Raw genomic sequence first — 72,089 nt, forward strand, 5'->3', positions numbered from 1 at the left:
AGAAGAAAATCCGCCAAAAATCGTTGTGTCCTTAAGCCCAAAATAGGCCATGTCATTAAGGCCGCCTGCACACGAGCGGGTCGGATCCAGCAGCGACAATTCTCGCCGCAGGACCCGACCCGAGAGCCTGCAGGGACGAGCGCATACTCACCAGCGCCTGGCGGCCCCGGCTCTTTTATGTGCCGGCTGCCGTGCAGCCGGCGCATGCGCAGACCGGAGCCGGCGGCCGGGTGAGTGCGTGCCCCGCACAAAAATAGGACATGCCGCAGTCTGTTTGCCGCGCGAGATTTCGCGCGGCCAAACCACGGCCGTCTGCATAGGAGTGCGTATTGTAATGCACTCCTATGCAAACTTTCAGTGGCGGAAATCCCGCGGGAAATCCCGCGGCGGGATTTCCGCCCGTGTGCAGGCGGCCTAAGGGGTTAAAAAGTTAATTCATACAAAAAAAACCCATCTTTTCAGACTCAAATATGTGAACTTTACGATATACGAAACCAAATATGTGAACTTTAGGCCTAATTCCGATGGATGGATTCCTAACGCGTATCACGTGGTGGAAATCCGCAGAGTTATCCAGCAGCTATTAGGTTCTACTGAACCTAATAGCTTTTTGCCTTGCAATGTTCATGCTGTGGACTTCTATCATGGAATTCCGCAGTGTGAAAGAAATCGCATTATGTTCTAATTGCCTCGGAAAAATGCGCGTCCGTTTTCCATTGTAGTCAATGGAAGCCATCCGTCACGCGATACTTCCGCTGTGAGCACAGCGGAAGTATAACGTGATTAAGCGTCACCACCAACCGCCAACGCGTCATGTGCCGCACATGCGCGCCAGCTCGTTGGACGGGACTCGCGTAGCGGATCCGGAGAGGTGAGTATGGGGTCTTTGGGGGGACACCATGTTGGACTCCATTGGCGGAGTCTGCCACAGCCGTTGGCAGGAGGCCTTACGATATACAAAACCAAATATGTGAACTTCACTTAACTTATTTCAACACTACAAATTCTGAGAACAACACTCCATCTTTTGTTTTTGGGTATCTCCTGTCATTAGCTTGTATTTGGGCTTGCTTTAATTGCATTTAGCACTTTTCATGACCGAAAGCTAATCATTTCAACTCCTTGTCACTTCATTAGGGTCGATCTGAAAAAAGTGCAAATGCAATATCTTTACTCATGGGCTGGCTGGCAAATTATAGTCTGTTGGGCAAGCACACAGCACTAGCCCATCAGTAGCAGTCTGCCATAAGGGTGGAAACATACACTGCAGCTGGCTACACCCAGCCAAACCATAGGCACACAAAGGACTGGTTGTGTGCAGCCAGCTATACTATATTGTTCCATCCTTAACTTGTCTATTTAACATAAATATAGCATCAGAACCATCCACAGTACATAAATACACCAGAACCAAGCTCAGTACATAAATACAGCACAACCAACCTTAGTAACATGTTCATAATCAACCAAGTTCATAACATGAATTGAGCACCAGAACCAAGCTAAGTACATGGATACAATACCAGAACCAAGCTCAGTACATAAGTACAACACCAGAACCAAGCCCAGTACATAATAAAGCCCTCGTACAAACCTCAGTACATAAATACACCAGAACCAAGTTTATTGTAATTGAATTGCATTGATAACAAATTCATACTTTGTGTCATTACCTTTGCATAATAAATACAATTTAAAAAATATTTTGTGTTCCCAATGTAATTTTCGGGTTGACTGAATTCTGTGAGGGCTTGTTTTTTTGTGAGAGGAGTTGCAGTTTATATGTGATTTTTTTTAATCGTTTTTTATTCCATATTTTGTAAGTGAACCTAACATCAAGATGGAAATCACAGAGGTGAGAGGGAAAACAAAAGCATTACTCACTGGAAAAGAGACAACAATACAGTATCTGATAGGGGGCAGAACAGGCAGAATCGCCATAGGGTAGGCACAATCGCCATAGGCCCTAATAAAATGCAGTAAGCTAGACTATAAAAATGGAGGAGCTAATTGTCCAGTGCAGACTAATATGCAGCCACCCACTCAACCCAGCCCAGATTGGGGAGGAGTGACTGCAGACAATACAGGGCAACCCACTGCTATGTCAGTGTGAGTTGTAATCCTGTATGGTGGGATAAACTCATCTATGGGCTGGCTTCTATGCTATCATTTACATTGCAGACTAGGCTCGTCTGCAGTCTCTCCTCCCCAATATGGGCTAGGTTGAGTGGGTGGTTGCATATCTGTCTGCACTGGACAATTAGCTCCTCCAGTCTATAGTCTGGCTTACTGCATTTTATTAGGGTCTATGGCGACTATGCCTACCCTACGGCGATTGTACCTGCTCTGAACCCTATCAGATACTGCATTGTTAACAGCAAGATGTTGTAAAGGCTGCATGCCTAAAAAATGGCCTACAAAGACTCCATTTTGTCTTTTTGTCTGTTATAATACATATATATATATATATATATATATATATATATATATATAGTTTTCTAATTTTCACTATATGGTTTCTAACCTTCACCTAGAATTATGCTAGATTTCACCTCGACTAATGCAGCTGGAAAAATTAATTGGACCACCACAAAGTTTCCTGTACTGTGTTCTTATCTTAAGATATGTCCTGCCAAAACTCACTAGCGAGCTTCAGAGGATGTATCTCAAGGCTACACATCTGTGGAGAAAAGGACAAATTGAGAAGAAACTGATGTATTAAGAAACCAATATTAATTGTATTTTTAATTGTATTTGGCATAAAGCCACTCGCTTTGTAAAATCCTATAAAGATTGAGCATATGAGAGAATAAACCAGAATGCATTTCACATAGCCATCCATCTGTGTGTGTGTGCATTCTCCTGACCGGTCAGCTAACAGTTAATTCGGAGCCTGGCAGCATACCAGGAATCTATTGAATTTCCACTACAATAGGAACACCATTGAGTATGAGGTTGCTGAACTGATTGAAAAAGCTGAGCTCAACTGAGCTATGTCTTTTCTGTAACTCCCACGGAAGTCAATCAGAGGTACTCAAACAGTGTAGCACAGGGTGCATTCACTCATGGCGTACTGTGATTTGGATCCACACCAAATTCCACACTATTTGGTTCAGATTTTGACACAGGTCCACAGCAGATTTCCCCATTTCAATTGAAGAAGTGTAGTCTGATGCAAACCCACATCAAAATCAGAACCGAGGAATAATCCGGAGAGGAAATTTAATGTGAATTTTTGTGTGAATTTTCCACTGTGGAAAATGCACTAAAATTAGTATATGAGAATGCACACTTCTAGTGACACCCATGTCACATGTCCTGAAGATTTATACTTGACCAATACAAACTACACTGCCCTAATCTGTATTTATAATAATTCTGCAACTGAACAAAATGTATAGTGGTTGAAGATATGATCTTTAGTCATGCAACTGTCACTGTACAACCGTGGGGTTGCTGCAACTCTCACACACACTATGGAAAAATAGCAATGTGACAACTACAAGAACTTCATGTTCAGTTTTCTTGGAAACTTTTTGCAATCTGCCAGCGACATTTTCCCTCAAAGTGAAATATTGAGATCCTATGACTGCTGAAATTTCCCCAGGACCACCGTCAACCAACATCATGATCACCCCATGCCAAGCCTGAGAGCGAAGTGACCCAAGGACCCCTCCGTCATTCCTACAGCGCAGCGATGCAAGTTAAAGGGGTTGTCTCACGGCAGCAAGTGGGGTTATACACTTCTGTATGGCCATATTAATGCACTTTGTAATATACATCGTGCATTAAATATGAGCCATACAGAAGTTATTCACTTACCTGCTCCATTGCTAGAGTCCCCGTCGCCATGGATCCGTCTAATTCTGATGTCTTCTTGCTTTTTTAGACGCGCTTGCGCTGTGCGGTCTTCTTCCTGGTGAATGGGGCCGCTCGTGCCGGAGAGCTGGTCCTCGTAGCTCCGCCCCATCACGTGTGCCGATTCCAGCCAATCAGGAGGCTGGAATCGGCAATGGACCGCACAGAGCCCACGGTGCACCATGGGAGAAGACCCGCAGTGCATCGTGGGTGAAGATCCCGGCGGCCATCTTGGTGAAGGAAGAAGAAGGAAGACGTCGCAGAGCGGGGATTCGGGTAAGTAATAAAAATTTTTTTTTTTACCACAACCTTTGGGGTTGTCCTGCGCCGAACGGGGGGCCTATGGAAAAAAAAAACCCGTTTCGGCGCGAGACATCCCCTTTAACAGGATTGTTGTGAAGAGTATTGACATGCAGTTAAACTGGCACCGTGCCCCCTTCATTCTGTTAGTTGGTGAGGGTCCTAGCAGTCAGACCTCCACCTATCAGGGATTGATGTAATGTTATAGTAATATTCCATCACTTTTCATGGTCGGAAAATATGAATAAGGTCAAACATTATAGTAAAATGTAAGTGTTCTGATTCAATATGATGTAATCAACAAACTGCTTTAAAAACAACGGAATGTGTCAGTTCTCACAGTCTACACATCCTATCTAAGGCCGGGTTCACACGAACGTATTAACATTGCGTATTACACGCGCATAATATGTAGTAAATGACGTCAATGAAAGTACATTGATTTTCATTGTCTCGCTCACACTTGCATATATGTATTACATATGCTGCTTTTAACAAATACAGCATGGTCTATCTTACTATGCACTACGCATGTAAGAACCCTATTGTTCTCTATGGGTGCATTCGAAATGCAGTGCATACGCAATTACATTGTTTATGTGCTGCGTTTTTTTATGCATGGTGCTATGAGACATAAGAAGGAAATTTAGAAAAAAAACAGGAATCCAGCTCTGGACAGCGTGCGAAAAATACGGTGCACATGCGCAGGCATACGCAAGTAAAAATGCGACAACATGCAGGGATACGGAATTCCATATGCTGGTAAAATGTTGCGATTTTTAACGCAGCGTATTACCATACGGTCATGTGAGCCCGGCTTAATACAGACAGAAGTGTCTCACGCTGGTAACGTAACTTATTAGGTGACATAAGAGAGAGTAACCTAGTTAATAGGACTAGACTTCAAAACACTTTCAATTCTGTGCTGGCACCTCCGTTCGGGGGTTCTGTCGGAGATCCAGCACAAAATACCAAAAGGATAAGCACTTTTTTATCCTCTAAAAAGTTGAACAGCTGAGTGGAAACTAAACAGACCCCATTATAGTCAATGGGGTCCGTTCGGCGCTGTTCAGTTCCATCATAAGACGGATCATAAGACGGAGCCGTTCGGCCAGGGGATTCCCCATTTCCTCTCTCATAACGGAACCCCCGAGCAGAGATGTCAAAGCAGCCTTAGAAGAGTCAGCAGTGGGCACGGAAAGAAGACAAGAGCACGAACAGCTGACACATATACTCAGCACTGTGCAGTTAGGAATCTTTAGCTAATTTTACAGCAGGTTGTTACACAATATCACAATTACTACTTGGCTAGTTGTAGATGTTTAAGAGATATGATGCAACCAGAAATCAACTTTCATGTTCTTGGTCTTTTTGCATCCCTATGAATGTCTGAAAATGCACATTTTGTTTCTCCTCTATGCCTGTTGAGCTGGTGAACTCATTCTGGTGTCCTCCTAGAGCTAAGCCAATCAGGGAAACCGCAGCTGCATCCCCCTCTTCCCCTTCTTCAAAAATCCACGTAGAATAGATCTGGCTCAAAATAGTTTAATAGGGTATTTAAAATGTGTTTTCTAAATCAGACATCCTCTTTTAAAAATATACAGATCATAAAAACCTAATGTCACACACCTGTCCACAGATATATGACCTAATGTACTGATTTTAGAGGTAAACATTTGTCAGTCATCAGGTAGAAGAGCACTATCGTTTACTTTAGCCAACCATTAAAAGCTGCTAGCAGACAATAGTTTAACGGGATTAGGAATTGGGTATTAGATTTGATCTCATTTAAGGTGACACTGGTTCTGGGGACAAAATTTGTCCAGGGACCAAAGGTGGTGGTAGGGAAGTTACCAAAGGTGTAACTTTGAAGCTTCTGGGCCCCAATTCAAAATCTGCAACATGGCACTCCAACTATAATGCTTTATTCATAGTACTGGGCTCCCTATATGGAGAGGACAGGCTTTATGGGCCTTATGGACCCAGATGAAACCGCATCCTCTGCATCCCTTATAGTTATGCCAGTGCCTGGTATTCTTCTTTCTATCTGTTCTGCTGCCAATCCATCTGCTCCGAGGGCTCAACTGTGATTTTCCAAGAAGGCTACAGCACTCCTGTCACTATTTGATGCAGTGACAGGATTTCTGCTCTCAGATTGGCCAATGTTGCTCACATGAGCAGCAATAGTCAAATCAGAGCAGTGTGTAGTGTAGTGTCTTAGATTACCAATCTACCACTAGTACTCAGTGTGCATCGTATAATCTAAAAATTGTTGCGGTCATCTTGGAACACTACAGAAGGGCCCGAGGAATAAGGTGATCGGCAGCAGAATGCAGAGAAAGGAGGGCACCAGACAATATAACTGCTCCATTCTGGTTGCTAGACAAATTGTGTCCCAGGATCAGAGTGTAATATCCATCTAATGCTTATAGTTTTACAATGAGATGTTTAACAGACAGATAAAGATGTGATTTCAGGGAAATATTTATAGAGGGGGCAGAGTTAGTTGAGGGGGTCCAAAGGCCCCTCTGTGACACACAAAGACACCACTATTATATTGCCACATGGTAGGTAGGGGGTCTGTTAAAGATTTCTTTTTATCAAAGCCCTGGAGCTTCTAGTTATAGCTGTGGTGCTGTTCTGAATAAGTCAGTAACCAATAAAACATGTCAAAATATAGTTTTAACAGAACTTTCCACAAATGGAATAATCATACAAGTAGCTACAAATAGCCATATCTCCATAATCAGAGCAAAAAGCAGCTACTATAAAGAGAAATCAGTATTATGAAGAGGGAAATGAATTCTGATATTAATGGTGTGACGAACAAGAAGAGGAAGTCTAAGTGTAATGTGTATTCTCATATGTGTTTCCTGCATTCACATCTCTGAATATGATCTTCACAGTATGTCAAGAATGCCATTTATTTTACTTGCATTTCTTCATATGTCTGGTAAGTTTTTGCTTTATTTCTTCTCAGATAGATAGATAGATATGAGATGGCTATAAGATAGATAGATATGAGATGGCTATAAGATAGATAGATAGATAGATAGATAGATAGATAGATAGATAGATAGATAGATAGATAGATAGATAGATAGATAGATAGATAGATAGATAGAATGGACTTACTACAAAGATCTAGGTGCATGAGTCTGTAAGACATGGAATTATTTGTGGAGGATAGCATCGTTACTTTGAAAGTGTAAGAATGACATAGTTTGTAGTCTACTGTTATTCTAAGAATTGACCCTTCAAAACTATTAAATAATGAAGAAAGATAATATTGACTTAGATGTGATGAATATGAAGAGACACAATCATGACACTTGTTATAACCCCTTAGTGACAAGCCTATTTTTTGATCTAAGCATCAAGCAATTTTCATTGTCACATCGCAAGAGCCATAACTTGTTAACATAGCCATATGAGGACTTGCTTTTTTGGGGACAAGTTGTATTTTTTATTGGCACCACTGTTGGGTACATATATTGTATTATATAACTTTTATTAAAAGATTTTGGTGGGAGATTAAAAAAAAAAACCTTTAGAAATTCCTCCATTGTTTACGGGTTTTGTTCTTACGGTGTTCATCATTGGTAAAAATAACATGATGACTTTCTTATCTGGATCAGCACAATTACTGCAATACCAAGTTTATGTAGATTTATTTATTTTTCACTACTTTTGCAGAAAAAAAAACACATTTTTAAAGAAAAATAATTGAAACTGCATCACCGCATTCTAAAATCGATAGATTGTTATTTTTCCAGAGACTGAGCTATGTGAGGTCTTGTTTTTTGGGGGAAGAGTTGTAATTTTTTTTTGTACCATTTTGAGGTACAGGTACTTTTGGATTGCTTTTTATTGGGTTATTTGGGAGACAAATAAAAATAAAAATAGCAATTCTGGTGTTAGTTTTTAACCCCTTAATGCTGCAGGGTGTACAGTTGCGTACTGCAGATTCGGGGAATGTATGGAGAGAGATCGCGGGCCGATACCATTCCATACAATGTCGATGCTGGCTGTTTCTTACAGCTAACCCCTGTTGGTAACAGCTCCTACAAGCTGCGGCGCTCATTGGAGCTGTTAACCCTTTAAATACCCTTTAAAGCTGTTAACCCTTTAAATGTCCCGACTAATGTTCGGGGGTTGCTGTGAGGTTGTCATGGGTGCCTTCTGAAAGGCCCCAGGGCTGCCATTGCAAAGTGCCTATCAAGCCATACCTGTAGGGTGGCTTGATAGAATGCCATTCAGATCGCAGTGTAATGTAATGCTATGGCATTACATCATGCTACAGGACCAATGAAGCCATCACAAGTTCTTGTCGCATTTGGGGAAAAAAAGTAAAAACAAGTTTAAAAAAAAGTTTTACTGATTATTAAAAAAATAAGCAATAATAAAAGTTGTAAAAGAAACCTTTTTGCCATATTTATAATAAAGGTATTTGGTACCTTTTGGTATTGCTGCATCTGCAAAAATCTGATGTTATCAAAGTAATGCATTATTTATCCCACACGGTGAATGTCGTCAGAAAAAAAAAAGAATGTCACAATTGCGCTTTTTTGGTCACCCCGTTTTCAAGCAAAATTTTTTTAAAAAGTGATCAAAAAGTTGTATGTACTCCAATATGGTACCAATAGAAACTACAGGAAGTCTCGCAGAAATTGAGCCCTCACACAACTATGTTGACAGAGAAATAAAAATGTTATGGCTGTCAGAAGATGGCGACAGAAAATAATTTTTAAAAATTACATTTCTTACATTGAAAAAAAATAAAAGTAGTACAGCAAAAAAAACAAAAAAACATTAATTTGGTATCGTACTGCCCCATAGAATAAAGTTATCAGGTCATTTTTGTAGCAGTCTGTATGCTGTCTAAACAAGTCGCACCCAAAGATAACAAAATTTCCTTTTTTTCCATTTCACTCCACTTAGAATTTTTAAAACGTTTTTCAGTACATTATATGGTACATTAAATAGTACCAGTGAAAAATAGAACTTATCCAACAAAAAACAAGCCCTCAGACATCTGCGTTGATAGATTAATAAAAGAGTTATCATTTTTAAAAACGGGGAAGGAAAAACCGAGTGGGACATATATAGGTCCCCCCTACTTTAAGGTGCTCGTTTGAACATCTGACATAAACGGTATATGTTAAACTTGAATTGTATACCTAACCCTGGAATGTGCCTCTTTTGTTTACTTGTTGTTTTCCTTTTTTTCATATTTGGAAAAAATCTCTTTAATAAAAATAAAAATATTCAAAAAAGAAATTACTTTTACGGCGTTCACCATGCGCAATAAATAACAAATAGTTTCGATATCTCAGTCGTTCCGAATGCAGTAATACCTATTTTCTCCAGAGGAAAATGAAATGTGTGATAAGATACAGAGTAGTAAAGTAAACTCTCCACTAACTGTCACAAGTCTAACCCAGGAAGAAGTGCATAGCCATCTTAAAAAGATTAAAATAAACAAATTGCCGGGTCCTGATGGCATACACCTCGGGTTTTAAGGGAATTAAGCAATGTGATACACAGGCCCTTGTTTCTTATATTTAAGTGACAGGGTCTGTTCCACTGGATTGGTGCATAGTCACTGTGGTTCTGATATCCAAAAAGGGATCAAAAAGTAAAACTAGAAACTACAGGCCAGTAAGTCTTACTTCTATTGTGGGTAAAATGTTTGAAGGGTTTCTAAGAGATGCTGTCATGGAGTACCTCAGGGAAAATAGCTGTACAACTCTGTATCAGCATGAGGTTATGAGAGATCACTCCTGTCAAACCAATCTGATCAGCTTCTATGAGGAGGTAAGTACTAGACTGGACCGGGAAGAGTCACTGGATCTTGTGTATCTGGACTTCCAAAGCATTTGATACTGTGCTGCATAAAAAGTTGGTATATAAAATGAGAATGTTTGGTCTGGGTAAGCGGGTAAGTAACAGGTCAGTGATAAATGGTATATACTCTGATTGGTTCAGCATTACTAGTGGGGTACCACAGGGGGCGATTTTGGGCTTTATTCTTTTTAATATATTTATTAATGACCTGGTAGAAGGATTGTGCAGTAAAATATAAATACTTGCAGATAATTCAAAATTATGTAAAGTAATTAACACAAGAGAGGATGCAAGGAGATTGCAAGAGGATCTGGATAAATTGGGGGCAGAAAAGTGGCAAATGAGGTTTAACACTGATAAATGTAAAGTTATACACATGGGCAGGAAATACATGTCACCATTACACACTAAATGGGAAACCACTGGGAAACACTGACCTGGAATAGGACTTGGGGATTTTAGTTAACTGTAATCTTAACTGGAGCAACCAGTGTCAGGCAGCTGCTGCCAAGGTAAATAGGATCATGGGGCGCATCAAAAGAGGTCTAGGGGCACATGACGAGAGCATTGTTCTTCCTCTTTACAAGTCACTGGTCAGACCACACATGGAATATTGTATACAGTTTTGGGCGCCTGTACTCAAGAAGGACATATCAGAGCTTGAGTGGGTACAAAATTAAAATTAATTTAACATATCACTTACACGGCGTGGTAAACGTAGTTAAAAGTAAAAACATGCCAGAATTGCAGATTTTGTTAATCTTGCCTCTAGAAAAAAATGGAATAGAAAGCAATCAAAATGTTATATGTTCCCAAATATTGAATAAATAAAGAATGGAGTTCATCCTGCAAAAAACAAGTCTACACAGAGCTCCATCAATGAAAAGGAAAATAAACATGCTACGACTTTTGGAATGCAGCGATACTAAAGCAAATCTTAAAAAAACAAAAACAAAACTGTTCTTTGTGTACAAAAATAGAAAAACATTAAAAAATTCTAAACTTGGTCCCACATGAATCGTACTGACCCAGAGAATAATGTTATCACATTGCTTATTTTGCCCACTGAATGCCGAAAAATGAAATCCCAAAAACAAATTACAGAATTTCTTTTCTTTCCCTAATTACCCCCCAAATTAATAAAAGTTATACAATACATTATATGTACCAAAAATGATGCCATTAGAAAACACAACTTCTCCCTAAAAAAAAAACAAGCCCTCATATGGCTATGTCAACGGAAAAATTAAAAAGTTGGCCATTAAGATGCACACAAGCCTCATGACTAAGGCGTTAAGGCACATACCGTATAACAACTGCCCGAAAAGGTTACTGTTCTTTGGCCCATTTTTAACCCCCTTCCATCCAACCTATGTAAATTATTAGGCTAATGACACGGTCCATTACGGCTTCCCTTGACAGCACTCATTGCTCTTGCATTCCGAGTTACCAGCAAGCTCAGGCTGTCGGTCTGTTCTGTAATTCTGCACTGTAGCATAGAACCAAAAGAATCAGTTACCTGACGTTGAAATCCCTAAACACCGTTCTCATATTGTGACTGTGTATATCGATCACTGATAATGATTTCAGTAATTTCTATGTAGGGACAGCAGAGAACACACACAGATTATGTATCCCTGCCAACAGGAGCCGCCATATTAAAAAAATAAAGTAAGACGATGGACAGAGAATAGGAAAACTCTGAAAAAGTGAAAACAGTATAAAAAGAAAATCTCTTTTCTTGCTCTTATATCAAAGCCATAGCTGACACAATGTACATATATTTAGCATCACTATGCACAGGAATATTAGATGATTAAAGCGAACCTCTGGTTCTGGACAAACAAAGATGGCCACACCAGCTTCTCCGAATACCTGATGTACACTGTACATTAACCCTTTAAGGACATGGCCTATTTTGGCATTGAGGACCAAACGATTTTTTTGTAGATTTTCATCTATATTTTTCAAAAACCATAACTTTTTTATTTTTCTGTCGACGCGGCCGTATAAGGGCTTGTTTTTTTTTGCGTGGCGAACTGTAGTTTTTATCGGTGCCCTTTTTAGGTGCACAGGCTATATTGTAAAACTTTTATTATTTTTTTTTATGATCGCAGGGAGAGAAAACGAATCAATTCTGCCATAGATTTTTAAAGCGTTAATTATGCAGCATAAATGATACACTACATTTTTTTCTGCAGGTCGGTATGGTTACAACGATACCAAAACTCTTATTTTCTTTTAGGTTTTTCCACTTTTCTGCAATAAAAACCCTTTTTTTTGAAATTTTTATTTCTAAATCGCTGCATTCAAAGTCCTATAACTTTTTTATTTTTCTATGTACGGAGCTCTGTGAGGGCTTATTTTTGCGAGACGAGATGTAGTTTTTATTGGTTCTATTTTGGGGTACATACATTTTTTGATCACTTTTATTGCGTTTTTTGGGAGGCAAAATGCTAAAAATTAGCATTTTGCTCAGTTTTTTAGCGTTTATTTTTACGCTTTTTGCCGTGGAGGATAAAAAGTGTGTTCAATTTATTGTGCATGTCTTTACGGACACGACGATACCAAATATGTGTTTTTTGGAGTTTTTTTGTGCTAATATGAGAAAAAGCATAAAAAAAGGGGTTTTTAACATTTTTTTTACATTTTTATTTTTTGTATATTATTCTGATCTTCTTTTTACACCATTTGTGTCCCTCTAGGGGACTTACACCATAGGACCAATTGTCGCTATGATAAGGCATTGCAGGACTTCTCTCCTGCAATGCCTCATCGCTTATTACAGCAATCACAGGCAGGGAAGGGGTTAACAGCGGGGGTTGCATCTCTGATGCTCCCCCGCTGTTACAGCGAGAGGCCGGCTATCAGTGACTGCTGGATAGCATGAGATCTGTCATGATCTCGCGCTATCCCTATGACGTAAGGGTACGTAATTTTGCGGGAAGTATCTGGCTCCCATGACGCACCCTTACGTCATATGGAGGGAAGGGGTTAATATGCATCCTAAGTCTAAGACACTACACCTGTTTTAATTGGCCAGTGCTGTCCACATGAGCAGTGCTGGCCAGTCAGAGCAGCATGTGGTGTCTTAGTCTACCAATGCATACTAATGTACAATGTACATCAAGTAGTCTGAGAAGTGGTACGACCATCTTTGTTTGTCCACGCCTGAAGGGTCGCTTTTATTTTTGAGTAAATATTCTTGACTGAGCAAACAATATTAGAACAGAATGAGAAAATTTTTTAATAATATTTTTTTTTCTGGTCTGGAACGTTTTTCCCTAAATAAAACTGAAAAAATAAAAAGAGATCAACTCGATTTGAGATAAGAAAGCCCTTTGCGTCCTGCAAAATAAAAATTGGAGGGTAGACTTAGAAATATAATATCACTCTCAGAATTCCACATTCCAAAATATGAATTTTTGGCAACAGCCCCCATATACATTTAATATCTAAATAAAATGCATAACTGTTATACTCGTATATACTCACCACATAAAAATGCAAGGTGTGCGTATTTTGACCACTTGCTTTTGGATGGGTTTCTAATTCTAGAAGAATCCACTTCCTGGGCAAAAGCTTCAATGGATTCAGAAAAAGCAGGATAGCAAGTTATATAGTTTCATTAAAAATCCTGGGACAGACCTTGTGAATCTATAGACTCAGTGGGACTAGTGTCAAAAAACAATAAAATAATTTTAATGGTAGGTATATTAGGAAGTTTTTTGTTTTAAAACTTTTTACATTTTTTGTGGTCCTTGGAGACAAAGGCTCCTGGGCCACAAAGCACAATTTGTAACAGTGCCCCCAACTATCACCTAATTTATAGTCCTGGTCTCCTCATATAGGCCAGAGACGTACTGGGCCTCCTGAAGCTCCAGAGTGTGGGTGGAACTGATTGAGGGTATATGCTCAAATATTGGAAAAATAATTTAAAGCTATAGAAAGAGTTAATTCAGTGGATTACCACATGAATGAAGACATTATTGGAACAACTGCTTGGATGCTTGTGTTGAGGCATTGGTCAGAGGTATAAAGTAGGGGTTAGTTTTGCTAGTAATACGTGAATCTTTGGCAGGCTGCAGATATGGTGTTAGGAGCTACCCATATGCCACTTACTACTGCTTAGCTAACAAAAAAGAAGCATTGAGCCCATGTCTACATTTTATTTTCTGAAAAAGATTTAGCTTTAAGGGACTGTTTCTTAATGAGCGTCTATGTATGAACATGTGTCTCTCTTGGTGCAGTAGTGTCATCATGCATTATATGGGTGTCCATTCATTTTGTGCGTACATGCAGCTTTATCAGCAATCAGAGGGTTACTGGGTTGGCTATATTTTAAGTAGGAGTTGCTCAGTTGGAAACCCCTTTGAGCATCACCAGTGTTTAACCTTGGCCAGAGGATAGACATTTCCTCCTACATCTTTAAAAAGGTGCATCCTTCTACGCACCAAGGACACTGTATGTGAATTTTTTCCAACAATGGTCAACCGTGAATATTCCCTGTTATCAGTCATTCTTTATTACTTGTTTATTATGCAGGTATGGCCTTAGGGAAGATAAATATTACACAAGATCCAAATATCTTAACTATATCTAACGGGGACGCTGCAAGAATAAGCTGCCAGTGGAATAAAGAAAATATTCAACGGGTCAGATTTCAATGGAGAAAGCATATTTCAAGCACTGGAGAAGACAATGGGACCTTGTTATGTAGGGTTCTGGTGACTGAGCAAAATAGGACTCAAGAAGTGAGAGATAACACAAGGACTTGCAATGTGACCAATAATACTGCACTGCTGACCATAGACGCAGTCACACAGGAGGATGATGGACTGTATATCTGTGAGGTTATCATCGAAATACCATCACTGATAAAAGCAAGAGGGAATGGCACACAATTATGTGTCCAGGAAGGTAAAAGTGGTAAGTAGACATAATGGTAGTATAATATATTTTGTTATATTCCTATATACAGTATGTGTGTGTGTGTATAATATATATATATTATACACACATATATATATTATAACATACATACGCATATATACATATACAGACACACATTTAATATTTATAGGGCTGTTAAAGAAATCACCAGATCAGGTAAAATTATTACTAAGGAGCCGTATACAATCACAGCCTTTAGAATGAACCAGACGACATTGATCTGAGTTGAGTCTAAGGATGACAGCTCTCATCTTGAACTCCCCTCATCATCTTTTATAGATTGATAAAAGAAGGTGATACAGTATGTATAGAAATAGGTTGTCTTACCAGTATGACAAAATCAAGGTATATGACCAAATACATTCTTGGCAAAAAAATAATCTTCCCAGGCCGAAATGGTCTACTTGGCGTTGAAATCAAGATTTGGCAAATATGTCTCACATCTGGTGTTTTGACCATTTAATATTTCACAATGCTTGGACAATGTTGGACATAAATCGTCCACCCCCCCCCCCCCCCCACATCCTGGCATTCATTAGACAATAATCTGGATAGACTACATTTCTCTGAGATTCTCTGAACTGCATGCTTGTTATAATTAACTCAAGGCTCATAAGAAGTCACACTAACCTCTTCACTGACATCTTAAAGACTTGGATTTTGATATGGATCGGCAGAAGATTTCACCATTTCAATTAAAGGGGATAAGTCTTTTGCAGATCAGTGTCAAAATCCACCTTGTGACACAAAATTCGACATGGATTTTAGTGCAGATTTTCCACATGGAAAATGTTCACTAAATCTTTTATGTGTGAAGGCATCATAAGGTGTACTAACGTGGTCCAGGCTGCTGGTGAGTGTGGGAGATTCTCTACCCTGGTACTGTGACCATATGTAATGGCTGGTCACCAGACTGTGGAAGGCAAAAGTTCGCAGGGCTCAATGGGAGCATGGTAGGACTGCACCGATGGGCTTAGAGTGGCTTAGCAGATGTAATATCCCTGGTGACCGAGTCGTGGATGAAAACCATGTGGTTACAAACATGCAAGTTTGTATAGCTTTCAAATTGGCTGTTTAAAAATTCATTCATTACTAATTGCTGATTGATAATGGCCATGTGTTTTTGTAGGTTTACTAGTAAAGCTGCAGTTCCATAATCTGGTAATTGCAATGCAGCTGACACACCGCCCGCCAGCGGTAGCCAATGGCCACATGATTTTAGCCACCATTAATGGTAAGATCATGCAGACTTGGTCGCCATGGGTGGGTGAGGTTTGAAACCTATTGCAAGACCATACCCCAAAACTATGCTGCCATTATTATTTAATAATATGTTAAACAGTCAGTCTAACTACTGTGCAAACTTGCACACCTTCATGGTTATCAGCAGTTATGTGGAACTGTACCCAAACTATTATATACAGCATCAAACAATTGGGCGCTTACCCTGGAAAGCGCAGCAGTGAGGCAGCTGATGCCCCATGTCTCTCAAAATCAGTACTGTATTATAATCAAAAGTTCATTTTTATCTGTCCCAATTCATTTACCTCATTCAGGCTCATGCTGAAACCTTACCAGCAACGTAAGCCACGGCAGGGACTATGCACATAGCAGATGCTAGAGGAGGAGGAAATGCAGGCAGTCCTCCTTTCTGTAGTAGCATTGCCCCTCCTCCTCCATCTCCATGCTTCATGGACCGGACCTATGTGTCAGCTGAAGGGAGGGCAGAACTAAAGCCGCATGTTGCAGCTGTCGCTGCAAAACCCAACTTTCCAACCCGCTGTGAGTGCTTTCCAGCACCAGGGATGGGCTGCAACCACCCAAAAGGCTGCATCACTGGGTCTCTGTGACCCACTGATACAGACAGCTACAGATGTACAGTGTGGTGGTCCGCAAGCCCCTTTGGCTTAAGGGCCTGGTTGCACTTGCGACCGATATAGCAATGCCACTAATTGTTCCCAGGAAGACAATTGGGCCAATCATTAGGCCCATTTAAATACAACAATTATCGTTCAAAGGTCATCTTTTGAGTGGTAACCGTTGCTAAAAAGTTAGCAAGCAAGCTAAAAGTCAGCGATGACTCTTATCAGCACCACACGCTAAGTTCTCAGCGGGATACCAGCTGATAGCATTCTTTCAGCTGGTATGCCGCACAGAGCTTTCAGCGACAGCTCCAAGAACAAAGCAGCTCTTGCTGTTCTTGGCGCTACCAGCTCAGCGGGATATCAGCTGACAGCTCTGAGAACAAAGCAGCCCATTTTGCATAGCTGCTCTCAGCAAATATTTCAACTCAAAGCTTTCATGTTTATCTGGCATCTGTTATGTTAATAAATAGAGATGAGCGAACGTACTCGTCCGAGCTTGATACTCGTTCGAGTATTAGCGTGTTTGAGATACTCGTTACTCGTAACGAGTACCACGCGATGTTCGAGTTACTTTCACTTTCATCTCTGAGACGTTAGCGCACTTTTCTGGCCAATTGAAAGACAGGGAAGGCATTACAACTTCCCCCTGCGACGTTCAAGCCCTATACCACCCCCCTGCAGTGAGTGGCTGGCGAGATCAGGTGTCACCCGAGTATAAAAATCGGCCCCTCCCGCGGCTCACCTCAGATGCGTTGTGACATAGCTGAGGGACAGTGCTATCGTGTTGGAGCTGCTGTAGGGAGAGTGTTAGGAGTTAGTGTGGGCTTCAAGAACCCCAACGGTCCTTCTTAGGGCCACATCTAACCATGTGCAGTAGTGTGGAGGCTGCTTTTTGCAGTGTTGCACATTTTTATTTTTTTCTGTATATCGGCCGTGCAGAGCATTGCGCCCTGCAGTAATACTCCAGGGACAGAAGTGTGGAGGCAGGGAGAGCGTTAGGAGTTATTGTAGGCTTCAAGAACCCCAACGGTCCTTCTTAGGGCCACATCTAATCGTGTGCAGTAGTGTGGAGGCTGCTTTTTGCAGTGTTGCACATTTTTTTTTTTGGTATATCGGCCGTGCAGAGCATTGCGCCCTGCAGTAATACTCCAGGGACAGAATTGTGGAGGCAGGGACAGAAGACATATATTATTGATTGAATATACGCAGTGGGCCTTTTCTAAAAAATATTGGAAAAAAATTTATTTGGCCTGCCTGTCACTGTGCTCAGTGTTCTGGGTCTGTGTGTGCTGGGTGTAGTAGTTCTACAAAATCATACGCTGCCAGCTAAGTGTTACAGCAGGCTTGCACCAAATTATTTCCTGGCGTTCCGTAAACAAAGTCAGCCTCCAACCACAGGCCAATAAGCGGCACATTTAATTACAGCGTTCTGTTTCTGCACTACTGGTAATACACCATGCTGAGGGGTAGGGGTAGGCCTATAGGACGTGGACGCGGGCGAGGACGCGGAGGCCCAAGTCAGGGTGTGGGCACAGGCCGAGCCAGTGCCGTGGCCAGGGGTAGAGGCAGGGCCAGACCGAATAATCCACCAACTGGTTCCCAAAGCGCCCCCTCGCGCCATGCCACCCTGCAGAGGTCAAGGTGCTCAACGGTGTGGCAGTTTTTCACAGAGACGCCTGACGACCGACAAACAGTGGTGTGCAACCTTTGTCGCGCCAAGATCAGCTGGGGAGGCACCACCACCAGCATGCGCAGGCATATGATGGCCAAGCACCCCACAAGGTGGGACGATGCCCGTTCACCGCCTCCGGTTTGCACCACTGCCTCTCCCCCTGTGCCCCAACCTGCCACTGAGATCCAACCCCCCTCTGAGGACACAGGCAATACCGTCTCCTGGCCTGCACCCACACCCTCACCTCCGCTGTCCTCGGCCCCATCCAGCAATGTCTCTCAGCGTAGCGTCCAGACGTCGCTAGCGCCACTGTTTGAGCGCAAGCGCAAGTACGACGCCACGCACCCGCACGCTTAAGCGTTAAACGTGCACATTGCAAAATTGATCAGCCTAGAGATGCTGTCGTATAGGCTTGTGGAAACGGAGGCTTTCAAAAGCATGATGGCGGCGGCGGCCCCGCGCTACTCGGTTCCCAGTCGCCAATACTTTTCCCGATGTGCCGTCCCAGGCCTGCACGACCACGTCTCCCGCAACATTGTACGCGCCCTCACCAACGCGGTTACTGCCAAGGTCCACTTAACAACAGACACGTGGACAAGCACAGGCGGGCAGGGCCACTATATCTCCCTGACGGCACATTGGGTGAATTTAGTGGAGGCTGGGACAGAGTCAGAGCCTGGGACCGCTCACGTCCTACCCACCCCCCGAATTGCGTGCCCCAGCTCGGTGGTGGTATCTGCGGGGGTGTATGCTTCCTCCACTAAACCACCCTCCTCCTCCTCCTACGCAACCTCTGTCTCGCAATCAAGATGTGTCAGTAGCAGCACGTCGCCAGCAGTCGGTGTCACGCGGCGTGGCAGCACAGCGGTGGGCAAGCGTCAGCAGGCCGTGCTGAAACTACTCAGCTTAGGAGAGAAGAGCCACACGGCCCACGAACTGCTGCAGGGTCTGACAGAGCAGACCGACCGCTGGCTTGCGCCGCTGAGCCTCCAACCGGGCATGGTCGTGTGTGACAACGGCCGTAACCTGGTGGCGGCTCTGCAGCTCGGCAGCCTCACGCACGTGCCATGCCTGGCCCATGTCTTTAATTTGGTGGTTCAGCGCTTTCTGAAAAGCTACCCCCACTTGTCATACCTGCTCGGAAAGGTGCGCCAGCTCAGCGCACATTTCCGCAAATCCCACACGCACGTTGCCACCCTGCGGACACTGCAACATCGGTTTAATCTGCTAGTGCACCGACTGCTGTGCGACGTGGCCACACAGTGGAACTCTACGCTCCACATGTTGGCCAGACTCTATGAGCAGCGTAGAGCTATAGTGGAATACCAACTCCAACATGGGCGGCGCAGTGGGAGTCAGCCTCCTCAATTATTTACAGAAGAGTGGGCCTGGTTGGCAGCCATCTGCCAGGTCCTTGGAAACTTTGAGGAGTCTACCCAGATGGTGAGCGGGGATGCTGCAATCATTAGCGTCACCATTCCTCTGCTATGCCTCTTGAGAAGTTCCCTGCAAAGCATAAAGGCAGACGCTTTGGAATCAGAAACGGAGGCGGGGGAAGACAGTATGTCACTGGATAGTCAGAGCACCCTCATGTCTATATCTCAGCGCGTTGAGGAGGAGGGGGAGGAGCATGAGGAGGAGGGGGAAGAGACAGCTTGGCCCACTGCTGAGGGGACAGATGCTGCTTGCCTGTAATCCTTTCAGCGTGTATGGCCAGAGGAGGAGGAGGGGGAGGAGCATGAGGAGGAGGGGGAAGAGACAGCTTGGCCCACTGCTGAGGGTACAGATGCAGCTTGCCTGTCATCCTTTCAGCGTGTATGGCCAGAGGAGGAGGAGGAGGAGGAGGATCCTGAAAGTGATCTTCCTAGTGAGGACAGCCATGTGTTGCGTACAGGTACCCCGGAACACATGGCTGACTTCATGTTAGGATGCCTTTCTCGTGACCCTCGCGTTACATGCATTCTGGCCACTACGGATTACTGGGTGTACACACTGCTCGACCCACGGTATAAGGATAGACTTTCCACTCTCATTCCCGAAGAGGAAAGGGGTTCGAGAATGATGCTATAACACAGGGCGCTGGTGGACAAACTGATGGTAAACTTCCCATCCGACAGCGCTAGTGGCCGAAGGCGCATTTCCGCGGCCCAGGTAGCAGGGGAGGCGCAGAGATCAGGCAGCATGTACAGCGCAGGCAGAAGAACACTCTCTAAGGCCTTTGACAGCTTTATGGCTCCCTAGCAAGACTGTGTCACCGGTCCCCAGTCAAGGCTGAGTTGGCGGGAGCACTGTAAAAGGATGGTGAGGGAGTACGTAGCCGATCGCACGACCGTCCTCGGTGACGCCTCTGCCCCCTACAACTACTGGGTGTTGAAGCTGGACACATGGCCTGAACTCGCGCTGTATGCCCTGGAGGTGCTTTCTTGTCCTGCAGCTAGCGTCTTGTCAGAGAGTGTGTTTAGTGTGGCTGGGGGAATCATCACGGATAAGTGTACCCACCTGTCAACCGACAGTGCCGACAGGCTTACACTCATCAAGATGAACAAAGCCTGGATTTACCCAGACTTCTCTTCTCCACCAGCGGACAGCAGCGATACATAAACAATACGTAGGCTGCACCCGCGGATGGAAGCATCGTTCTCTATCACCATCCAAAACGGGGACCTTTTTGCTTCATCAATCTGTGTATAATATTCATCCTCCTCCTCCTGCTCCTCCTCCTGAAACCTGACGTAATCACGCCGAACGTGCAATTTTTCTTAGGCCCACAAGGCTCAGTCATATAATTTTTCTAAACAATTTTTATACGTTTCAATGCTCATTAAAGCGTTGAAACTTTCACCTGAACCAATTTTTATTTTAACTGGGCTGCCTCCAGGCCTAGTTACCACTTAAGCCACATTAACCAAAGCGATTAATGGGTTTCACTTGCCCTCTCGGTTGGGCATGGGCAATTTTTCTCAGGTACATTAGTACTGTTGGTACACCAATTTTTGTGGGCCCTCGCCTACAGTGTAATCCAATTAATTTTTTGCCCACCTGCATTACAGCTGACGTAACATCAGCTGTGATGGGCAATGCAATGGGATATTTTTATGTACCGCCGGTGGTTTCCAGGGAGCCACCCATGCCGTGGGTCCACAGGGAGTTGTAAATGCATCTGTGTCCACTTCTAAAGAACCCAAGTCTGACTGGGGCATGCAGTGTGGGCCGAAGCCCACCTGCATTAAACATGACATTATTACCTCAGCTGTGATGGGCAATGCAATGGGATATATTTATGTACCGCCGGTGGCTTCCTGGCACCCACCCATGCTGTGGGTCCACAGGGAGTTGTAAATGCATCTGTGTCCACTTCTAAAGAACCCCAGTCTGACTGGGGCATGCAGTGTGGGCCGAAGCCCACCTGCATTTCATCTGACGTTAGCTCTGCTGTCCAGGGCACTGCAATGGGATACATTTATGTACAGCGGGTGGGTTCCAGGGAGCCACCCATGCTGTGGGTACACACGGAATTCCCATTGCGGAGTTGTACCTGCCTGTGACTATTTATAAAAAACCGCGGTCTGACTGGGGCATGCAGACACCTTGACAGAATGAATAGTGTGTGGCACATAGGTTCCCCATTGCTATGCCCACGTGTCCAGCTCCAGATGGAGGTGGCACAGGATTGGATTTCTCATTGCTTCTGTACAGCATTGTGGACTATCGCCCCGCCCCTTTTAAAGAGGGTCGCTGCCTAGCCGTGCCAACCCTCTGCAGTGTGTGCCTGCTTTTCCTCTGGCAGACGCACTTATAAATAGACATGAGGGTGGCGTGGCATGAGGGCAGCTGAAGGCTGCGCAGGGACAGTTTGGTGTGCGCTGTGGACACTGGGTCGTGCGCGCGGGGGGGGGGGGTGTTGGGCAGCATGTAACCCAGGAGAAGTGGCAGCGGAGTGTCATGCAGGCAGTGATTGTGCTTTGTTGGAGGTAGTGTGGTGCTTAGCTAAGGTATCCATTGCTAATGAGGGCTTTTCAGAAGTAAAAGTTGTTGGGGGGGGGGCCCACTCTTGCCGCTATTGTGGCTTAATAGTGGGACCTGGGAACTTGAGATGCAGCCCAACATGTAGCCCCTCGCCTGCCCTATCCGTTGCTGTGTCGTTCCCATCACTTTCTTGAATTGCCCAGATTTTCACAAATGGAAACCTTAGCGAGCATCGGCGATATACAAAAATGCTCGGGTCGCCCATTGACTTCAATGGGGTTCATTATTCGAAACGAACCCTCGAGCATCGCGAAAAGTTCGTCTCGAATAAAGAGCACCCGAGCATTTTGGTGCTCGCTCATCTCTATTAATAAACATGCATTACAATGTATACATAATAACTGTAAGCTAGTTTAAACTGATTTCTTCTTCTGTAGTAAGATCTCAAGCGGAAGATGTCTTCCTCCATAGACAGAAACTATTATCTAAGATCCAGTATTTCTTGTTTTATGTTAAAAAAAAGAACTACTTTACCTCATTAGATAAGGAATAGAGATGAGCGAACGTACTCGTCCGTGCTTGATATTCGTGCGAATATTAGGGTGTTCGGGATGCTCGTTACTCTTAACGAGCACCACGCGGTGTTCGGGTTACTTTCAGTTTCCTCTCTGAGACGTTAGCGCGCTTTTCTGGCCAATTGAAAGACAGGGAAGGCATTACAACTTTCCCCTGTGATATTCAAGCCCTATACCACCCCCCTGCTGTGAGTGGCTGGGGAGATCAGATGTCACCCGAGTATAAAAGTCGGCCCCTCCCGCGGCTCGCCTCAGATGCCTTGTGAGTTAGCTGAGGGAAAGTGCTGCTGCTGGTGCTGCTGTAGGGAGAGTGTTAGGAGTGAGTGTAGGCTTCAAGAACCCCAACGGTCCTTCTCAGGGCCACATCTATCCGTGTGCAGTACTGTGGAGGGTGCTGTTAGCAGTGTTGCAGAAATTTTTTTTTTTTCAAAATCGGCAGTCTGCAGGGCATTGCGCCTTGCAGTAATACTACAGGGACAGAAGTGGTGGTTAGGTAGGGAGAGTGTTAGGAGTGAGTGTAGGCTTCAAGAACCCCAACGGTCCTTCTTAGGGCCACATCTATCCGTGTGCAGTACTGTGCAGGCTGCTGTTAGCAGTGTTCCATATTTTTTTCTTTTCAAAATCGGCTGTCTGCAGAGCATTGCGCCTTGCAGTAATACTACAGGGAGAGAATTGTGTAGGCAGGGCCAGAAGACATATTATTGATTGAATATAGTCAGTGGGCCCTCCGTTTCCAAAAAAGGGAAAAATTGTATTTGTCCTGCAGTCTTGCGCCAATTTATTTCCTGCCTGGGAAAAGTAACTGCTCTGCTGCACTTCATATAACTGCATTTCTGTGCAACACATATCTTATCTGATTGAATATAGTCAGTGGGCCCTCCGTTTCCCAAAAAGGGAAAAATTGTATTTGTCCTGCAGGCTTGCGCCAATTTATTTGCTGCCTGTGAAAAGTCTCCGCTCTGCTGCACTTCATATAACTGCATTTCTGTGCAACACATATCTTATCTGATTGAATATAGTCAGTGGGCCCTCCGTTTCCCAAAAAGGGAAAAATTGTATTTGTCCTGCAGGCTTGCGCCAATTTATTTGCTGCCTGTGAAAAGTCGCCGCTCTGCTGCACTTCATATAACTGCATTTCTGTGCAACACATATCTTATCTGATTGAATATAGTCAGTGAGCCCTCCGCTTCCAAAAAAGGGAAAAATTGTATTTGTCCTGCAGTCTTGCGCCAATTTATTTCCTGCCTGGGAAAAGTCTCCGCTCTGCTGCACTTCATATAACTGCATTTCTGTGCAACACATATCTTATCTGATTGAATATAGTCAGTGGGCCCTCCGTTTCCCAAAAAGGGAAAAATTGTATTTGTCCTGCAGGCTTGCGCCAATTTATTTCCTGCCTGGGAAATCACTGGTAATACAGCATGCTGAGGGGTAGGGGTAAGCCTAGAGGACGTGGACGTGGCCGAGGACGCGTAGGCCCAAGTGAGGGTGTGGGCACAGGGCGAGCTCCTGATCAAGGTGTATCGCAGCCGACTGCTGCGCGATTAGGAGAGAGGCACGTTTCTGGCGTCCCCACATTCATCGCCCAATTAATGGGTCCACGCGGGAGACCTTTATTAGAAAATGAGCAGTGTGAGCAGGTCCTGTCGTGGATGGCAGAAAGTGCTTCGAGCAAGCTATCATCCACCCACAGTTCTGCGCCGTCCAGTGCTGCAAATCCAAATCCTCTGGCTGCTACTCCTCCTTCCTCCCAGCCTCCTCACTCCACTACAATGACACATGCTCAGGAGCGGGCAGACTCCCAGGAACTGTTCTCGGGCCCCTGCTCAGATTGGGCAGCAGTGGTTCCTCTCCAAGCAGAGGAGTTTATCGTCACTGATGCCCAACCATTCGAAAGTTCCCGGGGTCCGGGGGATGAGGCTGGGGACTTCCGGCAACTGTCTCAAGACCTTTCAGTGGGTGAGGAGGACGATGACGATGAGACACAGTTGTCTTGCAGTGAGGTAGTAGTAAGGGCAGTAAGTCCGAGGGAGGAGCGCACAGAGGATTCGGAGGAAGAGCAGCAGGACGATGAGGTGACTGACCCCACCTGGTGTGCAACGCCTACACAGGACAGGTCTTCAGAGGGGGAGGCACGGGAAGCAGCAGGGCAGGTTGCAAGAGGCAGTGCGGTGTCCAGGGGTAGAGGCAGGGCCATACCGAATAATCCACCAAGTGTTTCCCAAAGCACACCCTCGCGCCATGCCACCCTGCAGAGGCCGAGGTGCTCTAAGGTCTGGCAGTTTTTCACAGAGACGCCTGACGACCGATGAACAGTGGTGTGCAACCTTTGTCGCGCCAAGGTCAGCCGGGGAGCCACCACCAAGAGCCTCACCACCACCAGCATGCGCAGACATATGATGGCCAAGCACCCCACAAGGTGGGACGAAGGCCGTTCACCGCCTCCGGTTTGCACCGCTGCCTCTCCCCCTGTGCCCCAACCTGCCACTGAGATCCAATCCCGCTCTGAGGACACAGGCACTACCGTCTCCTGGCCTGCACCCACACCCTCACCTCCGCTGTCCTCGGCCTCATCCACCAATGTCTCGCACCGCACCGTCCAGCCGTTGCTAGCGCAAGTGTTTGAGCGCAAGCGCAAGTACGCCGCCACGCACCTGCACGCTCAAGCGTTAACCGTCCACATAGCCAAATTTATCAGCCTTGAGATGCTGCCATATAGGGTTGTGGAAACGGAGTCCTTCAAAAGTATGATGGAGGCGGCAGCCCCGCGCTACTCAGTTCCCAGTCGCCACTACTTTTCCCGATGTGCCGTCCCAGCCCTGCACGACCACGTCTCCCGCAACATTGTACGCGCCCTCACCAACGCGGTTACTGCCAAGGTCCACTTAACAACGGACACGTGGACAAGCACAGGCGGCCAGGTCCACTACATCTCCCTGACGGCACATTGGGTGAATTTAGTGGAGGCTGGGACAGAGTCAGAGCCTGGGACCGCTCACGTCCTACCCACCCCCAGAATTGCGAGCCCCAGCTCGGTGCTGCTATCTGCGGCGGTGTATGCTTCCTCCACTAAAGCACCCTCCTCCTCCTCCGCAACGTCTGTCTCGCAATCAAGATGTGTCAGCAGCAGCAGCAGCACGTCGCCAGCAGTCGGTGTCGCGCGGCGTGGCAGCACAGCGGTGGGCAAGCGTCAGCAGGCCGTGCTGAAACTACTCAGCTTAGGAGATAAGAGGCACACGGCCCACGAACTGCTGCAGGGTCTGACAGAGCAGACCGACCGCTGGCTTGCGCCGCTGAGCCTCCAACCGGGCATGGTCGTGTGTGACAACGGCCGTAACCTGGTGGCGGCTCTGCAGCTCGGCAGCCTCACGCACGTCACATGCCTGGCCCACGTATTTAATTTGGTGGTTCAGCGCTTTCTGAAAAGCTACCCACGCTTGTCAGACCTGCTCGTAAAGGTGCGCCGGCTCTGCGCACATTTCCGCAAGTCCCACACGGACGCTGCCACCCTGCAACATCGCTTTAATCTGCCAGTGCACCGACTGCTGTGCGACGTGCCCACACGGTGGAACTCTACGCTCCACATGTTGGCCAGGCTCTATGAGCAGCGTAGAGCTATAGTGGAATACCAACTCCAACATGGGCGGCGCAGTGGGAGTCAGCCTCCTCAATTATTTTCTGAAGAGTGGGCCTGGTTGGCAGACATCTGCCAGGTCCTTGGAAACTTTGAGCAGTCTACCCAGGTGGTGAGCGGCGATGCTGCAATCATTAGCGTCACCCTATTACTCTGCTATGCATCTTGAGAAGTTCCCTGCAAAGCATAAAGGCAGATGCTTTGTGCTCGGAAACGGAGGTGGGGGAAGACAGTATGTCGCTGGATAGTCAGAGCACCCTTCTGTCTATATCTCAGCGCATTCAGGAGGAGGAGGAGGAGCATGAGGAGGATGAGGAGGAGGGGGAAGAGACAGCTTGGCCCACTGCTGACGGTGCCCCTGCTGCTTGCCTGTCATCCTTTCAGCGTGTATGGCCTGAGGAGGAGGAGGAGGAGGAGGATCCTGAAAGTGATCTTCCTAGTGAAGACAGCCATGTGTTGCGTACAGGTACCCTGGCACACATGGCTGACTTCATGTTAGGATGCCTTTCTCGTGACCCTCGCGTTACATGCATTCTGGCCACTACGGATTACTGGGTGTACACACTGCTCGACCCACGCTATAAGGAGAACCTTCCCACTCTCATTCCCGAAGAGGAAAGGGGTTCGAGAGTGTTGCTATACCACAGGACCCTGGCGGACAAGCTGATGGTAAAATTCCCATCCGACAGCGCTAGTGGCAGAAGGCGCAGTTCCGAGGGCCAGGTAGCAGGGGAGGTGCGGAGATCGAGCAGCATGTACAGCCCAGGCAGTGCAACAGTCTTTAAGGGCCTGGACAGCTTTATGGCTCCCCACCAAGACTGTGTCACCGCTCCCCAGTCAAGGCTGAGTCGGCGGGAGCACTGTAAAAGGATGGTGAGGGAGTACGTAGCCGATCGCACGACCGTCCTCCGTGACGCCTCTGCCACCTACAACTACTGGGTGTCGAAGCTGGACACGTGGCCTGAACTAGCGCTGTATGCACTGGAGGTGCTTGCTTGTCCTGCGGCTAGCGTCTTGTCGGAGAGGGTGTTTAGTGCGGCTGGGGGAATCATCACAGATAAGCGTACCCGCCTGTCAACCGACAGTGCCGACAGTCTAACACTCATCAAGATGAACAAAGCCTGGATTTCCCCAGACTTCTCTTCTCCACCAGCGGACAGCAGCGATACCTAAGCAATACGTAGGCTGCACCCGCGGATGGAAGCATCGTTCTCTCTCACCATCCAAAACGGGGACATTTTTGCTTCATCAATCTGTGTATAATATTCCTCCTCCTCCTCCTGCTTCTCCTCCTGAAACCTCACGTAATCACACTGAACGGGCAATTTTTCTTAGGGCCACAAGGCTCACTCATATAATTTTTCTAAAAATTTTTTATACGTTTCAATGCTCTTAAAAGCGTTGGAACTTTAACTTGAAACAATTTTTCGTTAAACTGGGCTGCCTCCAGGCCTAGTTGCCACTTAAGCCACATTAACCAAAGCGATTAATGGGTTTCACCTGCCCTCTTGGTTGGGCATGGGCAATTTTTCTGATGTACATTAGTACTGTTGATACAGCAATTTTTGTGGGCCCTCGCCTACAGTGTAATCAAATTAATTTGTAGCCCACCTGCATTACAGCTGACGTGACGTTACATCAGCTGTGTTGGGCAATGCAATGGGATATTTTTATGTACCGCCGGTGGGTTCCAGGGAGCCACCCATGCTGTGGGTCCACAGAGAATTATAAATGCATCTGTTTCCACTTCTAAAGAACCCCAGTCTGACTGGGGCATGCAGTGTGGGCCGAAGCCCACCTGCATTTAGCACGACATTACTACCTCAGCTGTGTTGGACAATGCAATGGTATATTTTTATGTACCGCCGGTGGCTTCCTGGCACCCACCCATGCTGTAGGTGCACACGGAGTTTAACCTACATGTGTCCACTTGTAAAGAACCCCAGTCAGACTGGGGCATGCAGTGTGGGCCGAAGCCCACCTGCATTTAGCACGACATTACTACCTCAGCTGTGTTGGGCAATGCAATGGGATATTTTTATGTACCGCCAGTGGCTTCCTGGCACCCACCCATGCTGTAGGTGCACACGGAGTTTAACCTACATGTGTCCACTTGTAAAGAACCCCAGTCAGACTGGGGCATGCAGTGTGGGCCGAAGCCCACCTGCATTTAGCACGACATTACTACCTCAGCTGTGTTGGGCAATGCAATGGGATATTTTTATGTACCGCCGGTGGCTTCCTGGCACCCACCCATGCTGTGGGTCCACAGGGAATTATAAATGCATCTGTTTCCACTTCTAAAGAACCCCAGTCAGACTGGGGCATGCAGTGTGGGCCGAAGCCCACCTGCATTTAGCACGACATTACTACCTCAGCTGTGTTGGGCAATGCAATGGGATATTTTTGTGTACCGCCGGTGGGTTCCAGGGAGCCACCCATGCTGTCGGTCGACAGGGACTTCACAATAGGGAGTTGTACCTGCCTGTGTCTATGAATTAAAAAAACGCGGTCTGACTGGGGCGTGCAGACACCTTGACAGAATGAATAGTGTGTGGCACATAGGTTCCCCATTGCTATGCCCACGTGTGCAGCTCCAGATGGAGGTGGCACAGGATTGGATTTCTCATTGCTTCTGTACAGCATTGTGGGCTATCGCCCCGCCCCTTTTAAAGAGGGTCGCTGCCTAGCCGTGCCAACCCTCTGCAGTGTGTGCCTGCGGTTCCTCCTCATGGCAGACGCACTTATAAATAGACATGAGGGTGGTGAGGCATTAGGGCAGCTGAAGGCTGCGCAGGGACACTTTGGTGTGCGCTGTGGGGGGAGGGGGGGCGGTTGGGCAGCATGTAACCCAGGAGAAGTGGCAGCGGAGTGTCATGCAGGCAGTGATTGTGCTTTGTTGGAGGTAGTGTGGTGCTTAGCAAAGGTATGCCATGCTAATGAGGGCTTTTCAGAAGTAAAAGTTGTTGGGAGGGGGGGGGGGCCACTCTTGCCGGTATTGTGGCTTAATAGTGGGACCTGTGAACTTGAGATGCAGCCCAACATGTAGCCGCTCGCCTGCCCTATCCGTTGCTGTGTCGTTCCCATCACTTTCTTGAATTGCCCAGATTTTCACACATGGAAACCTTAGCGAGCATCGGCGAAATACAAAAATGCTCGGGTCGCCCATTGACTTCAATGGGGTTCGTTATTCGAAACGAACACCCGAGCATCGCGATAATTTCGTCCCGAATAACCAACACCCGAGCATTTTGGTGCTCGCTCATCTCTAATAAGGAACAAAGACAAAATTGCATTCTTAGCAAAATCTGCCTTTTCTAGTGTAAATATTTTCTGCAGAGCATTCCAACCATTTCTCATAAAAGAGTTTCTATGTAACTGAATTATGTTATCTGAATGTATCTGCCCTGCATATTTCCATACAATTGATAATGGTAATGGCGATAGTGATACAATTACCCCTTTTTAGTCCAGCTACTGTTCGTTATGAATGCATGCGCTTTGGTAAACATTTTCATTGTATTATTATATTATAATAAATATATATAAATGATTATATTATAATTATTTATTCAAACTGGATAACTAAACAAGTTGATCTAACTGAAATTTAGAGGAGTAGCCGAACTATTATGAAAAGGGGTAATAGTAGCTACACTAGGCCATCCTTACCGCCATCTAATTGTACCCTAAAAGAAAAACTGTTGCCTGTAGCAACCAATCATCACAGCTTTCATTTTACCAGAGCAGCTTCACATATAAAAGCTGAGCTATAATTGGTAGGATGAGCAACAAAGACAGTTTTTCTCTTAAGACAGTTTGGATAAATGAGACCTATGTATATATTTTAATCCATACTGCTGGCTATACATGTTCATTCTTTATTAAATATTTTTTCCAATGTTTTAGGTCCGTCAAAACAGATATTTACAGTTGGCGTCATTATCATATTTCCTTTTCTGGTACTCGCAGCATACTTCATGTACAAAAGAAAGAAAAGAAAATGTATGTATTTAAAAAAAGTATATTTCTAAAAAATTGGAGCAAAAACAGGCATCTGTATCTTTATAATAAAACTGCTCTATTCCCCAGTTTGTTAGCCATATTCATTTCTAAGCAGACAGCTCTGTTCCCACTGCAATGGTCAGGCTTGGCATTACAGGCAAAGTTCCCATTAAAGTGAAGGCCTGTAATACCAAGCCTGACCACTGCAGTGGGAATAAAGCTGTCTGCTTCCTGCAGAAATCAGCTTAGCACATAAGCACACTGCCCTAGCAAGCAGCTGATCAGCTGGGGTCCGGAACAGCAAACCTCTACGGATCTACTGTTGATGGCCTGTCCTAAGCATAGGCATCAATAGTCTATAAATGGACAACCCCTATAAAAATAGTATTCTTATAGGCTATGCATTTGGTTATATTAAAACATGTTTAAAATTCCACAAGCATTGATTAAGTAAGTGCTCCTCTCAACAGTGAGGGGGATGGAAAAGAAGGGGAGGATGTTTTATGATAATTGACACCAGACAGACAAAAAAGAGGGAAGAAGCCTTTAAAGACCAGGTAACAGAATAAATATAGGTCTCTTCAGCATACCTGCCAAATCTCTGTAGACATTTGGGAGGATCCCAAAAAGTAGAGATCTCTGGCTCCCAGAAAAGTTGGCAAGTTTCCTGAGCATGGCAAAAGCCTCTGTGAAAGCAGCACTCCGTTAACATTTACAGCACAAGGCACCAGACTACTTCGAAATCAGACTCAGTCCTGCTGTCCAAATGCACATAGATGGGGCATGGTTTTTAAAAGGGGTACGACATGCAAAAAAGTACGTGCCCATGTCCCCCCCCCAAAAAATCGCACTAAATATTCTTAGTCTCACAGAGCAAGATTTTACAAACTGGTATGTATGCCTCTGAAAGCCAATATGTCTGTCACTGGTAACTGCAGAAATTGGACAGGAGAAAGTGTAATAACTTTGGCAACAAATGTATCTTTAATGGAAGTGCCTGTATGTCTATCACATGGGCAGGACAGGGTTTTTATTCACTGAAAGTAAATAATGAAGGTTCCTTTTTAATAACAGCAAGCAGAGAGCATAAGGTTTAGGAATTTATATCCAAATTCTATTGGTAAATTGCATAACTTTTCTTTATGCAGTTTATTTGCTGAGATTGAAATACCCAATTAAGCCTTATGTGCACATGCCTATGCAGAGAGCCGGCAGATACCAGGCATGGGCCGAGTGTGCACTTCGCATGTCTGGGAATCTGACGTCACCGACATACGCAGGGTGACTGGTAAACTCCCACCCCCTTCCCTCCTCCTCTCCGGCTGTTTGCAATGGCATAGGGCGAGATGGGAGCGGAACTAAGCTACGCCCCGGCCTGCCTCCTCCCATTGCTGGCTGCCAACAAAGGGCGGAGAGGGGGTGGGAGCTTAGCACACTAGCTCTGCCCTTGTCCCGCCCTTCCCGATGGCATCGCGGGCTCAGCATATACGCCTACGGCCATGTAAATAAACCTTAACCCTCTTTTTAAATTGGACAAATAGTGTGTTCAATTTATTGGATTCGATTCGATAATACCAAATGTGGGTTTTAAAAAAAAAAATATTTTTTTTCATATACAAACACCATCTTTTTCCACCTCTCTCTGATGGCAGCACAAGGTAGTAACAGTCATACTAATTGCAGTAATATGTCTGCTGTAGGTATATGTACAGTACTTTGATAAACCTACCTTTCATCAGTAGCAGCACATGCGCAGAAGACTACAGGAAGTAGTCCTGCATATTAATTTGCTGCAGGCTAGCTACGCCCTCCCTGCCCTCAAGTCACTGATTTATAGCTGTCTACTTAGTACTATGCTTAGAGAGGGAGCTGCCAATCAATGGCTGGAGGGGCGAGAGGTGTGTGACTAGCCTGCAGTTCATGAATATGCAGGACTACTTCCTATAGTCCTCTGTGCATGTGCTGCTATTGATAATATGTATGTTTCTTTCAAACTACTGTACAGATACATACAGCGGACATATCACTGTAATCAGTGTGACACGCACTACCTTATGGCGCTCTCAGTGAGAGCTGCAAAGAAATGGTGACAGATTCCCTTTAAGGGAAATATTCAATATTGTATATTATTACATGTTGTTTATATTTCAAGCTAAGACATTTTCACAGAAGAGGACGCAAGAACACTTGGAGCTTAACCAAATGGATCAAGATGCGGCTAAAGCTGAAGAAGAAAGCAATTCCACAAACTCGGTTGAATGGGTAATTATTATAATTTTCAGTGGCTTTTTTTTTGTAAGCATTTTTATTTTAACCCCCTAATAAGTATTTTAAAGTACATTAAAGAGGTACTAATGTACCTTGACGCCACCAGAAGCTAGGAGTTTGACAGGGCTTGCATGGAGGAACGCCTCTGTCACACCCCTAGCTCCCGATTGGCTACACAGTTGTCCGGGCGGACGGCCAGGAAGAAACTTCTTCGGCCGGGGAGCATAATCCCTGCTGCCACTGGACCCCGCTGGCGCCCACACTGTTCTTCCCCGTGCTTGATGCGGCCGCTGAGGGCTACTCCGCTCCCCATCTGCCTCTCAGCAGCGGCACCTGTGACAGTTGCTGAAGGGAGAGGAGGCAGGGGAGCGGAGTAGTCATCACTGCTCAGCTGCAGTGACTGTATGGCCAGCTAGAGTAGGATGTGCTGTGGGGCTCCGTCTCCGAGCCGATCGGAGAAGTGCTCCGCTCCTGTTTTCCCCTGTGGCTCTGGTCCCGTGCAGCCTGCAGGCACTGCAGCCGGGACCACTTCTACTCACCTCCCCGCTGCTCTCCCTGGCGGACTGGCACCTCCACTCTCGTTCCCTAATTGTCATACGAAGGTCCGGAGATGAAGAACCACCGCACGTACATTGTCAGCGATGGAGGGGGGAGGGGGGGAACGGCAGTGGAGGTGGCAGTCCACCAGCGACAGCTGTGGCAAAACCGCAAGATTTCTGCAGTTAAACTGCCCCGTGGGAACCCAGCATTAGAATAGGCTCCTGATTTTATTTCTGTTTTGATATATATTATGTACTCTATATACTTGGATAATTAGATAAGCTATGGGTGTAATTTGGGCTGGTAGCACTGCTTTTTTTTCTTGTTTCGTTTTTTACTTCACCCGTCTATTTTAACTTTTTGTAAAACAATTTCTGAATATTTATTTTGCGTATGTCTTCTAAGAGATCACATGCAGTTGTTGCAGGCTTATGTCTGCCAATACCCAGCAGCTCTATCACACAAATGGGACCCGTTGATTACAGAAGCACATTATGCAACAGGTCTAATGGAGGAAGCAGGTCTAATGAAGGAAACGGCAATAAATCACTTGTGTCTTCATCCCAGAGTTTGTTTGTCTCTAAAAGCCATGCACCCGACCTATTGCTGCATGATTACAAGAATAGAGCATTTAAGCCGATTCCATAGATTTACAGTGGCAGCACATTAAAGGTTAATACTAGAGATGAGCAAACGTACTCGTTTAGGACAATTACTGGATCGAGCATCGCTTTTTTTGAGTAACTGCCTAATCGGGCGAAAAGATTCGGGGGACGCCGGGGGTGAGCGGGGGGTTGCGCGGGGGAGTAGAGAGAGAGAGCTCCCCCCTGTTCCCCACTGCTACCCCTGCTCCACCCCACTGCCCCCCAAATCTTTTCGCCCGAGTAGGCAGTTAGTCGAAAAAAGCGATGCTCGATCGAGTAATTGTCCTAAACGAGTACGTTCGCTCATCTCTAGTTAATACTAGTGGTTAACAGGTTAAAAGTGGATTTGTCACCAAAAAGTAATATTTATTTCAAAGCACAGTTGTCGTCAAGCCCCAGCGTCTGCACTGAGCAGGGCAATATTATACCAAGACAAAGGAAAAATTGGTGGGCTGACATCAACTTATGCAAGAAGGCTTTGGCATCTCCTTAGCAAGTATGAACCAAATCCATCAGAAGCAAAGCAAGCCTGGCACCAAAGAGCTAAAGCTTGCAAAATTCATAGTCTGTGACTGCCATTTACTTGATGGATTCCACTTCTGATTTAACCTTTTTTTTTATTTATTTAAAATATTTAAAATTTTTGAATTTTGTAACTTTAGTCAGTTGGGACAATAGTGTAGCCGATGCTCCGACATCCCCATCTACCTCTACTTCTACCTGCACACAAGTATACAGAATACAGTAACTGTAAGATAAACTAAATGTAGTGGCTGCTGCTCACATTGTGGACCTAAAGAATATGAAAAAATGAGAAAGAAGAAAAGCCTCCAGGACATTGTCTCCACTTCCGAAAACCTACAGAGACATAAAAGTACACACATCTAAATGAGATTGGTAGATCTTTCACAAGCTTCACTTTTAATTGCTTTTTAAGCTTAGGTTTATTCCCGTTTTGAATGCTTCAGGCCGGCTGTACATGACCGGGTCGGATTCCACATGTAGGAACCCACAGCGGAATCCAGCTGTGAACTCGGCCTGGCGACCCCACGTACCAGAAAAATCTGTATTGTGGATGAGTGCGGAGGCTCGCTAACAGTCATGCGCAGTATAGATTTTTTTTCTAAATATTTATGATTCCTGCGCGGCCGCTAGATGATGAAGCGGGTACCCGTACCTATCCGCAAAGCCAATTGCGGAAAGGCTGAAGGTCAGACGGCCTACATTGACTTCGATGGAGGCTGTCCACGCAAAGTTCGCAGCAAAATAAAGCATGCTGCGATTTTCCCTCCGCTCGCGGAATACACAATTCATATCTGTGAGTGTGTAGGAAAAAGCAAACGTACATACCCTTTAATGCATGCGATTCTGCAATAGGAATCCGATCGTGTGAAGCCAGCCTTACTCTACAAAAGTTATGTGAAAGAATTGGGTTCAGGGTAGACAAATGACACAGCGGGGACACTGCTGTCTGACCTGTTGCATGCAACCGGACTTGCTTGGGCTCTTCAGAAGTTATACTGAGGATCCACCCTCCATCTCTACAGATTTTGTGTAAATCCGCTTTTAATTACATTCTACACTCAGTGTCTTTCTAAAATACACATCCATCATATATATATATCACTTACTGCATTAGGCTAACTGGCAATTATGATAATTTTATCCAAGTCAATTCAAGTAAGCCTGATGTATGTTTTTCCTTTACATTTTAGGCAGTGTCAACGCTTTATGAGTCTTTTGATTACTTTGCAATAAAGAACCCAGATGATAAAGCTGCCACCCCTTCCACAGGAAACTTAGTAAAGCCTCAAACAATGGAGGAGCCTTCTCTTACTGCTATGTGATACTGGACCACTCACTTAGGTGAACTGATCAATGTACCATAATGAAATTGGTCATGAAGGACTGAAAAGGATCTGTCCCCTCAGCAGGACAAAGAAGACCAACAAATGTATACTATTGTGCCTGCAGTCGGATTTACTTTACATTTCAGAAATGAAAGATAAAATTACCTGGAGTGGATCAAGGAAAAATAGGGACCCACAGGCGAGAACAATCCCCATGCTCTTGAATAGCTCAGCATAACATACCTGCTGAGCCCCTTGCATGCAATCCACTAGAAAATAAGACGCGGTCAGTGACAATGGTCCTCTTTAACTTTTGGCTCCATGTGCAGCCGCACATGTGGTACTCACGGTATGCCCTCCCCTGAGGGGGATGATCAGTCACACGGCCAACAATGGGACCACTTATTATTACCGACAAGGCATCTGTGTTTTTTAACAAATGTACATGTAACTATTACTATGGTATATCAAAATGTCATATACAGTAAAAGACATTTAAAGGGGTTTTGCCTTTAAAGACACTTATCCCCTATCTACATTTTTGGAGATATATATCTGAACAGTGGGGGTCTGAGCGCTGAGACCCCCAGCAATTCCAAGACCAGTGAACCAGAATGCCCCATGTGAATGGAGTGACAGTACACAAGCATGACAACCGCTCTATTGACTCCTACGCGATGGAGGGAGATTGCCAAGTGTATCGATCTCTGCATTTCCCATAGAAGTTAATGGAGCAGTGGTTGAACATGCACACTGCCGCTGCAGTCACACAGGCTATTTGGCTGCAAACATCTTGGGTTAGTTAGGGATCCCACTGGTTGGGCCCCCAGAGATCAGACATTATCCACTATACTGCGAATAGGGGATAACTGCCTTTTTAATGAAAAACTCCTTTGATAAAAACTTTACATAGTCCTAGAATCCTGCAGATTGCTAGGACTTCAGATGTACTTTCACTATATAGGTCATACATATAGGTCATACAGAGATCTATTGATGCCATAACCTGTGCATAAGTACTCATTTACACAGGCGTATGCAATTTCACATACTGATTTCACTTTGTATGTACATGGTGCATGTGTTTTGGTTTAACATGTATGTTTCTTTTGTTCCTGTGCTGTGCATTACCCATTTTTCACTTGGGTGCAAAATTGAAAAAAAAAGGACGACCCAATTGATGTCACTTTTTTTTCATGGTCTGCTGGTAAATGCATAGAAAATGCAATGTCCGCATGTAACATCCATGTTTGTTGCATTTTTTGCATTCCCATAGACTTTCATGGGTGATTTTGGTCTGTGAATATGACCCAAAATAGGACACGCTGTGAGGTTTATTATTTTTTTTAATGTACAACATGGGTCCGCATAAAAAACGCATGTCTTTATACACCAATGTACCTCAATGGGCCACGTACTGTTCGTAATTAGTCAGTAACACATACGGACAAAAAATACGCCCCATGTGAATAGGCCCTTAGCGTCAAATGCCAGAACATGACCAGAGAATTAGCTAACTAAAGATACCAATCTACTAATAAATCTGTTTTTGTCTATACAACTTCATCTGTTCAGAGCAAGACTATTGTTAGCTATGTTACACGCCAATGAACTACCTCATAGGACTAATGCTTCTACTTAGGCCTCATGTCCACAGGGAAAATCAGGCCCGCGGATTCTTCATGTAGAATCCGTAGCGGGTCTCTCCTGACCCGCAGACATGAGGCTAAAATCAGAATAAACTCACCTGCTCCGGACGATGCGGATCTTCCTTCGCGGCCAGATCTTCTTTCTTCGGGCCGGCGGATGTGCTCGGCATGTCGGCGGCGTGCCGCGCGCATGTGCCGGGCACATCCGCCGGGCCGAAGAAAGAAGATCCGGCCGCGAAGAAGGGAAGAGCCGCATCGTCCGAAGCAGGTGAGTTTAATTCTCGTACGGGTCTCCCGTGGATCCGGACGGCTTCCATAGGCTTCAATAGAAGCCTGCGGGAGCTGTCCCCGTGGGAGACCCGCACGAAAATGGAGCATGTCCATTTTTTTTCCTGCGCACGGATCCGCGCCTGACGGGAAAAATGACATCTGCAGGTATTTAACTACCTGCGGGTGTCCAATGCATCCCTATGGGGTGCGGATCCGCGTGCGGGAGAAACGCTGCGGATTTTAAGCCCGTGGACATGAGGCCTTAAAGTGAATTTTCACTCTTTAAGACCATTTAGTTTTTTGCTTCTTTTATCTAAAATAGGTGCAACATTTTGTGTTGACTCATGCAAATCTCCAAATTGCTTTATAGCTATAGTTACAGTACAACATAATGGCTGTCTGCAGCAATTACCAGGGAAAGCTTTGTAGCTTACTAATAAAAAAGGTGTGCACTAAATCCATAAGCTCGTCCTAGTGACAACTGCAGACAGAAAGCTTTTTATTACTTATCTCTTCTTAAGCGGGGATCGAACTTGCAATCTTCAGCTCTCGGTCATGACCTGAAAGTTGCACGTAAATGCATGTTGGCACAATGAATGAATATGCAAAAAAAAAGGTCAGCTCAGAAGTCCCATCCAGATTCATGGGATGAAGCACAGGCGACATTGTGAAAGACCATAAGGAGCAAGGTCCAGCACAACTAAGAATACTGCATAGTAACATAGTTCGTAAGGCTGAATGAAGACAATGTCCATCTAGTCCAGCCTGTCTAGCCTCCTGTTTTGTTGATCCAGAGGAAGGCAAAAAACCCCAAGAGCAGAAGCCAATTAGCCCTTTTGGGGAAAAAAATTCCTTCCCGACTCCCTAATGGCAATCAGACTAATCCCTGGATCAACCCCTAATAGTTCCTACCTGCATGGAGTCGGAAACACATCAGCAGAGTGCCTGTATAGGGGTTTGCTATTATAATGAAATTTTAATTATTTATAATAAAGCCTCAAGTTTTAAAAGTACTTCTTATTATTGAACCAGCTGGACCATCTCCTTATGATGTTGGCACAATACCTTTAAGTGCAAGGGATGTGGAACTTTGTTTTAGAAATACAGAGCTCTGACTGCCCTGAAGATACCAAGACATTATGCTGTAATGTGAATATTTACTTTAAGGCTTAATTTTGTGAATATTTAACAACCATGACTAATGTTCATCCACGGGTTTCGATACCATACTTCATTAATCATGCTGATTCTATTTATAAAATATTTTATGTCTGAGGTGTATTTTTAACTAAGGAAAAAATGAACATCTTATCAGCTTAGTCTCTTGAAATGGAACATTTTAGGGTAGGTAAAAAGAAGAAAATGGGGTACATTTATTAAATATGTCCAGAATAAAGGTTAAAAGTAGATTAAAAAGTCAGAAGCTGCAACAAATACATGATATTAGTGCACACTATATAGTATAATAAATGTGGCGCATCTTGCCAGACACTTTCTTATACCACGTCTTGCTTGGCTTACTTTTACACTAGTCTTTTGTGTCAAAATAGGGCACATCATTAATAAATGTGGTGAATTTTATTGCTCTTTTCAGCTATAGCCACTTTTTTTTAGCCACTTTTCAAACTGTTTAGTCAGACATAAAAAGCATCAAAATCATTTAAGACATTGACATGTGGCATGTGTGCCAATTTTTGGAGAAATTTAAGCCAAAAATCTGGTACATTTTGCTACCTCAGGGCTTTTACCCACTAGCGTTTTTTTTAACGCTGCGATATCACTGCGTTTTTTTTCCAATGGGACTTTCTAATGTTAAAATCGCATAAAAATCGCAAGTCTGTGGTTTTGCGATTTTTGTGCGATGCGATTTTAACATTAGAAAGTCCCATTGGAAAAAAAAAGGCAGCAATATCGCAGTGTTAAAAAAAAAACGCTAGTGGGTAGAAGCCCTCAGGGTGCATTCACACGAGCGTGTGCGTACATAGATGCGCACCTCCCTCTGCTTTCTAGCACTGACCAGTTACTTACCCACTTACACACATTCTAGCCCAGACCAAACATTCTCATTTTATCTACCAACCTTTTATGCGGCACAGTATCAAATGCTTTGGAAAAGTCAATATATACAAGATGCAATGACTCTCCCCGGTCCAGTCTAGAACTTACCTTCTGGTAGAAGCTGATCAGATTGATTTGACATAAGCCAGTCCTCATAAACCCATGCTGATATGGAGTAATACAGCTATTTTCCTTGAGGTACTCCAGGATAGCATCTTAGAAACCCTTCAAACATTTTATCCACAATGAGAAGTAAGACTTACCGGCCTGTAGTTTCTGGGTTTACTTTTTGACCCCTTTTTGAATATCGGCACCATATTCATGATGCGCCAGTCCGGTGGAACAAACTCTGTCACTACAGAGCCCTTAAATATAAAAAACAATGGTCTATCACGTGACTTAATTTCATAAGATTTGTCTATTTTAATATTTTTAAGGCAGCTCTGCACTTCTTCCTGGGTTAAACTAGTGAAATTTAGTGGGGTTTACTATATCGCTCTGCATCTCATCTGATATTCCTTTTCCTCTGTGAATACACGGGAAAAAAAGCTATTTACTAGACTTGCTTTCTCATCATCTACCTCTACAATTTTTTTCTAAATTATTTATTAAAAGGGCCAACACTTTCAGTGTTAATCCTTTTACTATTTATATAGTTGAAAAAGAGTTTAGGGTTAATTTTGCTCTCTTTGGCAATAAGTCTCTCTCTCTCTCCATCTTTGCTGCTTTTATCTGCTGTCTACATAATTCATTTTTATCCTTTTAGGTTTTTAGTGCCTCTTCACTGCCTTCTTGTTTTAGTAGTTTAAATGTTTTCTTTTTGGTGTTGATTGCCCCCTTTACATCTTTATTTAAGATTAGAGATGAGCGAACGTACTCGTCCGAGCTTGATACTCGTTCGAGTATTAGCGTGTTCGAGATGCTCGTTACTCGAGACGAGTACCACGCGATGTTCGAGTTACTTTCACTTTCATCTCTGAGACGTTAGCGCGCTTTTCTGGCCAATAGAAAGACAGGGAAGGCATTACAACTTCCCCCTGCGACGTTCAAGCCCTATACCACCCCCCTGCAGTGAGTGGCTGGCGAGATCAGGTGTCACCCGAGTATATAAATCGGCCCCTCCCGCGGCTCGCCACAGATGCATTCTGACATAGTTCAGGGAAAGTGCTGCTGGTGCCGGAGCTGCTATAGGGAGAGCGTTAGGAGTTATTTTAGGCTTCAAGAACCCCAACGGTCCATCTTAGGGCCACATCTAACCGTGTGCAGTAGTGTGGAGGCTGCTTTTTGCAGTATTGCACATTTATTTTTTTTTATATCGGCCGTGCAGAGCATTGCGTCCTGCAGTAATTTTACATTGTCCAGGGCCAGTAGTGGTGAGGCAGGGACAGAAGACATATTTAGTGTATATAGGCAGTGGGCCTTTCCAAAAACATTTGGGAAAAAAAATCTATTTGGGCTGCCTGTGACCGTCCTCAGTGTACAGGGTCTCTGCTGGGGGTAGTTGTCCTAATTCATACGCAGCCAGCTAAGTGTTACAGCAGGCTTGCGCAAAATTCTTTCCTGCCTCTGTGTTGCCTGTTACATCACCGCTGTATTCCTGTCCACAGTGAAACAGTCTGCAGTAATTTTACATTGTCCAGGGCCAGTAGTGGTGAGGCAGGGACAGAAGACATATTTAGTGTATATAGGCAGTGGGCCTTTCCAAAAACATTTGGGGAAAAAAATCTATTTGGGCTGCCTGTGACCGTCCTCAGTGTACAGAGTCTCTGCTGGGGGTAGTTGTCCTAATTCCTACGCAGCCAGCTAAGTGTTACAGCAGGCTTGCGCAAAATTCTTTCCTGGCTCTGCTGTGCGTTCCGTAAGCGAAGTCAGCCTCCAACCACAGGCCAATAAGCGGCACATTTAATTACAGCGTTCTGTTTCTGCACTACTGCTAATACACCATGCTGAGGGGTAGGGGTAGGCCTAGAGGACGTGGACGCGGGCGAGGACGCGGAGGCCCAAGTCAGGGTGTGGGCACAGGCCGAGCCAGTGCGGTGGCCAGGGGTAGAGGCAGGGCCAGACCGAATAATCCACCAACTGTTTCCCAAAGTGCCCCCTCGCGCCATGCCACCCTGCAGAGGCCAAGGTGCTCTAAGGTCTGGCAGTTTTTCAAAGAGACGCCTGACGATCGACGAACAGTGGTGTGCAACCTTTGTCGCGGCCAGATCAGCTGGGGAGCCACCACCACCAGCATGCACAGGCATATGATGGCCAAGCACCCCACAAGGTGGGATGAAGGCCATTCACCGCCTACGGTTTGCACCACTGCCTCTCCCCCTGTGCCCCAACCTGCCACTGAGATCCAACCCCCCTCTGAGGACACAGGCACGAGTGCCTACCGGCCTGCACCCACACCCTCACCTCCGCTGTCCTCGGCCCCATCCAGAAATGTCTCTCAGCGCAGCGTCCAGACGTCGCTAGCGCAACTGTTTAAGTGCAAGCACAAGTACGCCGCCATGCACCCGCACGCTCAAGCGTTAAACGTGCACATAGCCAAATTGATCAGCCTGGAGATGCTGCTGTATAGGCTTGTAGAAACGGAGGCATTCAAAAGCATGATGGCGGCGGCGGCCCCACGCTACTCGGTTCCCAGTCGCCACTACTTTTCCCGATGTGCCGTCCCAGCCCTGCACGACCACGTCTCCCGCAACATTGTACGCTCCCTCACCAACGCGGTTACTGCCAAGGTCCACTTAAAGGGGTTGTCCCGCGGCAGCAAGTGGGTCTATACACTTCTGTATGGCCATATTAATGCACTTTGTAATGTACATTGTGCATTAATTATGAGCCATACAGAAGTTATCAAAAGTTTTATACTTACCTGCTCCGTTGCTGGCGTCCTCGTTCCCATGGAGCCGACTAATTTTCGGCCTCTAATGGCCAAATTAGCCGCGCTTGCGCAGTCCGGGTCTTCTGCTGTCTTCAATGGGGCCGCTCGTGCAGAATGCCGGCTCCGTGTAGCTCCGCCCCGTCACGTGCCGATTCCAGCCAATCAGGAGGCTGGAATCGGCAATGGACCGCACAGAAGCCCTGCGGTCCACCGAGGGTGAAGATCCCGGCGGCCATCTTCAGCAGGTGAGTATGAAGACGCCGAACCGCCGGGATTCGGGTACTACCCGGTTTGTTTTTTTAACCCCTGCATCAGGGTTGTCTCGCGCCGAACGGGGGGGGGGGGGGGGGGTGTGTTAAAAAAAAAAACAAAAACGTTTCGGCGCAGGACAACCCCTTTAACAATGGACACGTGGACAAGCACAGGCGGGCAGGGCCACTATATCTCCCTGACGGCACATTGGGTGAATTTAGTGGAGGCTGGGACAGAGTCAGAGCCTGGGACCGCTCATGTCCTACCCACCCCCAGAATTGCGGGCCCCAGCTCGGTGCTGGTATCTGCGGCGGTGTATGCTTCCTCCACTAAACCACCCTCCTCCTCCTCCAACGCAACCTCTGTCTCGCAATCAAGAGGTGTCAGCAGCAGCAGCACGTCGCCAGCAGTCTGTGTCGCGCGGCATGGCAGCACAGCGGTGGGCAACCGTCAGCAGGCTGTGCTGAAACTACTCGACTCACGAACTGCTGCAGGGTCTGAGAGAGCAGACCGACCGCTGGCTTGCGCCGCTGAGCCTCCAATGGTCAGCATGGTCGTGTGTGACAACGGCCATAACCTGGTGGTGGCTCTGCAGCTCGGCAGCCTCACGCACGTGCCATGCCTAGCCCATGTCTTTAATTTGGTGGTTCAGCGCTTTCTGAAAAGCTACCCACACTTGTCATACCTGCTCGGAAAGGTGCGCCGGGTCAGCGCACATTTCCGCAACTCCAAGACGGACGCTGCCACCCAGCGGACCCTGCAACATCGGTTTAATCTGCCAGTGCACCGACTGCTGTGCGACGTGCCCACACGGTGGAACTCTACGCTCCACATGTTGGCCAGACTCTATGAGCAGCGTAGAGCTATAGTGGAATACCAATTCCAACATGGGCGGCGTAGTGGGAGTCAGCCTCCTCAATTCTTTACAGAAGAGTGGGCCTGGTTGGCAGCCATCTGCCAGGTCCTTGGAAACTTTGAGGAGTCTATCAGGAGGTGAGCGGCGATGCTGCAATCATTAGCGTCACCATTCCTCTGCTATGCCTCTTGAAAAGTTCCCTGCAAAGCATAAAGGCAGACGCTTTGCTCTTGGAAACGGAGGCGGGGGAAGACAGTATGTCGCTGGATAGTCAGAGCACCCTCATGTCTATATCTCAGCGCATTGAGGAGGAGGGGGAGGAGCATGAGGAGGGGGAAGAGACAGCTTGGCCCACTGCTGAGGGTACCCATGCTGCTTGCCTGTCATCCTTTCAGCATGTATGGCCGGAGGAGGAGGAGGATCCTGAAAGTGATCTTCCTAGTGAGGACAGCCATGTGTTGCGTACAGGTACCCTGGCACACATGGCTGACTTCATGTTAGGATGCCTTTCTCGAGACCCTCGCGTTACACGCATTCTGGCCACAACGGATTACTGGGTGTACACACTGCTCGACCCACGGTATAAGGAGAACCTTTCCACTCTCATACCCGAAGAGGAAAGGGGTTCGAGAGTGATGCTATACCACAGGACTCTGGCAGACAAACTGATGGTAACATTCCCATCCGACAGCGCTAGTGGCAGAAGGTGCAGTTCTGAGGGCCAGGTAGCAGGGGAGGCGCAGAGATCAGGCAGCATGTACAGCGCAGGCAGGGGAACATTCGCCAAGGCCTTTGCCAGCTTTATGGCTCCCCAGCAAGACTGTGTCACCGCTCCCCAGTCAAGGCTGAGTTGGCGGGAGCACTGTAAAAGGATGGTGAGAGAGTACGTAGCCGATCGCACGACCGTCCTCGGTGACGCCTCTGCCCCCTACAACTACTGGGTGTCAAAGCTGGACACGTGGCCTGAACTTGCGCTGTATGCCCTGGAGGTGCTTGCTTGTCCTGCGGCTAGCGTCTTGTCAGAGAGGGTGTTTAGTGCGGCTGGGGGAATCATCACGGATAAGCGTACCCGCCTGTCAACCGACAGTGCCGACAGGCTTACACTCATCAAGATGAACCCCAGACTTCTCTTCTCCACCAGCGGACAGCAGTGATACCTAAGCAATACGTAGGCTGCACCCGCGGATGGAAGCATCGTTCTCTATGACCATCAAAAATGGGGACCTTTTTGCTTCATCAATCTGTGTATTCTATTCATCCTCCTCCTCCTGCTCCTCCTCCTGAAACCTCACGTAATCACGCCGAACGGGCAATTTTTCTTAGGCCCTCAAGGCTCAGTCATATAATTTTTGTAAATAATTTGTATACGTTTCAATGCTCATTAAAGCGTTGAAACTTTCCCCTGAACCAATTTTTATTTTAACTGGGCTGCCTCCAGGCCTAGTTACCAATTAAGCCACATTAACCAAAGCGATTAATGGGTTTCACCTGCCCTCTTGGTTGGGCATGGGCAATTTTTCTGACGTACATTAGTACTGTTGGTACACCAATTTTTTGGGGCCCTCGCCTACAGTGTAATCCAATTAATTTTTTGCCCACCTGCATTAAAGATGACGTTACATCAGCTGTGATGGGCAATGCAATGGGATATATTTATGTACCGCCGGTGGCACAGGATTATATTTCTCATGGCTTCTGTACAGCATTGTGGGCTATCGCCCCGCCCCTTTTAAAGAGGGTCGCTGCCTAGTCGTGCCAACCCTCTGCAGTGTGTGACTGCGGTTCTTCCTCATGGCAGACGCACTTATAAATAGACATGAGGGTGGTGTGGCATGAGTGCAGCTGAAGGCTGCGCAGGGACACTTTGGTGTGCGCTGTGGACACTGGGTCGTGCGGGGGGGTTGGGCAGCATGTAACCCAGGAGAAGTGGCAGCGGAGTGTCATGCAGGCAGTGATTGTGCTTTGTTGGAGGTAGTGTGGTGCTTAGCTAAGGTATGCATTGCTAATGAGGGCTTTTCAGAAGTAAAAGTTGTTGGGAGGGGGGGGCACTCTTGCCGCTATTGTGGCTTAATAGCGGGACCTGGGAACTTGAGATGCAGCCCAACATGTAGCCCCTCACCTGCCCTATCCGTTGCTGTGTCGTTCCCATCACTTTCTTGAATTGCCCAGATTTTCACAAATGAAAACCTTAGCGAGCATCGGCGATATACAAAAATGCTCGGGTCGCCCATTGACTTCAATGGGGTTCGTTACTCGAAACGAACCCTCGAGCATCGCGATAATTTTGTCCCGAGTAACGAGCACCCGAGCATTTTGGTGCTCGCTCATCTCTATTTAAGATCTTTTTAAACATTTCCCACTTATTGTCTGTACTCTTATTTTTGAGGACATTATCCCAGGGCATCTCTGAGCTGTTTAAACTTTGCCTTCCTAAAGTTTAGTATTTTTGTAGCTCCCTGATAAAACTCCCTATTGAAAGGCAAGTGGAAATTTATTATATTATGGTCAATATTTCCAAGGTGCCCCCCAACATGAACCCCCATTATTTTGTCAGGTCTGTTGTTTAATATTAAGTTCAAAATGGCCGTCCCTCTAGTTGGGTCCTGTACAAGTTGGGTAAGGTAATTATTTTTAGTTTTTGATAGAAACGTCTTACCTTTATAGCATCCACAGGTTTCAGTTGACCAATTTATATCCGAATAGTTAAAGTCCCCCATAATAATTACCTCATTATGATTTTCTGCTTCATTTATTTGCCTCAGTAGTAGATTTTCAATGGCTTCTGCTATATTTGGTGGGTTATAGAACCCCTATAAGGATTTTATTTTTCTAGTTTTTCAGCCTTATTAGTCAGACTTCTAGCATTAGACAACAAACAGTTTAGAGGTTTTGGGTATTTTTCTATTTTAAGTGTATCCCTATTAGCGGTTCTGCCCGTTCTAGCTGTACTAACCCCTCCCACCGCTCCAACCCCCTTCTCATTACTTAGTCACAGATCACTGTCCTCACTATCTTCCCCACGATCTCTCTTTGAGCAAGAATGATGAAAAATAATGGAACTTAAGCTGCCTGCATATGGAACAGTTGGATTCTACACACGAGTTCCCACAGCAAAATCCAGCTCTGACCCCCGCCAGTTATTCGCACACCTACTTTTGCTGTACTGCGGATGACCGCTGACGCTCGCCGTCCGTCATGCGCAGTGCAGGTTTTTTTTATTTGCGGCGGACGCCAATCTGCAGCAAAAATCCGTTCGTGTGCAGCCAGCCTTAAGCACATACAACAACTTCTATCATGGAATTGTTTGTGTTAATCGTGTAGTATCTTCATTCTCCAGTTTTGCTTTTATATTAGTCATTAACTGAAATGTCACACTGTTCATCATATAGACCTTCATCCTACTGGAGGCTATGCTTTGAAGATGTGACATTTGTGAATAATTACAATTAGAAATTCACAACTATGTTTTTTGTTCACATAGTCAAACTCTTATGAAAAGAAAAAGGAAATGGAAACTTGAAAAATTCAGTTTTAGACAGTAGGAAACTATGTGGTTTGTGCCTGTGGTTCAGCCAGTCCCCTGTTTATTGTACCGCATGTTAATGCTACATAGGACGAAATTGTTAGCCGTACCCATCTAATTTCTCTAATTTTCCATCTATGTGCAGTGCTGAGGTTTTTTGTAGTTCACAGTGAAACAGATTCTACGTCATTATGACCTTTTTCTTGAAGCATTATGCCTCATGCTTCGTATGGATCCATTTCTAGATAGTAGCTACAAACATTCAGACACCCACCCTTAAAAAAGGGCAAAGTTCTGATAATACCAGCACCGAAACAATAAGTAATTATGTTTCCCTTATTTCACCAGTAAGTTGGTCATAAGCATCAGCTAAATGTTAGCCAAACAAGCTGTCTTCTGAGGGACCAACCAACAATGCTAACATATGTTCACAAAGCACATCCTGCCTATAATATTCCAGAGGTGTAGCCCAATTGGTTGAGACTATAAAGTCTGAAAGCTATAATGGAGAACTTCTGTCCTTTGAAATTCAAATGGTTGGTAGATTCATTAGCCTCCCTTGGTATTCCTGATTCTGACTAGTCTCTAACGTTATCATTAGCAATATCGAACTATCCCTGTACTTCCCCATAGGAATATTACCATACAACACACAAATAATTTTGCCATGCAGTGCCAACAGAAATTATGCCATGCGTAACTCAAAGGAATAGTGCCATATAGTGATCATATAAATTTTGCCACACAGTTCATTTCTTTAAGGGCTCTTTCACATGAGAGCTGTCTGTGGACAGTATAGCCACGTGCAAAGCTTGCGGCAAAGATTGTGTGAACAGGCTAATTCCAGCTACCTCACATGATCCACGGTGCGCGCTTTCCTGCTCCCATAGGAGTGTATAGAAAGCACACAGCAAAGATAGGACAGGTCCTATCCATGCGCACACCGCGCATGTCCTATTTTTATTAGATGTGCAAATTCGGCAGTCTAACAATCGTTCATATGAACGCTTCTATAGGAACCCATTGGTTCCTATAGAAGCGCATCCTGTGCGTACCTCTATTGCGTGCCCATAGTGATCGTGGGAATGAGGCCTAAAAGGAAGATGCCAAATCAGAGATTTTGCCCAACCCATCTAAGACGCCATAACGGCTTTTCTTAGCTCTGATAAAATGTAAAATGCCATCTAGAAGAGGAGAACTGGGACGGAATGGAGGAGGCAGACCTGATTTTCAAAAATGTATTATTGGTAGCCATATTGATACTCATGAATTGTGCATTAGTCAAAAATCTGTCCGGATTTTACTTCCCCAAACCAAAGAGGTCAGAGGAGATTTTTCAGGCATATGTGATAGTCTGATTAAGAGTCAAACATGTAAATGGCAGTCTAAATTTATAGGCCAATTCTATGATCACGATTTTGATTGAACAGGAAGAAATATAAGGCCCAATAAAAGGTCATCTTTGTCTCTGGAGAAATTTAGATCAGATTCCCACCTGTTTGATATATGTATGTGAAAGTTAAGGCATTGTTAATAAGAGAGGAGTACTAAAAGTTTACTATACCCCTGGGGAGAGGGAGGCTGAGGCAAAGGGATTCAAAGCTCACTGACCTTTGGGGTGAATATTGGTTGATGAGAAAGCTTCCAATCCAGTGTTTTAGCTGTAGATATTGAACAACTTTCCACTTTTGCTCTTTAGTTCCTGTGACCCTGTTGCCAGTTCACTGGTTGCCCTGTCTTACACAACTTTTGGTAGGTAATAGCACTGCATCCTAGAAACACAACACAAGACCTGCCGCTTTTGAGATGCTCTAACGAAGTCTTCTAGCTAATTACAATTTGCCCGCTATCAAAGTCAAATCCATATACTTGTTCACTTTTCCTGCTTCCTGCACATCAACCTCAAGAACTGACTCATTCATTTGTCCAACATATCTCACTTCTTAACAGGAGTCATACTTACAAAATAATCTGTATTATTAACTTCACCTGTTAGTGGATTTAATGTTATAGCTGGTCGGAGTAGAGCATACATATGTAAAATCGAATACTTCTTTAACCCCTTAGTGACCAAGCCTGTTTGCGCCTTAATGACCAGACCAAATTTTGGAAATCTGACATGTGTCACGTTGACATAGCATAACTCCGTAAAGCTTTTGCTTATCCAAGCGATTCTGACATTGTTTTTTCGCCACATGTTGTACTTCATTTAGGTGGTGAAAATAGTCCGATATAATTTGTGTATATTTATTAAAAGCGCCAAAATTGGGAACATTTTGAAAAAAATTTCATTTTTTCACATTTTCAACTGCGATATCTCAAATATGTGCAAACATACTGTACAAATTCTTGATAAGATATATATTTCCATCTGTTTACTTTATTCTGGGTGCACATTAGAAAAAGTTCAGTTTTTTTTTAACCATTTAAGAGACGTGCAAATTTAACATTGATTTTCAGCATTTTGAGGAACACTTTATTTTCCGGCACCAAGCCAAGATTACAAAGGCTCATAGGTGTCAGAATGATTGATACCCCCACAAATGACCCTATTTTAAAAACTACACCCCTTAATGTATTCACTGAGGGGGGTCAGGAGTATTTTTACCTCACAGATTTTTTTCAGGAATTAATGCAATTTTGAGGAGAAAAAATAAAATTTCATGTTTTTGCAAATATGCCATTTAAAAGATGGGATTTTTTTCTATAATGCAATGCAATGAAAAAGCGTATTTGCACCCAAAATGGATACCCCCGTTTGTCCTGTGTTCAGAAACATACCCATTGTAGCCCTAATCTTCTGTCCATATGCACAACGGGGCCCAAACCGAAAAGAGCAGACGGTGACTTTCAGAACAGTCATTTTGCTTGAAGGCGATTTCAGCCCCATTGCCCACTTGTAGAGCCCTTGATGGACCAAAACAATAAAGAACCCCCACAAATGACCCCATTTTGAAAACTAAACCCCTTAACGAATTCCTCTAGGGGTGTACTGTGTATGTTGACCCCACAGTTTTTGAATTAATCTAAGCAAAGCAGAAGGAAAAAATTACGATTTTCATTTTTTTGGCAATCATGCCACTTTTAAACCCGTTTTTTTTTTGGACAGCACACATATAAATGAAGACTTTCACCCCAAAATAGATACCCCCGTTTGTCCCCCGAAACATACCCATTGTGGCCCTAAAATTATGTCCGTATTCACAACGGGGCCCAAAACGAAAAGAGCAGCCGGTGGCTTTTAGAACAGACATTTTGCGTGAAGGCGTTTTAGGCCCCTTTGCCCACTTGTAGAACCCTTGAGCGGCCAAAACGACAGTGGACCCCCACAAATGACCACATTATGAAAACTAGACCACTTAATGCATACACCTAGGGGTGTACTGTATATTTTAACCCCACAGTTTTTAAATGAATCTGAGCAAAGCAGATGGAAAAAATTACGATTTTAATTTTTTGGCAGTTGTGTCATTTTAAAAACACTTTTTTTTGTATAGCAAACATAAGAATGAAAAAGTTCACCCCAAAATGGATACCCCCTTTTGTCCAGTTTTCAGAGACATACCCATTGTGGCCTTAATATTATGTCTGTATGCACAACGGGGCTCAAAAGGAAAGGTGCATCAAACTTCAACTGTCTTAACTTTTACTTAATCGCCATTATTTATTGGATAACGGCGATCACGTGACTGGAAACCACTCACTGCGGCCCTCGGTCACTGCTCCAGGCTCTTGGCTACATTTAGTAGCCAGGAGCAAGGAGACTTTGAATTTCCAGGACCCTCAACAGCTTTTGCGCTTGCGACCGCCATTTTGCTAATGGGCACATGCGCAAAAGTTGGGGAAAGGTCCGTGGATAAAGATCCTGTCGGGGGACATCGCTGGAGGCCTTAGGTAAGTAATTTCACCTCCCCTCACGAATCTGATCTGTGATTGGAGGTGAAACTTTCACTTTAACTTTTACGTGATCGCTGTTTTCAATTGGAAAACGGCAATCACGTGACCAGGAACCGCGTTTTGCGGGCCCCGGTAAAATCTCCAGGCTCTCGGCTACATTTGGTAGCCAGGAGCAGGGAGATTTTAAATTACCCTGGCAATCTGCGCCTTTTGCACATGCGTCTGCCATCTTGGCGGCGGGCGCGTGTGCAGAAGCTGTGGTGAAGTCCACGGATAAATGTGGTGCCTTAGGTACGTTATTTCATCTCCCCTCACGGATATGATCCGTGGGGGGAGATGAAACTTAAACTTTTTTTTTTACTTTTAAAAAACTTTTTTTTACTTTACATGATCACTGCTATCCACTGGATAGCAGCGATCATGTGACCGGGAACCGCATACAACGGCTCCCGGTGACATCCCTCTGCTCTCGGCTACCTCCGGGAGCCGGCAGCATGGAGCTGCCACGTCCTCAGCTTGCAGGACCTTAATCCCTGCAGGAAACGTATTTCTACGTCCTCAGGGAATAAGGCCCAGCAAGTGAGGACGTAAAAAGACTATGGGCCGGTCGTTAAGGGGTTAATTAAAGATACCTATATGACATTGCATGAGATCTCTAAGATGTTACTTATATCACTATTAAAAAAAAATTTCTATATATAAAATAATAAAGTATGTAATAACTTTGTAAATCCGTAGCTACATGACCACAACAGAGTGTTATCTCTGGAACCACTAGCCCATTATAGAGCTGTACGTACCACACTTAGGTCATAAAATAACACAGAGCATAGAGCAAATACAGGCATTTTTAAAGGGTGTTATTAGGCCACATCCTTGCAGGAAATGGCTCCTAAACAATACAAAAACACGTATTATCAAATCAATTGTAGTTTTTGTAGGCTATCATGTCATCTTAGTATGATTATTGCAATAATCAATGATAATAACAATATTTTGGTGCACTGATGAAGAGAGTGGCTGAGGTGGTGGTTGGGGTATGTCCCTTGCCACCAGGGGGGCCAAAGGCATTTGAGCTGCAAGTTGTGCCATGATGGGAGCTGGCAGGGCCTTGGTTTGACAAGCCAGGACTGCTTTTCCGGGTGTTGTGGTCCCATTCTCGGCCATGGGAGGGAAGTATTAAATCAGAGCCTCAGTGCCAGGTTCTACCCATTTCAATTCCACCGAAGGCCTATGGTAGATCTCCTATTATTGAGCCTGAGATAGAATGGGTGGGTATGAGCTCCAGGGATGTACCATGTATGGAGACTTATGAGTAATCTCAGATGCTTGGAACTTTTATTAAAACGGTAGATAACAAGTGAGTCCACAACAGGTAGTTAATTGTAAATAAAAGTGCTCCCGCACTAAGTTGGAGTCCAAGAATAATCTTTAAGCCATTTTCGGCCACATGTATAAAGTCCCACTTTAGTCTCCAATCAAGGCCTTACAGGTCATATCAGATTTTACTAAGTCCCTGTCTTACCTTCACAGGGCTCTCAAAATATATCTCAACAGTCTTTTCTTTTTTAGGAAGACGTGCGCAGCCACACAGTTGAGTCCAGAGGAGAATGGAGGTATTCAGTAACTGGCTACTAGTTGTGCAGGAGAGGAGGAGAGATACAGTAAGTGGGCGCCACTCAGGAGATCTCATAGTAATATAGTATGCAAGGCTGAAAAAAGACAAATGTTCATCTAGTTCAGCCTGCTTCAACCCCTCCCTGTTAATACACAGGAAGGCAAAAACACCCCAATGAGGCAGAAGCCAATTTTCCCCATCTCACTAGAAGTGTAAGCAGAACTGCATGTAGGGCACTGGTGACACTCGCTAGCTGACTGCTCCAATCACTCTGGCTGGAAACCGACCAGAGAGCTCAGGCTCAGGTGAGAGGAGAGCCCACTCACAGCAACCTCCACTGTATCTCCAGGACTCTACACGCTCTAGTATTCTTAAAGTCATATTATACATTTAAATAACACAACATCCTTATAAATTTCCACAGCCCCAACACATTTTCCCCCTACACCGATACAAGGATCTAGTATGCAAGACAGCTAATTGGTAATTTCAAGCATCCTTGAGAACTTTGCATCTTTAAGCTCTTCTTAAGGCTTTAACTTGTGCAAGTGATCCCAGACAACCTTGGGGGAGTGGAGATCAGGGTATCCCACTGAAGTAAAAGTTATAGTTCAATGTTAGTTTTATGTATTTACAACATTATATGGTTATATATTCTTTTATCATGGCTTATGCTTAATTATTGTTTATTGAGTTTTTAAAGGATTACAACACTGATCACTCAGGAAAAAATAAAACAAAGAATAAAAAGTAGAAATAGAAACAATCCGAAAGGGTGATCATAACTAGTCCCTCATCTCTACAAAATAATGTGAGCAGCACTGGAGATATATGAAGTGGAAGTAGGCCCTTGTGGACTTTCCATGAGGAAACGATAAGGTCAGATGAGATCCAAAGCCATAAAAAGAATGAAGAAACACAGAGCGAAAAAAAGAAAAATAGGGAAAGGGGAAAAGAGAGAAAAAGAACAGAGGATCAGAGGATTTATGTACGTTGTCTAGCAGAGTGTTCCCCAACTCCAGTCCTCAGGGACCGCCAACAGGTGATGCAATTATTGTCGGTGCCTCAGACATCGCCACAGGTGTTCTTACCATAGGATATCCTGAAAACATGACCTGTTGGTGGTCCCTGAGGACTGGAGTTGGGGACCCCTGGTCTAGCATACATAAGTTGGTACTGTATGTCATTATTGGGGGAACTTGGTGTTGGTAGAGGGGACATGAGGGAATCACTAACAGTACAGGTCTCTAAAATCTTGAATGCTCGAGAACTCCATCCAAAACTGACATACTGTTAAAAATTTGTCAGTGTCTCAGTAATGTTCTATGCAGAGTTCTTCCATATTACACAGATAATCCATCGCCTGTTGTCAATGCCTCATAGTAGGAATCTGAGCAGAGTGTCAATGCTGCAGGATGATCAACCTGGCAGCCATCAAGCAGTAATGATGCAAGTATTATTACTAACCTTATTGGAGCCAGGAAGGATTAAGAGCAAGGCCACATGAGGAGTGTGTTCAATGCTCTTCCAAGTGCGATATGTGGAGAACACGCTTTGCCAAAAACGTTTACTCTTGTCACATCCCACCAAACACGTAACATAGTACCTTTAGTGGTTCCACAGTGCCAGCATGACTCTCGAATAAAGGGGAATATGGCATGAAGCTGAGTCAGATACCTATATCACCTCGCAAAGACCTTGTAATTTTTTTCTTGGGCAGCACATGCCACAGATGGTTGATGAGTGAAAAGTAAGGCCTTTTGGCAAGATCATGGCCCTCAGCTCGTTTCCAAGTCTGCATGAAGATGGGATCTTCGGCCCCCAACTCCTGAGACTGCAAATTATAGAGACATGAGATTGTGTGCATAGATAGTGAAGTCAAGGTGAAGACGTTCTCGAATGGAGCAAGAGCAGACTAAAAGAGTACTGATCCCCGATGGTCGAGGTAAAAGATCTTTACTGGCTATATTCCAGCCACAAGAAAATCATACCACCAAATCCTCTCCATATTTCCTCTAAGAGTGGTAGGGTAGGGCCAGTTAAAATCTGATAGAAGAGCAAGTGCACTCCAGAAAGTGCTCCCAATTCACACTAGCTGAAAAATGCTGGATTATAGAATAAAGGTGTGAGGGGGGCTCCCTCCCTAGACATAACACCTTTATGGATTTGTAAGTCCTAAAATTTAAGAATCCTCTGACGGACAGGATTTAGAGGGGAGGTCTGGGTTTGATCAGTGTGTGTAATCCAGGGGAGGAGTTTTAGAGGGACCAGAATCACCCATTATTTAGACTCACAATGGAAAGGCCAGTCTAGGAGAAGTGTAAAGACCTTTTTAAATGTACAATTATCACTCAAAATTCGTTCAAATGGCTGAAAAGGAGCGATAATAGTTAATATGTAAACGTGGGCATCGTGCACTTTTTGTTTGAACGATGGATGTTAGTTCACTTAAAATACATCATTCAGACACTGAAAGACTGAGCAAATACAATCTATTTGAATGTATTTCACTCATATTTCAAAAGACTGCAGGATTTTCTCCCCGCGGCATGTTAACACAAGCCGAGAGGGGAACAACGGAATGTGTTGGCAGCTGTTTGCACAGCTGGTAGTGTGTTTAAACACATGCTGGGCTCTGCAAACAACTCCTAGAGGTCCTTTTACGTGCAAATGAAGATGAAGTGTTAATGGCCATTAACACTTAATGCAAATAGATCGTTAAATATTTCAAACTTTCAGTTGTTTATCTTTGCGTGTAAAAAGTCCTTTAGGGCCCTTTCAGACAGACAGATTACAATGGGCAACATTATTTTTTTTCACAAGAATACTTAATGGTAATTCTAATTGTATTTCTCCTACTGAATGAAAATATGTTGTTTTTCCATCAGGCAGGGTTTTAGTGACACTTTTTTTAAAATTTGGTTGTTCTTTATAGTTTGCCATTGGATGTGTTTGCCATTTAGTGTCCTATTTAGTATGTGATCAATACCTGTAGTGCATGCTGCTGATATGAAAGACATATGAAAATATAAAACTATTAGAAAAAAATCCAGTTTCTTTTGTTAGCAGGACAGCAGGGATTTGAAGTCTCACTATATTCAAAAACAACATTCATGGACGGAAAAAAAGTGTCAAATGTACCTTCAGTAAATCCTGAAAAAGTGTACTTGCCTCCACTGCATATAAAACTGCATGATGAAACAATTTGTAAAAGCAATTGATAGAAATTTCGCAGGATTTATGCATCTGAAATCTAAATGTCCCTAAGTTAGTGATGTAAAACTGAAAGGAGGAGAGTTTTATAGGACCACAAATAAGATCATTGATGGATGCCGAAAAACTTCAGGAACTGTTAAATCCATTGTAAAAATCAGCCTGGTTGTCATTCAGATATGTCTCCTCTTTTCTGTAAATCATAAATCCAAGAACTATTGTGATCTAGTGAGTGATCTTGTCTAGAGATGAGCGAGCATGCTTGTCTGAGCTTGAAGCTCGTTCGAGCATTAGCCTACTCGAGATATTCGTTATTTGAGACGAGCACCACAGGGTGCTCGATAAAAATTTCCCCACGTTTTCAATGGAGCCGCGGCTGCTGCCGGCGGCTTCATTGAAAACAATGGTCTGCCAACACCCCTGCATTCTTTTTCAGGGAAGGGCTTTACATATAAGCCCTTCCCTGAAAAAGATAGATGTTAGTGTAAAAAAAAAAAAAAATGAAAAAAAAAAATGTACCTTTCCGCCGCTGCCATGTCCCACGGGGATGCAGAACACATCTGCCGCGTGCGGCAGATGTTTCCTGCATCCCCGCAAGGAAAAAGAACTCCTCGCTGCACCTGCCACATCTGTGACAGATGCAGCAGAGGAATTCTAAATCCGTGCGGGGAATAAAGGATTCCCTACCACAGCTGTCACACTTGACAGCTGCGGTGGAGGATCCTGCTGCCAGTACCCCTGAAATGTTTTTAAGGGAGGGGCTTTAAATATAAGCCCCTCCCTGAAAAACAAAGAAAAGTGTTTAAAAAAACAAAAAAAATACATACTCACCTCCCTTCGGCTGCCAGGCTCAGCCGCGTCTTCTCATGGCTGTCCCCAGCTCTGTAGATCTCAGCTATCAGCAGGTGGGGATTTTAAATCCCCGCATGCTGATAGCGGAGTTCTACAGAGCCAGGGACAGTGGCAGATGTCGCCGCTGAGCCCCCGCAGCCGTCAATGGCTTTTCAGGAAAGGGCTTATGAAGCCATTTAAAATAGTGTAAAAAATAAAAAAAATAAATACTCACCTCCCTTCGGCTGCTGGGGCTAAGCCACAAATTCTGCCGCTGCCGATAGCTCAGAACTACAAAGCCGGGGACAGGGGAAGGAGTCGCGGCTGAGCCCCGGCAGGTGAGCATTGATTTTTTTTACACTATTTTAAATAGCTTTTCAGGGAAGGGCTTGTGAAGCCCTTTCCTGAAAAGCCATTAATGGCTGCCGGGGCTCAGCGGTGACTTCTGCCGCTGTCCCTAGCTCTGTAGCGCTGTTGAGCTATCAGCAGCCGAGGATTTAAAATCCCCGCCTGCTGGTATCTCTGATTGTGATAGGCTGAGGCGCTTCAGCCAATCACAATCAGAGCTACCAGCAGGCAGGGATTTTAAATCCCCGCCTGCTGATAGCTGAGAACTACAGATCCGGGGACAGCGGCAGAAATCGCGGTTGAGCTCCGGCAGGTAAGTATTGATTTTTTTCTTTTTTTACTTTTTTAAATGGCTTTTCAGGGAGGGGCTTATAAAGCCCTTCCCTGAAAAGCCATTAACGGCTGCCGGGGCTCAGCGGCGGCTTCTGCCACTGTCCTTGACTCTATAGTTCTCAGCTGTCAGTAGCCGGGGATTTAAAATCCCCGCCTGCTGGTAGCTCTGATTGTGATTCGCTTAAACGCTTCAGCCAATCACAATTAGAGCTACCAACAGGCAGAGATTTTAAATCCCAGGCTGCTGATAGCTCAGAACTACAGAGTCGGGGACAGCATCAGAAGTCGCGGCTGAGGCCCGGCAGCCGAAGGGAGGTGAGTATTGATTTTATTTTTTACACAATTTTTATCGAGCACCCGAGGACCCCGTGATACTCGGCACGAATAATGCGTATCTCGAGTAGGCTAATGCTCGAACGAGCTTCAAGCTTGGACGAGCATGCTCGCTCATCTCTACACAAGATCACTCACTAGATCACAATAGTTCTATGATTTACAAGAAAAGAGGAGACATGTCTGAATGACAACCAGGCTGATTTAATGGATTTAACAGTTTCTGAAGTTTTTCGGCATCATCAATGATCTTATTTGTGGTCCTATAAAAATTCCTCCTTTCAGTTTCACATCACTAACTTAGTGACATTTAGATTTCAAATGCATAAATGCTGAATAGATAGAATTTCTATCAATTGCTTTTACAAATTGTTTAATCAGTGCCAGTCTTATATGCAGTGGAGGCAAGTACACTTTTTCACGATTCACTGAAGGTACATTTGACACTTTTTTTCCGTCCATGAATATTGTTTTTGAATATAGTGAGGCTTCCCATCCCTGCTGTCCTGTTAACAAAAGAAACAGCAGAATTTAATGTTCCAAAGTTGAATTCAAAGCAATAAAGCAATGACCTTCAAATCTCCACTGATATTTTTTACACTATTTTAAATGGCTTTTCAGGGAAAGGCTTATGAAGCCCTTTCCTGAAAAGCCATTGACGGCTGCCGGGGCTCAGCGGCGACTTCTGCCGCTGTTCTCGGCTCTGTAGATTTCAGCTATCAGCATGCGGGGATTTAAAATCTCCGCCTGCTGGTAACTCTGATTGTGATTGGTTGAAGCGCTCAGAAGTTGCTCATAAAATTCTTTGTAAAAAGCTGGCATAAAGCTATCAGAACCTAGGCTTTCACCAGCTGGTGAGGACCGGATAGCAATCCCTACTTCTTCTACTAAAAAATCTGTCTCTAATTCCTTTCTGGAATCACTATCCAAGGTCAGAAAAGTCGTCTCCACTATGTAGCCAGCAATACGTTCCATTATGCAGATGGGGACATTCCAAAATATATCAACCCTTTGAATCTATTTTAGAATCAATAAGAATATGAGCTTGTCATCTATGTATTGCTATAGGTAAAGGTAAAGTCCTTGGTGTAAGAATGATTCCTAGGGTGACGTCACACTGACGTTTTCTTGGCAGACTGTTTATGCAGAAGGGGGGTTGCCATTGCCTTCCCCAGTCATCTTTTACCCCATTTTACGGACCTCAGAAGGATGGAAGGCTGAGTCAACCTTGAGCCGGCTATCTGAACCAAACAGGGATTGAACCCGCAACCTTCTGAGCGAGAGCTTAGGACTGCATTTCTGCTTCCTTAACACTCTTGAGTCAGGATTGATACTGTGGAACCAACTAGGATAATATTGTTCCCAAAAGCTTGACACATGCCCAGTTTTAAATGAGTCTCCGAAGGAACAACAAATTGAACCCCCTGTTTGTGAATATAGTAAACAACTTGTGATTTCTTCTGTGGTACATTGAAATTATGTACATTAGGAGACCCTAACATCAGGAATGTCATGAGGAAGAGGGGAACAATCGGGAAAGAGAAAAAAAAAGTGAAGGAGGAGAAAGAAAGTGACAACGAAGAAAAAAAAGGAAGAAGTTAGAGCTAAGACAGAAGAGAATAGACTGACTCCTGGGTGGATGATGGAGGAGAAAACAGTCAAAGGAATAAACCTGAGAAAAAATAACCACACTACCAAGAGTATGTTCTCAAGGTGGGCAGCAAGCTTTCTATCGGAGGATCCTCTCACTGCCTTGAGACAAGGCCTACTGACTATAGAAGCTATGATTAGGTATTAACAACAAATGCAGGAAAACAGCTTTACATCAAGATGGGCAGCAAATTACAGGGGAGAAAAATACAAAGCCAACCAGTGCCCTAGAGAAAATTGTAGCCTATACTTCTCACTTCTTCACTAGGGGTGCCAGCTACTGGTAAAAGATATCCATAGAGGTTGAAAGCCCGTGATTCCAGCCATTGATAGCATACTTTAAGCATCCTAAAAAAATAAAGAAAAAGTACACCAATAATACAGTAAGGAAATTTGGTGAGCATAATCAAATGTATGTGGCCCTCAAGGTATCCGCGGACAGCTGGCCAGCGAGGTAGCGCTGAATGCCTTGGGAGGCTGGAGTCATCATTGGTAGAGAGGTTAGATTGACGATCTTCTTCCTTTTGTTGCCTATTTGGAGGTGTTACAATGCCTCAAATGCAGCTGGAAATGGCCAAAATCTCTAGATGGGAAGGGAGCTGGATGAGCAAAAGTCTTCATAGAATTGTAGAGTTGGGTCATCGGGTCCAACCCCCTACTCAATGCAGGATTTACTAAATAATCCCTGACAGTCTTCCATTAACGGAGAACCCACTAACTCCCATGGCAACCTGTGCCACTCATTGATTACCCTCACTGTCAAAAGCTTTCTCTAGCATCTAATCTGTGTCTCCTCTCTTTCAGTTTTATCCCATGGCTTCAGATATTTGCACACAGCTATTAAATCTCCTCTGAGCCTTCTTTTTTGCTAGCTAAATATTCCCAGATCCTTTAACTGTTTCTCATAGGACATGGTTTGCAGTCTGTTCACCAACCTAGTAGCTCTTCTCTACAGACTGTGAACAGACTGCAAACCATGTCCTATGAGAAACAGTTAAAGGATCTGGGAATATTTAGCTAGCAAAAAAGAAGGCTCAGAGGAGATTTAATAGTTTGAGATACTTTGTCAAAAGCTTTACTAAAGCCAAGAAATACTATATAAACCACACTTCCCTGATCACCCCAGTCTATGATTCTGTAATAGAAGATAATTAGATTAGTCTGGCATGACTAGTTTGTTACAAACCCCATGCTGGCTCTGGTTAATTACTCCACTCTCATTCAAGTACTTGCATATATGCTGTTTAATAATTAGTTTAAAGATCTTTCCCACTTTAGAAGTCAGGCTCACAGGACTGTAGTCTCCTGGATCTACTTTATTTTCTTTTTTGAAGCTAGAGACAACATTTGCCCTTCTCCAGTCTTCTAGGACTTCTGCTGTTCTCCAGGAATTTTCAAAGATTACAGTGATTGGACCAGCAATTACCTCTGCTACTTCCTTCAGTTATCTAGGATGTGATTCATCTGGATCTGGAGACTTGAAAACAGATACAAAATAGGCATTTAAAAGTTTGGCCTTCTCAACATCATTTTAAATCAATTCACCATTTTCACCCTGTAAACAACCTTTAGCATTTTTTACTTTTCTTTTGTTCAGGATATACCCCCCAAATCCTTTTTTATTGTTTTTGACCTCTCTTGCAACCCTCAATTTTTATTAGTTATAGCTATTCTAATACTTGCCCTACAATTTCTACAGACTGCATTATATTCTTCTTTAGCTGTGCCCACCTCTTTTCATTTGCTAAACGATTTTTTCTTTTTTTTCAGCACGTGTTTAAGTTCTAAGTTCAGACATTCTGGTCTCTGAATGCTTTCCATTCTTCCTTCTTTTAGGGATTGTTAACCATTGAGCTTTGAGAATCTCATTTCACAAAATGTAACCTTATAGAAGCACGTTCTGATTGAAAAGAAACAGGTACACACCCTTGTTTGATCACCACTGTTTATACATTAGCTACTTACAGTAAGCATATATTTGCATGAAAGCAATGTATACAGTAGTTCTGTAAAAGTGATGAATGCTCGATAAGTTATAACTGATGTATTTGACTAGTGCACTATAAAAGGGCATCTTAGGTTATCTTGCTAGGCTGTGCAATCTAGAGCCCTATATGGTAATGTTCTTTATTTGTCTGTGTGGATGTCAATTAAAAAGTAAAACTATTTTTTCTAGTCTGTATTAGATCCATACCAGCTGTGACGCTACGCATACTATCTACTGTATATACAGAATACATACAGCAAACACTATTATTTTTTAATGTATGTAAATTTTATACCACTAACATATTCTGCAGTGCTGTACAGAGATTGCCATCATTCACATCAGTCCCTGTCCTCAATGGGACTGACAATCTAATTTCCCTATCTCAAACACACACTATGGCCAATTTTATAGAAGGCCAATTAGGCTATCAGTTTGTTTTTGGAGTGTGGGACCAACCCAGCATACCGAGGGAAAACCAATTAAAACACTGGAAGAACATACAAACTCCATATAGATGACCCCAGAGCTGCACGACCACGACTCAGCTGCTCACTCTATATAACAAGATGTCTATGAAATCTTTCTCTCCCCCCGCCCCCCCCCCCCCCCCCCCCGAGCCTGCTTGGATGAGAAGGCAGTTACTCGAGAAGAGCGATGCTCGCTCGAGTAACTGCCCTATCCGAACGTGCTTGCTCATCTCTAGTAATATCCCTTCTTATCTGCTTGGGAAAGAGGATAGATTATATCCCCAGTAGACCTGTGGGGATAAGAGAAAATGTCAGTAATACTCTACTAGGCCTCATGTCCACAGGCATAATTGAATTGCGTAAACTGCATGGATGATTCGCAGTTTAATATGCCCATAGACTATCATTGGGCATCCGCAGGTATTTAAATCACGAACCTGTGCTGGATCATGGAGAAGACCCGAGAGTATCAAAAGGACGTGTACATGTGTTTCATTGACTACAGCAAAGCATTTGATTATATCGAACATGACAAGCTTTGGAAGTGTCTGAAGCAAAGGTGCATACCAGAACATATTGACAACTTATAAGGTCGCTTTACAACAACCAAAAAGCAACAGTCAGGACAGCTTATGGAAACACGGATTCACCAATCAAGAAAGGCGTATGGCTGCATTCTATCACCAGTCCTTTTCAATATGTATCCAGAAATGATCAGGAGGCAATGCAATTTGGACAAATTAGAAATCAGAGTCAAAATTGGTGGCAGAACCTTCAATACGCAGATGACACCACCCTGCTTGTGGAAAGTGAAAGGGACCAGGAATACCTTATCCAATGAGTGCAAAAGGAAAGTGAACGCATGGAACTGTACCTCAACAGCAAGAAAACGAAAGTCATGACCCCGGTACAGTGAATACAAAAATTAACAACAAAGAAGTCAAGTCGGTCCAAGATTTCATGTTCCTTGGAACCAAAATCAATTGCAACGGGCAATCTGGACCTGAGATCAAGAGATGAATTACATTTAGTAGTAATGCAATGCAAGGAATGGAAAAGCCAGGACATTAGCATTGCAACAAAAACCAGACTGGTGGGGGGGCGGAGCCTGACCTCCGAGAGCAATGGCTGCCTGAGACCTGCGCTCCGGCTGTGAGAGGTCTTTACAGGGTCCTATCTGACGCTTCTAACAGCGAACATGCGGAAAGCGGCAAGGGAGAGGAGCGCTGAACAGCTGAGCACGCCGGGCGCTCAGAAGAATCAAGTCGGGATGCAGCGCTTTTTGAAGGAACGGGACTCCCGATCTCCGCGCCCGCCGGCCAAGATGGCGCCGGCCCACGAGGCTGCTTCATCAGCTCAAAGTAAGGAGAGGGGAGGGGAATCCTCATCGGAGGAGGAGGAAGATAGCGAAGCCATCTCTAAAGGCTGCATGAAACAGCTTTTAGCTAAAGCCCTGCAGCCCCTGATGTCAGACCTTGCTGAAATCAAAGAAGATGTTAAACACCTGGGGCGCAGGGTGGAGGACCTAGAGACATCCGCCTCCTCCATCACATCGCACGCCCTGATTTTGGAGCAAGTCCTGAGGGAGCAGCACGAGCACCTTAATCGCGCCCTAATATCCCAGGAGGACTTAGAAAATCGAAACAGGCGCTGCAACGTCCGTATAAAGGGGCTCCCCGAGTCGGTTGCTGCGGAGTCCCTCTTTAAGGTGGGTGCGGAAATTTTCGGACTTCTGCTAGGACCCGAGAAGGCGCAACACTTGGGCATCGAGCGTATCCATAGGGCGCTCAGACCCCCCCCTTCCGCGAATGACCCACCAAGGGACGTCATTTGTAAGTTGCTTTCTTTCCAGGACACTCTTGCCATCCTTAATGCTGCAAGAGAACACAAAGAGCTGAAATTTGGGGGTCATTCCCTGCAATTTTTTCAAGATCTTGCACCCTCCACCTTATATAAAAGAAGACTTATGCGCCCACTTCTGGAGGCTCTTAGGGCTAAAGACTTGCGTTACGCCTGGTTGTTCCCCTTCGGGTTAGGGATATCCGTGAAGGGGAGAAGGCTCACAATAAGAACCCCAGAAGACCTACACAAAGCCTGGCCCCTTCTGGAGATACCCCCTCTAGACCTGCCGTGCTGGCTGCCGCTTCCGGGGTTTCCGAAATTGCCAAAACTACCTCCCCTTGAGGCATGGCAACAAGCCTCTAACGCAAAATCACCTAGAGGGAAAAAAAAAGAAGACAGGAGACCCCCAGCAGCGTGGACACCTGAAGTTATTGAGCGACGCAGCTCATGTCCACCCCCACACAGGTTGTTCTGACTCGACCTAACTTTACGCTTTTTGAAAAGCGTTTTCCAAAACCAAAGAAAGACTTTCGGATGTTTTGCTTTCCGTGGACTTTTCTTTAGCGGATAGGTTTGGATCAACCGGTCCCCGCTGCTGTTGTTTGTATTAATGGTTCGACTTAACATGTCTTCACGTTGATTTCTCTTTTACAGGATGGCTCCTCTCCCGACCAGCTTCAGCTGGGATTTAGGAGCCTGTTCTTTCCTTCCGTATGTCCTCCTTAGAGGATCCTGTGGGACCCCTGGCAGTTCAGGCTGTCTGTAATTGATCGGTCTTTATTTTATAAGGCCCGATCAATCCGCCTCACCCCCTACCTCACCCCTTCCCTCACCTCACCTTCCTTTCTCACGAATAGACGCTCCAGTCGCAGTGAGGTCCCCCTTGTCGTCTCCAGTAGGAGAAAACTACTTCGCTCTTCCTTCTTCGTGCCTGTGGTTTGTTTCCCCCCCGGCTGTCTTTGGTGAGTCTCTTCCCCCCCCCCCCCTATCCCGAGTGTCTCCAGTCCTCCCGCCCCCCCCCTTCCTCCTCAGTCTCCTGTGCCCAGTCAGACTACCGAGTGACTGGAGGAGAGGGAGACTCGTGTTCTTCTACGACTAACGCATTTGTTTCTCTTCACGTATTACAGAGTTCTTCGGGGATTAGTTCCACTTCACCATGAGCGACTCTCTGAAATGGTCTACGTTCAACGTGAAAGGGCTGAATTCCCCATCCAAAAGACATCACGTGGCGCTGCTGCTGAAAAGGTACGGCACAAAAATTGCTTTTTTACAGGAAACCCACTTCAGGGGAAATAGACATTTATCCCTACCGGGCAAACATTTCACGCAGGGATACCACAGCACGCATCCGACATCCGCTTCCAGGGGTGTCTCTATACTTTTCCATCACACTGTAGTTTTCACATGCGAAGCCCAACACTCGGATGGAGAGGGGAGGGTCCTCTTTTTAAGGGGCAAACTCCTAAACCAAAAAGTAACGATAGCTAATTTGTATACTCCAAACGCAGGGCAAGTACCTTGGCTGATTAATCAGCTAGAGATTTTAAAGCAGTTCGCGGATGGCCCAATTCTCTTGGGAGGAGATCTTAACCTGACCCTCAACCCCATTCTTGACTCCTCGACGGGGAAATCTCACATTTCCCAGGCCAAACTCAGAAGACTGTATCGCAGTCTTTCGGAGATGGGTCTGATAGATGTCTGGAGACATGTTAACCCCACGACGAAGGACTTTACCTTCTATTCCCATGTTCATTTTTCTTTCCAACGCCTCGACTATATTTTTGTATCTTCGTCTCTGCTAAACTCCGTTACCGGCGCCAAAATCGACCCCATTCTTATTTCTGACCATGCTCCGCTCCACATCGACATTGACCTCTCTCCGCCCCCTGCTCGAGAATGGAGATGGAAGTTAAATCCCACGCTCCTAGACTTAGAAGAGGATAGACAGCACTTAAATTCACTCCTAGAGGAATTTTTCCATTTAAACAAATCACAGGATATTTCAACTCCAGTGACATGGGAAGCCCATAAGGCATACATAAGGGGCCTTCTGATTGCTCTGAGCTCCAGAGTTAAGAAAAGGCAGCAAAAATCGATAGATGAAAAGCTCCAACAGATAGCAAAACTGGAACAAGCCGCAAAAAGTTCACAATGTAAGGCCGCGCTGGACAGGTTGACTACCCTAAGGAAAGAGCTAAAAAGAGACTTTGACTCGAGGTATAATAAGAAACACTTATACCTGCAAAGAACAGTTTATGTTCAGGGCAACAGGGGCAGCAGATGGACCTCTGCCCTTATTAAAAAAGCTCGAAAAAGAAACTTTATCAGCTCCATAAAAACTAGCTCAGGTCGTCAGGTCACATCTTCGGCAGATATAGCGGAAGAGTTTCAGGCCTTCTATTCGCAACTTTATAATATTCACCAACCCCTCACACCCGACGGACGACAGGTCGCCCTCGCACAGATACACAAGTTCTTGAGTGAGCTGAACCTCCCCAGTCTGGACGATGATGCTGTAGCGACCCTGACGAGACCAGTCTCCTCTCAGGAGATAGAGGACCTCCTGAAATCTTCCCCGTCGGGGAAAAGCCCTGGCCCAGATGGGCTACCGGCCTCTTATTACAAAGCCTTCCAATCCTGTCTGGTTCCCCATTTGACAGAACTATTCAACTCCCTTTTACGGGGAGAATCGCTTCCCAGGCAGGCGCAGGAGGCGCATATTACTTTGATACATAAGGATAATAAAGATCCGGAGGCGTGCGGAAGTTATAGGCCTATATCCTTAATCAATTTTGATGTTAAACTGTGGGCAAAACTTCTCGCAAAAAGACTAGAAAAATATATCCCATCCCTTGTTGACGCGGAGCAGACTGGTTTCGTCAGGGGCAGAGAGGGAAGAGACAATTCTATCAGACTCCTCCACGCAATTAGTTACGCCCAAACACAAAACATCCCACTGGCTCTAGTAGGCTCAGATGCCGAAAAAGCCTTTGACCGGGTTAATTGGTTATATATGCAAACAGTTCTCTCGCACTTCAAAATCCCCCCTACCTTCATTTCTGCCATCTTTTCTCTATATGCAGCCCCTTACGCCAGAATTAAAATAAACGAGATCCTTTCGCCCCCCTTCAACATCAGTAATGGCACGCGGCAGGGATGCCCCCTCTCCCCCTCGCTATTTATCCTAGCCCTTGAGCCATTCCTGCAGAGGATCCGTTTAGATCCCAACATTCAGGGTCTAAAGGTGGGCCGAAAGACTCTGTCGTTGGCCGCTTACGCAGACGACATTGTCTTTTTAGTTACGAACCCAGAAAGGGGATTACCCCATCTCATCAGTCTCTTAGAGGAATATGGAACCCTCTCTAATTTCAAAATAAATTTTTCCAAATCAAAGGTTCTAAACGTATCGATTCCGGCTAGCCGCTGCCAAGCGCTGAAAGCAGACTCCCCTTTTTCGTGGGCGGCAGCTGACATAGATTTTTTAGGTATACAGCTCACAAAAAAGGTAGAAGACTTGTTCTCGGCTAACTTTACTCCTCTCCTGCCCAAGATAAAAAACTTGCTGCGCTCTTACGACTTGCCTTTCTTGTCCTGGCTGGGGAGAAAAAACATTCTCCAGTCATATGTAATGCCAATTATCCTATATAAACTGCGGCTTCTACCGATACACATCCCCATTTCCTTCTTCAAGTCCCTTCATTCAATCATCCTAAATTATGTCTGGAGGGGGAAAAGGCCGAGATTGGCCCATAGTTTACTTGAAAAAAGGAGGGTGGACGGTGGGGTTGATCTCCCTAATCCGCGTGACCTGTACTTAACTGCCCAATTAAATCTCTGGATGGAGTTGGTGCTTCCCTTAAAGGACCATTTAGTCCATGAACTCGCGTTAGCTTCGTACGGCCCCACTCTCCTTCAGGATCTGTGGTTCCCTGCGCCGGTCCTACGGAGACGGAGGACTCCCAGTCCCCTTCTTAGAGGAGTTATGGAGACTTGGCATAAACTGGGAGGCGGGTTGGCCCCCTCCCCTTCTCCCCTCACCCCCTTAAATGTCCTGCATAAGACATTAGATCTGCACCTAGATCCTTGCTCTGCTGGCAGTTGGCAGATCCTCGCAGATAAAAGAATCTCAGACATTCAGACGAGGGCTCACATGCCCCCTGCAGACATTCTAAAAGACCTATTGCCCAGTCATGGGCTTCCCTTTTTAGTATCAGCACACATTACCGAAGTTATTAAAAAGTTTTTGTCCCAACACAAGTCGACCAGACCATTAACTAGTTTTGAGAAAACTCTGAATGATAACAACTTTTCTAAGAGAAAACTAGCTTTCATGCGTAAGCAATTTATTTCTCCCACGGGTAACTCAAAACCCGTGTTCATCACTTCTTGGGAGAGGGAACTCAAGATCATTCTCTCGGAGAGCGACACGAGGGCCATACTCAAGAACTCATTTGGCATTTCGCCCTGCGTTACCTCTCAGGAGTCACATTACAAATTACTATCAAGATGGTATAGGACTCCTCAATGGCTCTCAGATCATAAATTATCATCTCAAGATGCCTGCTGGAGGTGTGACTCTGCTACGGGTTCATACCTACACATTTGGTGGGAGTGCCCGGTGCTGGTGCCCTTCTGGAGGGAGGTCGGGTGTGTGCTGAGTAAGCTCACCCCGGGGTTGGTTCTTTCCCCTGAGGTGGTCATTCTGTGGAAGCCGTCAGCCGCCTTTCATCCGCAGAAACACAAATTGATCGCTTTCCTGCTTGATGTCGCTAAGGCGCTCATTCCCCTTCTATGGCATCAAAAAACCCCCCCTTCTCTGGCGATGTGGAGGGACAGGGTGGATCTCCTTTCGAACCTGGAGGAATTATCCAGTTACTCCAGGGGCTCCCATGAGGGGTTCCTGGAAACTTGGAGCCCGTGGCGCTCTATCAGAGCAACACTGCTCGAGGGAGGGTCGTCCACTGAGTCGGACTAAAACGGAGTCTATTCCACCTCCTCCCCTCCGCGGTTCCGAAGTACGAGTTCCACTCCCTAGTCACAGCGATCTCTCCACACAAAAATTTCTTGTCCGGTGGTTGCGCCCGCAGCCTGAAGTTGCTCTGACGCGCTGGGTTCCACATCTCACTTAAAGGTAGACTGTGCGCGAGACTGCTCCCCCTTCCCCCCCCCCTCCCCCCCCGTTCCCACACCTTTCTTCCATTCCCTCTGTTTGTTCCCTATTGTTGCTGTCAAATTGTTTCTTTGTGTGTCTATAGGTTTGTTTCGGTTGTTTTTTGGGAGGATTCCTGATAGGGTAGTTGCCCTGGATGGTGGATTTTTGCCTCCCGGTGGCCTAGGCCACTTTATTACTGTTGCAGAATGTCTCGAAAAATTCTCATAGGGTTACTTGCTCTTTCATCGTATGTTCGCACTCTAATGTAACCTGTTTCTATATTTCAGGAGACGTTGTTTACTAATGATTCATTGATTGTCTATATTCAAAATGTCAATAAAAATCGATTAAAAAAAAAAAAAAACAGACTGGTCAATGCAATCGTCTTTCCCATAACAACTTATGGTTGCGAAAGTTGGACGCTCAGGAAAACCGACAGAAGGAAAATTGATGCATTTGAACTCTGGTGCTGAAGGAGAATGCTACAGATACCTTGGACTGCCATGACAACGAACAAGGTAGTGTTTCATCGCATTAAACCGAAAATATCACTAGAGGGTAAAATCATCAAACAGCGGCTCTTTTTTTGGCCACATGATGTGGCCTAACTTACTGGAAACACTACTGATGCTTGGCAAAGTCAGTGGAAAGAGAAGATCAGGATGACAAAGAACAAGATGGCTAGATACAATCAAGGCCACCACGAACATGTCAATCACGGAATTAAAGGAAATGGTGAAAGACAGGAATGCGTGGAGAACATTGATCAATGGAGTGACCGAGGGTCAATATGTGACTTAAAAGATAATCATCATTAAACTATATTTGTATAGAGGTATTTAACCTATAAAAAATACCTCTGTACATATAGGGGAAAATTTACTAAGCTCAGCGTTTCATGCCCTGGGCTTAGTACAGTTTCCTCGGATGCGCCATGCGCTGAATACATGAAGAAGTATATGGCTTTTCATATATTTGGCACATCTACATGCAGCTCCGTGTGCCTAGACAGAAATATATACCAGGTAGCATGCATTTCTGGTATAATTTACGCCAGCTTCTGGCATAAATTATACATAAATCTGCTCGTCCATGGTGGCTACACGCCCTCCCAACAAGCCTTGCTCCCTTTTTGAATAAGTAGCAGGGCAAATGCAGAAAGGTGAAAAGTCGCAAATATGTGTTATTGCGAAAAGTTGCCATTTTTATCCACCAGAAACTAGCGTGAAATTGGTTGTAAATGTGCCCCATAGTGCATGATGGAGCCTGTATATCTGCAGCTCCATACTAAAGAATTGTGCAGCCTCTGTAAACTGCCCTACAAGCCCACTGCACATGGTTCTGGCATGGCCAGCCCCATTGAATAGTAACTATGGGATACACTATTTGTGGAGGATTAGATTGTCACAGAAGAATAGCACTGCAATCATCAAATTGTATTGAATCTTAATTCCTTCCAACAAATATTTGTATTGCTCCTGGGAATGTATACTTAAGAGTTTATGAGATTATAATATATCAAATACAAGAGAGTATCATCCCATTTAACCAAATATTCTTGAAATGAGCGATTTAAGAATATTTCAGATGAGGGAGTAGCAACTACCAAGCCTTCTTTCACATGCTGTTTTTCCCCCCATCTCAGGTTTCTGTCTTCTATGAAGAAGGCTGTATAGGGACAGAGCCGGGACGGAACCATAGTGTTCAAATGTGTGTGATGGAGACTTCTTTGGTCCATTTCTAACAAGGGTTCCACTCCTATGCAGTTTTCTGCATAGAAGACAAAAACCCATTTGGAAAAAACATCATGTGAAAGAAGACTAACAGAAAATGAGTTAAAAATACAGTACATACAGTATATACAATATCATGCAATATAACAATTGCAAAACAAGTATCAAGAGAAATAGGCAATCTGTAGGCAAAGTGGATAACGTGGAGGGGAAAGGAGGTTGTGGGGGAAGACGAAGTAATTAAAGAGGGTAGAAGTCAAAGAAATACATAAAGAACCAGGGAAAGGAGCAAGGGTGCATGTGCCATAGAGTCCGACCATATGGCTACTTCAGGAGTCCTTGGAGAAGAGAAGCCTAACCCAGGCTACATTTATGCCTTTGCTGTTGGGTGGCAAGGATCTGTACAGCACTTCCCTCTCCAGAGGAAGTGTGTTTGGAAGGAAATTTGAATATGGGATGGGGATGTGTTTTTATGGCCCAAATCTTCAAATTCAGGGCTCTCTCACATAAGCGTTTGACAGGTGTATCTCCCGCATGGCGAGCACACAGCAGTACATAATGCATTGCGTACTGCTGAGTGCCGACAAATCCCCATACATAATCTTGCGTATGTGCATGTAATATGTGCCAGGATAGAGCACGTAACATTCTATTTTGTACGTGCATTTTGTGCGGTGTTTGAGAGGCACCTTTGAAAGTAATGTAAAGTTAGTTACCATGTATTCCGCGCACAAAGCCCACGTAATACGCAGTAAAAAAATGCTTGTGTGCGAGCCCTTATACTGTTATCTCCAGATAACCTATGGTTGTTACAGGGTTGCATCCTTATGTCAGTCACCAGTTACATCTGATTATGCTCAGTTCCTGAATTTGACAGTAAATATACATGCCAAGGTGTGAAACGACATTGTGGAACCAACACCTCAGTGGTCTGGCATGAGTTTAGGAGCCTGTTCAGTTCCCACAGTATTATATAGCTATACCTTACAGCGATTACAATCCTTGCTGTGACTGAAAAGATGTTACAGAAAATGAATTAATTCCTTTGCAGTCAGACTTATATACTATAATGGTAAATAATATATGAAGATAACAAAATATTATAATAAGACTTCACCCCAGACCAGTCTTCGAAACCCAGAAGTGGCCAGCATCAATATTGCCGTGACAGTACCCCACTTTTAGAAGGGGCCTCTGGACTCTTAAAACCAAACTTTAACTGATT

General features: G+C 44.8%; 1 protein-coding gene across 1 annotated transcript; it reads left to right on the forward strand.

The window, feature by feature from the left end:
• The first annotated feature begins 14,552 nt into the window (after nucleotides 1-14,552).
• LOC136573520 (cytotoxic T-lymphocyte protein 4-like) lies at nucleotides 14,553-36,187 on the forward strand. Its single transcript, XM_066574798.1, has 4 exons — nucleotides 14,553-14,934; nucleotides 30,580-30,675; nucleotides 32,828-32,937; nucleotides 35,843-36,187. The coding sequence occupies exons 1-4, from the start codon at nucleotides 14,553-14,555 to the stop codon at nucleotides 35,972-35,974; spliced, it is 720 nt and encodes a 239-aa protein (XP_066430895.1). The 3' UTR covers nucleotides 35,975-36,187.
• Nucleotides 36,188-72,089: the final 35,902 nt, after the last annotated feature.

The sequence above is a fragment of the Eleutherodactylus coqui genome, chromosome 7, assembly GCF_035609145.1.
Source record: "Eleutherodactylus coqui strain aEleCoq1 chromosome 7, aEleCoq1.hap1, whole genome shotgun sequence".
NCBI lineage: Eukaryota > Metazoa > Chordata > Amphibia > Anura > Eleutherodactylidae > Eleutherodactylus > Eleutherodactylus coqui.

What these genes read in the sequence shown, in the direction of transcription:
- LOC136573520 (XM_066574798.1), top strand. Translation starts at nt 14,553, where the DNA reads ATGGCCTTAGGGAAGATAAATATTACACAAGATCCAAATATCTTAACT. An exon ending in TGTCCAGGAAGGTAAAAGTG is followed by an intron (nt 14,935 to 30,579) that starts GTAAGTAGACAT and finishes CCAATGTTTTAG; the next exon opens with GTCCGTCAAAACAGATATTT. An exon ending in CAAAAGAAAGAAAAGAAAAT is followed by an intron (nt 30,676 to 32,827) that starts GTATGTATTTAA and finishes TTATATTTCAAG; the next exon opens with CTAAGACATTTTCACAGAAG.